At 44.0% G+C, this 60948-nt stretch overlaps 3 protein-coding genes across 4 annotated transcripts in view; 2 read left to right on the top strand and 1 right to left on the bottom strand.

Annotated features, from left to right (window-relative positions):
* Positions 1-470: 470 nt before the first annotated feature.
* LOC118795344 (guanine nucleotide-binding protein subunit alpha-11-like) lies at positions 471-8956 on the bottom strand. Its single transcript, XM_036553767.1, has 7 exons — positions 8087-8956; positions 6220-6404; positions 5675-5829; positions 4557-4685; positions 2579-2708; positions 1747-1900; positions 471-1072 (listed from the first exon to the last, which is right to left on the bottom strand). Exons 1-7 carry the CDS (start codon positions 8235-8237, stop codon positions 870-872), a joined length of 1107 nt encoding a protein of 368 aa, XP_036409660.1. The 5' UTR covers positions 8238-8956; the 3' UTR covers positions 471-869.
* A 5561-nt stretch (positions 8957-14517) lies between these two features.
* Positions 14518-49827, top strand: LOC118796138 (guanine nucleotide-binding protein subunit alpha-11). 2 transcript variants are annotated; one of them, XM_036554976.1, is made up of 7 exons: positions 14518-15533; positions 38673-38857; positions 39661-39815; positions 43536-43664; positions 47784-47913; positions 48017-48170; positions 49539-49827. In XM_036554976.1, the coding sequence occupies exons 1-7, from the start codon at positions 15398-15400 to the stop codon at positions 49727-49729; spliced, it is 1080 nt and encodes a 359-aa protein (XP_036410869.1). In that variant the 5' UTR covers positions 14518-15397; the 3' UTR covers positions 49730-49827. The 2 variants fall into 2 exon arrangements, with proteins under 2 accessions (XP_036410869.1, XP_036410868.1); XM_036554975.1 differs by lacking the exon at positions 43536-43664 and adding an exon at positions 42607-42735.
* Positions 49828-57403: 7576 nt separating this feature from the next.
* The window catches only part of LOC118795858 (TLE family member 5-like), a 21526-nt gene continuing 17981 nt past the window's right edge, over positions 57404-60948 (top strand). The window contains exon 1 of the mRNA XM_036554611.1: positions 57404-58355. Coding sequence (XP_036410504.1) covers positions 58329-58355 — 27 coding nt within the window. The 5' untranslated portion in view covers positions 57404-58328. The remainder of the gene's footprint in view (positions 58356-60948) is intronic.

The raw sequence follows: 60948 nt of genomic DNA, 5'->3' as shown, positions 1-60948 counted from the left end.
CAATTATCTTGCTTTGCTGTGGAAAGTCTTGTGATTGGCTCATAGGGAGCCAGCAATGAAAACCCATGGTACATCCACCTATTACAGCGTTCATGAAGTCTCCATTCCTGTCACCTGTACTAGGCATAAGCTGTTATAAAAGGCAAGTCTAAACCTGTAGGATTGGAAATGCACTCCCTGGGACAGAAGCATTGCCCTCTCCTGAGAAAGCGTTATTACAGTAGTCAATTGGGGGAGACCAGACTTTCCATTCAAGCATCCTTGAGTCCTGATCACAGCTGTCAGTCACAGAGTGTCCATGGAGACCATACAGCAGGGAATCGGTAATAGTCCTGATGTCTGACGCACATAGCTGGCTCCGGAGAGGATGGGAAGACGGCTATAATGACACGTTCGGAAGACCCCGAGAGCTGTGAAGTGTTTTTACAGCAGAGCCCGTTGTTATTAGTGGGGGGGGGGGGGGGGGGGGGGGCGGAGTTGACGTTTTCATTGGCTCAGGCTGGAAATGTCACCGCTGAGGCAGAGGTCAGGCCTTCCGCACTAAGAGGAACCGCAGGTAGCCTCATGATGAAGTGAAACCTCCGCTCTGTGGTGGAGGGGGGTGTGTGTGTGTGAGTAGCATATATGTGGATGAGTAGCATGTCCTGGTTTGCCATGGTAGCGCAACCCATGGTAACTCAGCTCATGATAGCTAAGCCCTGGTCACTTTGAACTGAGCACAGAGCATTCCTCCCTACATTCCAAGACCACGCTGGCTGATCTCCGATCAGAAGAAAGAGGAATAGCAGCATTCTGTTGCATTCACAGCCCTGACCTAGGGAGATAGCTACCACCATGGGTGCACAGTGGTATGGCCAAGAGGCCAGAGGTCAGTAGAGGTTGTATTGCTCCAGGGAGTTGATGAGGACGGTGTTCTTGACGTCGTTGAACACCTTGCGGATGTTCTGCGTGTCTGTGGCACAGGTGAAGTGCGGGTACACGGGTTTACTCTTCTTCTCCTCTCTGCTCACTGTCTGCTGCAGGTACATCGTCTGGATGAACTGCATGGCCGCATCAGCATCACCTTTACCACCTGGGGGACAGAACGAGGGGTGGACAGAACAAGGGGTCAGGCACGGCGTGGATGGTTGAATGAATTGAGCTTCTAGAATACAGACAGATATTGTTGCAGAAGGATTATAGGGAGGTTCTCTAGTGGACAGAGAACTGGGGAGAGGAAGGAAAGAGGAGGAAGAGGAAGGGGGGGGGGCGAGTACAATAGGCAAGAGACATTGCCTATGATTCTTGCTCTGTAGCCTGCAGCCTCAGGTGCGCTGAGAAAGGAGAGACCATGATCTGCACACTGGGGTGATGAGCATGGCTGAAACTGTGCAGAGAGAGAGAGAGAGCGATCCACTTGGGGAGGGTTATTGATTCAGTGGACAGCAGTGCCACAGCAGTGAGGTTGCTGCCAGCTCCAGGCCTGGTTCAAACCAACTTTGTAATCCATTATCCAAACCCATTTCTTCTTTCCAAAGTGCCCGATTTATGCACATGCCAGGCAAAAAGAAAATAATAATAATAAGAGGCAGCCCACATAAGTGCCCAGTGAACTCTGAGTGGGCAGCTGGTTTGGACTCTGAGCTGCTGTGGGAACTGCATGGTAAGTGGAGGGTGAGAGTGTACGGGGGGGGGCATACAGACCGCATGAGGGTGTAGAGCCAGGGAGTGCAGAGGCAGCTCAGCGCTGGGTGGGGGGGGGCGCACCTGTGAACGCCGGGTAGTACGCCTGCAGATCGGAGGTGTGGATCTTGTCGGCCAGGATGTCCGTCTTGTTGAGGAAGAGTATGACGGAGGCGCGGGAAAACCACGGCGAGTGGATGGTGGTGTAGAAGAGCGCCTTGCTCTCCTCCATGCGGTTCTGGGGGGACAGAGGTTAATGAGACAGAGACGTGGTGCGGGCAGATAAACGGCTTAGCGCACCCACGCAGTGGGGGGGTGCTCTCCGCCGCCGTTCCCGCTGCGCAGTGCTCTCCGACACTCGCGCTTCCACTTACTTCAGCCCGCTTCAGTTCGCTGACCTTTACTTTCAACAACCTTGCAGCCATTCTCACACACATCAGCTCATCCCTCTCTTCCGAGGGTTCGCTGCTGAGAACTGCAACTCAAGATGACCCACCTGCTAATTTTAATTTTAACATTTAAGGCACATTCATCATTATCCTTCCGCTAGCGAGACAATTAAATAATTCTGGCTGACCAGCCAACAGATACATTTTATCTTGTCACTAACGTCAGCAAAGCTAATTTTCATGGTGAGAGAGGAAAAAAAAAAAGGCAAATATTTTGGGTCCTGCACAGTGTTGAGAGAGAGGCAGATGGGAAAGGCAGGGAGGGACAGGGGAAGAATTACTGCGCTTTAGGAACACCGTTGTCATGCCAACCCTAATTAGCAAGGAAAATTAGCAATACATTTTTTATCCACGGTACAGGTAGATACAAGAGACACAGGTGCAAAAAGAGAAAGGGTGTAAAGTATAAACACAGATAAACACACACACAGGGACACACACGCAGGGACAGGGGGACAGATGCTCACCGCAGACTCATTCTCCTCCAGGACCTGGTCGTACTCGCTGAGGGAGGCCAGGAAGATGAGCGACGTCACGTACTCGAAGCAGTGGATCCACTTCCGTCGCTCTGACCTCTGACCCCCCACATCCACTATCCTATAGAGACAAAGGGGGGGGATATGCTACGATTGTGGCCTGAGATGCATCTACATCCCAAATCAATTTCTGCTGCTGAAAAAGTAATGTAATGCAGCTCCTAAACCAATTACAGCTGATCTGACAGTGCTGGAACGCAAACCAAAGACACTGTGTGACCATACCAGATTGAGCCTGGCTCCGGTCAGCGGATTTTTTTCTCTGAGAACTAAGTATATTTTTATCTGTTATGGTAGAAATTGGCAACTGATGCAAACAGAAAACAAACCAAGCTGTGTATGGCTTGTGGCATAAGTAGAGATGGCGTGTAAAACACCTTTGATGGACTGGAAAGGATAATGTGATGATTTCTCCAAGATTTGCCCTTTGGTGTGGGATGACAAATAATAATCAGTCATTTGAATTGTAAAAAAAAAGGTAATTGAGCCTACATTAAGTCAGGAAGAGGGGAATGCCTTTGAACTGACTTGAACGGCTCTGTCATGCAGATGCCTCACTCCTGATAACAGGTGTAAAAGCACCTGGCGAAGGTGAGTCACAGCAGGAGATCAAAGCAGTGCTGTCAGTGTGAGCAACACCCAGGGGCCCAGGTCACCTGCAGGGAGATTATTTCAGCAGGACAGCTCAGGGGCTACAACCACTTTAGCGGGTCCCCTTCTTGGTCGCGTTTCACCATCTAGCGGTGAAAGGAACGCACTGCAATTGATCTGAGGGAGCATCTCATTCAATTTGTCAGTGACAGACATTTAGGCCCCCCACACGAAACAAAAGAGCATGAGAGAGAGAGAGAGAGGGAGAGGGGAAAAAATGCATTAACAAAGAATTCCCCTTTTTTGGAGAGCTCTCTCAGTGTGGCAAAGCCGGAGATAAAATGAATGGAGTCTGCCTGTCACACAAGCCCGGCCACTTCACTTCCATGCATGCGACTGCTCTCCTCTCTCCTGCTGTCAGACATCAAGCCTGATTTTCACAGTTTGCATTTGCAAACTCACAGGCGCAGAAGCCAAATGTTGCACACGGCACTTCCCAACCACTCTCTCCCCTACATACTACGGCCTGAAAGGTATCAAGACACAACACTGTGAGGATGTCATGTTTGCCACTTTTGCATGACTAACAGTGATAAATGAAACAACGACACGGGCAATGAGCAAGTATGTCTTGTGTTCACACTGGTCTTCAGCGTGTGGCAAATTTACTGCTGCTGCAGTTGTTCCGTATGAATAGCAGAGTTGGGTTAATTATGTCAATTCAGGAAATGACTCTTCATAGAAAATAATATGCAATTTTCAAGTTATTAATTTCATTTCAAGTAATTCCCTACATGGACTGAAGTGAAACGGATTTGACCCCAACTCTGGTAAATATGTGTGTGCAACTGTGTGTGCTTATTTTTTTGACCCTGCTATCAAGGTCACAATGCATGTTGCACACACCCTTAAACTACTACTGCAAAAATCCTGCCACTGAGCTTGTACCACCAAGCTTTTACCACCCACAATACCAAGTATTTTGACACTGCAAAAAAGTACACTGCCACCAGGCTTTTGCCTCCAATGCTTATACATGGTGTATACCATGCCCACACATTAGTACATCACATATTAGTAATATAATATTAATACATATATACAATACATTATATTATCCTTGTATACTGCTTTGGATGAAGTATAACTCTCTTCACTTTTGGAAAGTGATAGGGGGAGTGAAAGTGAGAGTATTATTTATGTATTTGTTTATCTTTCTTTTCCAAGATAGCACTTTGGGAATTCACAGGTACAGTGAAAAAAATCTTTTAAAATTCTTAATGCAAAATTTAAGCAAATGCCAATGAGTTCTCTCTACCTGAGGAGGACTTTCTCCACTTCAAAGGAGTAGTCATTGATGCCTGAGGTGGGAACTCGAACCCGCAGCACATCCTGGTGAGTGGGGATGTAGTTTGGGGCAGCGATGCGGTCCAAATTAGTCATGTAGCTGGAGAGGGAGAAAGGAAGAGAGCTGTTTTTTTTTTTGGGGCTAATAACTGTCACAGCTGCGTTCAGTGGCTCCTGCACTGTGAACATGAAAGGGTGTTATTAAACTGCAATAAAAAGGAATGTCTCGTGGTGTGAAGTGTACCCTCAGGTGTTACATTACACCGCACAATGGCATTTGTGAATGCCTTTGCCTGTCCATGAAAATGGACAGAACCTGACGTAAGTATTGAATTTGTCCTCCGTCAGCTTATTGGATCAATTTCCTCCTATTTTCGTTCCGACTTTAAAGACACCTGAAGTGTTCAGACCAATAAAACGGGAGAATAAAACATAACAGGAGTTGAAGGTGGAGAAGTGGAGAACCCCCAAGCAGTCAAACAGTGCCACCTGCTGGAGACAAAAACAGCAGGCAATCTGTTTACAAACTTGGTGAGTCACTTCAAATCCATGGCAGCATAGGAATAAGTTAAACATAAAGAAATTGTACTACTGACATCACTTCATGTCTACATCTTATAAATACTTTATTTCTCTTGTAACAACAGCCATGAAGGAATCAGACCACAATGAGAAGTGTTCATCCATGTTTGACATTAATGAATTCATTAACATGTAAATAGTGGTAAAATAAAAAAAATTCCAGCTGGTGGCTCACCATATGTAGTGCGCTAGCAAACCAGCAACACCGAGTCTAGAACATCCTGTTCCCTGGGCTTGATTTAGCTTGGGTAGAATCTGCACACAGTACATGCGTTTGACATGATACAGGTCCCTCTACTGGCCACTGCATAAGCCAATCCAGGTATCTTATTTGTGGCAGATTATCAATACTGAGCAATTGTATCTGGAACACTGAAAGTCCAAAAATATTTGGTTACCCTTGCTTCTGGCTGTACAGGTAATGGGTACAAAGATAGTGAAAAGCATATTAAAAGGTTAAATCAGTATGTGGGTTCAGCCTGCCCTGACAAGGCCCCTGAAACTCACTATTCAGTAGAGTCCAGTAGCTGGAACTCCCGACGCCGGCCGTAGCACACTCTGACTCCCCCATCGGCCCAGAGGTGACGAATGGCGTCCACATAACGCGGCTCCAGCTCGTTCACCTGCCAGGGGTCGACGTCCTGAACCCACTGAGCATACAACTGCAAGCAACAGAGTGGATCTCAGGGCCTCAGAGACATCACAACGTCAGCACCCCTCACAAAGAGAACACCAACTCCACTCGCAGAAAGAAAACCAGCCCTGCTCACAGAGGTGACACAGTGCCTACTTTAATGTCGATTGTAAGAAAAATGTGTTAAAACAGTAGTCATATAATTCTGTACTCACACAAATTAAAAATGTCAGAGAAAATAAATTGGTTCCATGTGCTTGCAAATGGTGTAAGATGAGTGTGATCTGGCTACTTTTAGCAGTGACCGGTCTTCTCCCCAACGGTTGAGGTTGCAAAGATGATGTGTGCGGTCGCTTAAATGGACAGCCAGTTAAGCGGTCAGTCAGGAGCAGGACTACGTGTGGTCGGCCACTCTCACCTGGTTTTCCGGACGGGCGTACGGAATCTTGAGGGTGGTCATGGCAACGGTCAGGGACTTGATGGCAGTGAAGATGTTATGGAAGACGAGTCTAGCAAATGCCCGCCGCTCCTTCTCATCATAACCCTTCCCATGAATAATGCGCATTTGCTTGATGAAGGTGGTCTTCCCACTTTCACCCGTGCCTGGTGAAGGAGGGGACAACATCATATGGCCCACAGTCACACCTCACTCTGGGCATTCATATGTTCTGTGGTAGCCTGGACGCTACATATGAAATTACTACAGATGTGTAGGCCTGCCAGTTACACTGTCAAAACTGCCTTAAAGCACTGGGCTGTGACAACTGTCAATCAACCGAATTGAACAGACTTTTTGATGAAGTGCCCCACACATGCTCATAAAGATGCTGCAGCCAGAAGATGGCCAGTCTGAAGCTGAGTGCATGTAACAGTGTAAGGCTTTATCCTCATGATCTGTTGCTGGGTTTAAAGATCTATTCTACACTTCAGCTTTGTGCTATAACAAAGTAAACGCATTTTGTCGCTTTTTTTAAGAACAACTTTCCTCTTCACTGGAATAAGAGTAGAGACAATGAACTGAGGGAAAGTATGAACCAAACAAAAAAAACATTTAAGAGCTATGATGGAAGAACTCTATAACTAACACAACATGAATTTTTGAAAAGAATTAAACAAATCTGAGGACCACATTTCAAATTCTGTCCAAGACAGTTATGGAAGGAGTTCTTTCTGAAGACATGGCTGTTGCATTTTCTGCAGTGACAAAATTCTTGGCTGAATAAACTGCTAAAACATTTAATTCCCAAGGCACCACGGCTGTGGAGAGAGCAGTGAGAGGTGATAAGACCTCTATTCCTGAAATGTGGCTTCTATGCAACCAGCAAACCCATTGATAAGGAGATCAGAAAGTTCCTCATTTCTCCTTCTAGGCAGACAAACATCTGTTTTCCTACAGTGCTGACCTAACAGGATAATAAGGTGGTAAAATCGTTAACAGGAAGTGCCAGAGGTAAGATGACTGTTGAACACCCTCTATCCCCACCACCCGATGTGGTGCAGACAAAAAAAAATGTTTTTGAATCGACAGAATTGTTGTTTGTCTGTGCCCCCTTGTGGCAATTATTGGTAACACTCACCATAAATCAAAACAAGTATTATGCTACTTTGATATGCCGTACAATTCTAACCACCTGTTCATGATTGCCACTGTATGACAACATAAGACTGACAATCTTATACCCTACAACACGATTTTTTTTGACAAATTCTAAAAAACAACCTCCCCCAACATATAAATGGCAGCAAGAGCTGTCTTTTGATACAAATGAATGAAATCGTGATAAGACTTAGTATAACTTGTGAGGCTAGCGAGGATTTTCGTCCTGCCTGTATATAGACGGGTAAGGCTCGCCTGACGCTAGTGTACTGTCCCCTTGGTGAATGAGACTGGCTTCTTACCCAAGCATCATTACAATTTATCCTGCATGGTTTTGGGTTTAGCAGGTTATTAGCAGTAGGCCAATACCCAGTGTTTGTCAGTGCGGTTGCTGGGTCAAGAAAACCTCTCAAGCTGTTTGTCTTCACTTCATGATTCACTGGACAGCTTGAGGTCAGGTTAATGGTTTCATCACTTGCGCGACGAAAATGCGTAAACGGCTAAATTTGCTCATCTTAAACCTAATAATCAAATAACTGATTCGTACAAGAAGTTGGGGGTGGGGGGGGACTCAAGTGTGTAGGCAGTGAAAACACACTTAATGTGTTCATTTGTATTACTAAATCTCACTACCTGTAACAGTTAATACCCATTTCCTCTCAAGCCAAACATTGTGTATGCGACTCACCGAGTAGAAGCACTTTGATTTCGCTCCGTTCTCGTCTTTTCAGATCATTGAGAATGACCTGAATCTGCTTGTCCACTTCGATGGCCTTTCTCTCTTCCTCAGACAGACAGCACGTACAGGTTCGGTAGCACCACGTGAAGCAGTCCCCCATTGCCGAAAGCCAAATCTCAGCGAAACCAAAAACGACGTAAAACTATACAGATATTTACGTGTATCGATTACGGACGCCAGGAATCAAGCCTCGACCTCCCTTGCTCCGGGTTTTCAGACTATGACCTCGTAGATTCCGTTCCTATCTTCCACCCTCAACGCTGTCATCCATAGGCACAAAGTTCCACAAAGAATTCAGACGATTGTTTGAAAGTGTAAATTCCTTGTGACAGTTCCACATTCGTCTTTATCCATGGAAACAAAAGAGACGCGGTCGAACTTTCACCCTCCCAAGAGAACTGCTTTTACACACATTCAAAACCCCGATTGCAATCGAATAAACCCTCCCAAGGGTTATACAAAATATGGGCCAGGGAAAGGTACTTTAAAGACAAAACTAAAGTTCAATCCATTTTATCCAGCAGCATTCTAAGTTGGTTAGCTCTGTAGAGCTGACACACCCGTATGAGTTACCCAATTCCGCACACTTTTAAAGAGAAATCGAGCCCATTTCCCCGCAGGTAATAACTTCACCGACCTTCAGTGAAAGTAGGCTGGCAAGCAAAACAATATTTTCTTCTGTACCGAGTTCGTTCGGGGTTGACCGCTGACCTCAGATCCTCAAATACAACTTAAATACTTCATATCAGATAAGTAAGTTATCCACCTGCTGCTCACGCAGACCTACATGTTGCGCGTGCACTGCGCTGGGTGTGAGCGGAAAATACGTCGCTTCCTCCAACATTACCTGTAAAGGAATGCGCCAAGGGTGAATGCTTTAGTTGCTCGTACACAGGCTGGCCCAGCGCTCACCTAGAAATAACTACTTTATTGTCTTGTACTTACGAAAAACATACTAATGTTTTATAGGATGATAAGACGGGTAATAAAAGTACATAAGACTTCCGCATCTGCAGAGTCACTATGTTTACGAATACAATGGAAGTTACTGTTCAGGATCATAAAAAGCGGGGTAGTATGGTCGTAATCGTAGTCTGTTTTCAATGATACATTCTGGTTTAACGTAAATCCAACTCTTTCAATTCTCCTAGTATAATTCTTGGCTTAGTGAGAAGTGCTCGGACGAATGAAGTATATAAAACGATATGTCTACAGGTCGTTCTAATTGTCCATGTGCGGGTGTAAACTCAACAAAGAAAAAGAGTTAATCACCTGTTTTTAAACATATGAGCTATTTTGGTCAACAGGTACAGCCGGTTAGGTAAGACAGGTGACAGATACTGAGAGAGAAGGGGGGGGGGGGGGGGGGCAAAGAGAGGCAATGAGAGCAAGGGGGAAAGACAGCAGAAGAAAAAAAAAAACAGAACTACAAAACAAAGAAAAATATGCATTTTCAAGAAACAAAACAACTAAAACATTGCTGCAGCCTTTTATATTACATTTCACTCATTTCACTGTTTCCTGAAGCACTTGTCACGATCAAGGTTTCCTTCATTGTTAATGTAGCGAAGCCCATTTACACATAAATTCTTGTTTGAATTGTCTGCCGGTTGATCTGGATATCTACAGTTTCAATCTGGAAATTTTTGTTGTCGCCAGACAATACCTTATACCTTGTTTGTTTGGTGCATTGCCACTTTAGTTCCGAGAATGAAATCACTGAACATGCACTGATCCTCTCATCTTTTTTGTATTTCTTTACAAAATTTAAACAAGTAAAATAAAATTGCATATTTAACTTTTTCAGCCATTTGTTCAGTATCTCGGTAATCACGAGCAGTCACCAAACAAGTGGAAGATATCTTCCTCCTTATTTAAAAATCACTCATCTCATATCTTATATTATTTTGAATATTTGGGCTAAAATGGTAGCAATCAGAGTTGGAGTCACTTCCATTTCAATTCAGTAAATTCAGGGAATGAACGGAACGGAATGAATCGAGTTCATAAACTGAAATTTACTCACCATGTTCTATGAAGATTTTTTCAATGAATGAATTCAATTTCATAATTTCATGAATTGATTGAACTGAAATGGAATTGAGCATGGAAATGGAATGGAGTCAATAATTTTTGCAATTGTTCTATGAACCATTCTCCACTGAAAGTCACCAATGTGACACTTAGCTATCAATACAATAGCTAGCCAAGCCCTCTGGTACGAGCCATTACATTAGATTATTAGCATAGACACCCTTATCCAGAGCAACTTACATCAATTAGTTTTTACAATGTTATCCATTTATACAGCTGGATATTTACTCAGGAAATTGTGGGTTAAGTACCCTGCCCAAGGGTACAGCAGCAGTACCCCCTGGGGAATTGAACCAGCAACCTTTCAGTCTTTCAGTTACGAGTACTGCTCCTTAACCACTATGCTACATTGCTGTCCCAACACTGCTGCCCCTACAAAAAGTACACCTGACTCTTTTAGATAAAAAACATATGCATAAAATTCAACACAATAAGGCATCAAATATTTAAATCACAGGGAAAATGTAAAACTAGGAGAAAAATGAACATAAATTTAAGAAGTCTAGGAGACTATTAATACAAAACTATCCTCCTCTTGGGAGGATTGCAATAATTCAGTGAGACCTGCAGTATTGAGGCCACTGGGGCTCATGAGAAATAACTAGCAGACGAGCCCCAGTGCAGCCAGCTCTCTTCAGCAGTGCATGTGCTGGTTGCCTCCAGGGTACATCAGGAGGGTACAAGAGTCTTTGTACTGCTTGAAATCTGCCACCCTGCTTCCCAGGTCCACCCTACCATGCCCCCTGCTTCCCCCGCAAAAGTAGCAACATTACCGTGGCCCGAAAGCAATGGTGGCCTGACCGGAGGAAGTCCATCAACCTACTCTGGGTATTCTGCACCAAACCAGCAGCAGGGATCGCTACTGCTAATGATGCTAAAGGGAGAGTGGCACCAAGCTGTTAATGATCAGCATCCTCCCTCTATTTGACGCCTAACATAACAGCTTTCCACACCCAGTCAGCTTGGCACACAGCGTAACAAACATCCTGTATCACAGACCAGGCCACACTGCAAGGTTCAGAGATCACAATACAATAGGTGCAGCCCCAGTAAAGTAACAAACTAAACAAACAAATATTAACATTGATTTCCATAAAATGTGTTTATTTTTTTCTCAGCGTGAGAACAAGTTTATTAACATTAATCAGTCCTCTGTAGAGCTGCAAATAACAGTCCACGGCCATCCTCCTTTCCACAATGTTAGAAGTCATTTCGCCACTTCGGAGATAAACAATTCATTTTGACTAGGCAGCTAGCCTCCTAAGAACTGAAGTTGCAAAGGTAGCCCCTAATATTGCAAACCCATCTGATTCTAACTTTTCAGCTTTTTCTCCACCCTTCAAATGTTGCACTCAAAGCCCCCTATCACCTTTGTGGACTCCAATGCTCCAAAATGTTGGCAAAAGACCCTTATCTAGGTTTTTCAAATATGTCACTCCTTACCCCTTCCCCACTCCTTACCCTGAAAACACTGCAAATTTCTAGCAGGGGGATGCATCTTTCAGAGGCTTTATATTAAAGTTTCAGTAAACCTGCTAGCAGGGGCCTAGACAAAGGGACATATGGACCGTGATTAGGTGATGATCAGAGAAACTACCTGGAAAAATAAATTACTTAGCAGTCCTGTTGTCATGCTGCATTGGATAAACGATCAAGCCTCGCTGTTCTGACTCTGGCACCTGCCATGTGTACCAGCTAGCAGACATATTCTTGGTCCAAACATCTATCAGACTGAACTGGGTTATAAGATCAGCCAGCACACATGCAGACTCCACACAGGGCTCCTCCCCATTTCGAGCTCTTGTGAAATCTACTGTACAGTTCCAGTCACCCATGACAAGAATGCAGTCATGATTAAAATGTAAAATCTCTTGCTGTGAACAGTATATAACCTCTCTGTATGTTGACTGACATTTGATACATGAACATTTACAAAAACAAAAGAATGTATTGTAACCCTAGCATACACAAGCAGCATGCATTCCTGACACACCACCGTTTTTTTAAACAGTACATAAAGTCAAACAGTTTTATACTTTTATGTTGATAGATTTTTATAGTGAATGTAGTCAGAAACAACAACTCATTTACCAGTCCTGTCATGTTTTTCAAGAGGATGGCAGGAGACAGAAGAGACAACCTGCAGTCCTAAAAGACGCCAGCAGAGACCAGCAAGAGCCTTATGCTAGGCTGCTCTGCTTTAAATGCTGTGTTCAGTACAGTTAGTGGTGACAAATAGCTGCTCCAGGATTTCTTTAAGTACAGTGCATGTGACACATAATGAATGTACACTTAGGTATTTTGATCATTGGGGGGGGGGGGGGGGGGGGGTGTAAATGAACTCTTGTGCTGTGTTTTGAAACATTATGAAAATGGGAAAAAAGCACATAGTGTGCATGACCCATGACCAAACCAGCCATAGTTTTACAGACCCACTTCAATAAAAATCTTTTCAGAATGTTTTAAATATGCATTGGGAAGTCCCTTTATCCCCCCCACCCCATAGAACACAAGTTTGGGTGGGAATAAATGAGAACTTGTGGCAAAACAATCCTAAATTAGGCCTTGGTTTTATGTGATTGGCTCATTACATTATCCTGTGTACATTTTGTCCAAGTCTGGTGACATTTGTTTAAAAGTTGACTTTTGTTTAGGAAATGGATGACAGTTATGGAAGATTGCTAGGACTCCTGATTGCCAAAATGAGAAAGCATGATCGGATGTGTGTGTTGGTTCATTTACTAAACTGACTCATTAGGGATTAGTAATACAAATAAAAAGAGGATGAAAAAACAGGTCACACATTATAGAGGGACTGACGCATCTGGAAGTCGTGGGTCAAGAACATACATCTGGGGACACATCATTTACACCATACAAAAGCAATAAAATGACAGCTTTCGATTTGTTTCATTTTTATTTGCATATTTATAGGTATAAAACACTAGATTTGAAACATTTGTATGAGAATTCAGAAGTATAGTAGAAAACTAATTTTTTTCAATAATACATGTGTTCAGAACAGAATGTGCCAAACGTGCTCTGTAAATCACATTTATGCGTTCCTGGCGAAACGTTGAGAAATAAATGGAATATCGGACTGGCCTCAATTCATGCAGTTGTGGGAGGCTGTGTGCAGATTCTGTGGGTATTAAATACCTTGAACCACTAATCGCGTCTAGGAATTGCTATAGTAAATTATGGGTCTTAAATGAAACAGAAATTTAAAAACACTCTCCTTAACCACTCATTTTTAGTTGTGATCCTTTTCTGAGCTAGGCAGCGCTTCAATGCTAGGCTACACATCGCAAGAAATGTACCCGGTTGTTTACAATTAGACCTCCTACGCCCACACGCAGAAGATAATTTTGTTGAGGCCCTGTACTCTATTACTTTCTGATACATTTGGACCAGACAGTGTCTTCATTTGCCCAAAAAAAAAAAAACATAAATAAATAAATAAATAATCACCATTATGGTCGCGTTTTATTAGGGGTCAGAAGATGAAGAAATATATACTTGAAAAAAGACATCATGCAAAATGTCAGTTTTGAGATATTCCTAGCGGAGCAATGGCACAACGCAGGCTTTCCGTTCCGCGCTGAGTTTTTGCTCAAACGCATCTCCATTTTGTATTGCCATTCATGGTTAGGAACATCAATGTTCATAGTCCACAAACTATTTGTTGCTAGCCAGTGCCGCCTTCGTGTATTAGTAACAGCACAAATTTAATGTTGATTAATACGTTGTAACCAGATTCTAATCCAATAGCAGATAAAGATAAACTGTACACCAGCGAACTTGCTACTAAGTAACTGTCAGATTTGATTATACAGCCTCAGGTAAAGCTAATCAAATTAGCCAGTTAGATAGCCGGGTATAGCCAACTATCGATACGAAAAACGCTTTAAGTAAATCTGTGCCTGATGGTATTTTACATAAATCGATAAAAGTTTGTCATGTTTAAATACTTATGTAGCTTCGAAGACTTTAGCCAGCGTTAACTACAGACAGATGTAATTCGCATCATCGCCCCCAGTCTGCCTCCACTGTAAAAAAAAATAAAAAATGACACACCCCTGCAAGAGTTTGATCTAAATAGTTTCTCGACCAAACATGATATTTGTTAGAATACGCCCACACACAGTCCATATGTCCCGCCTCTCTCGTTCCGATTAGCCGTTCCCAGTTCCAGCTCCATACTAATTTACTCTTTTTCTGTCAGTCATTTGTGTTGCCTAGTATCGCCTGCATCACGTTAGTGTGTATCACATCCCCCTATTTCTGCTCAATCTCATTTACCGGGGGCTGACGGAGACGCAATCATTAGAAAAAAATAAAAGGGGGGAAATCGGACGGAAAGATAAGGTCCCCCCGTCCACCTTAAAGATCTTTTTTCTAAATCTGTAGCTAGCCAGCCGCTACAGGATACCGAAATCACTTCCCCAAAATGTTGACAATTAGCTAGCTAGCTAGCTATTAAATCTTAGATATCTGTCTGCTAGCTAGCTACCTAACGTCAATATCCATATCACCAAATTATATATTTAGCTAGCTAGCTAACTGAAGAGAAGCATATTTTTCTGTAACGATATCATTTAATGATATGTTTTTTATTGAGTGGTGGTGTTTTCCTGAGCAAATGGACACGAGTTTTACGGGCGCTCTTTGTTGCTAAGGCATTTCTGGGCTTGGTTCCGGGGGCGGCTTGCACAGAAACGGTACGGATGTCGCGACAGCCCAGTTTGCCCCGTTGTCTCCTGGACCCGTTTTGGTAGGCACACAAGACCGGAGGAGTGTCACCTAGACGGTTAAAGAGGATAGATCGGTTACCTTGGAATTCGGCAAATCGCGATCTAAGGTATTCGGACTGAACAACGAAGACAGGCGGCTGGGCCTCCCACTACTCCTCCGCTGGAAGACTACCCCTACTTCCCCCCTCTTCCTCCCCGATCCTTACGCGGGGGAAGTCGGATACCTCTCGGTTAGAGGGAACTACTTGAGAGCGAGGCCCCCCTCCCCCCACTCCCTTCAGCCCCCTCACGTTCTACCTCCTTCTATATCCCGATATCCAAACGGGGGATCGGGATACCAACGACAAACCGAAGCCAATTGTTGGTGGTCTGGTCGAGTCCCGTTTAAACCGGGCTTTCCGAAACAGGGGGGATGACTTTAGAGTCCATGATGGCTTGCTGCCTAAGTGAAGAGGCGAAGGAGTCGAAAAGAATCAACGCCGAGATCGATAAGCAGCTACGCCGAGACAAGCGAGACGCGAGAAGAGAGCTGAAATTGCTCCTGCTCGGTACAGTACCATTCATATGGCTAACCGTTTTCTGATGTTTTAAATGCTTGCTTTTGGCCAGCTAGTTAGCTTGATAGATAATGAAGAGGAGGCCACAAGGATATTGATTAGCTACCCAAGCTAACGTTCAAATTGTAGCCGTAGCTGATTTGAGAGCATGGATATGTAGCTAGCTATCTAGGCTAACCGGCCGCAAAGTCGAGAGGGAGGGCCATAACTGGTATTTTCAGGTAGATCTCAAATAATAAGCAAACGGTATAGTTTCATATTGTGGGCGGGTAGGGAATGGATTATGGTTAGTTAGCTAATGATATGACCAATATAATATGCTTGCTAAATAGCTGGCTACTGTAAGGGGGAAATCGCATTGAATCTTATCTTGTGTAACATTCGTCAGTTAGCCACACATATCGACATGTTGCGTGAGAAAAAGTCTAATACCTAGGTAGCTAAATAAATCATAATTTTCTTGCGCATTGTGTCTCATTGCAGTTTACCCACATAGCTGAATTAATTGCAAGCGTTCATTTTCTTTTGAAGCGTTGTCCATATGTTTGAGTCGTCGATCCATTTGCAACATTCAATTCATTGCGTTTGATAGACCAACAACAAACTCGTTGCGTGCCATTTGTTCTTGTACATGTTTAAGTGATACCTTTCAGGGATTGAGTGTTCATTGTCAAACGCGCTCTGTGAAGTTGTAGCAGTTTACGTGCAAACCGCACGTAAACAGTGCAAATTTCCGTAAGAATTCACCACCACTAATAAGCGCTTTGTTGGAAAGATGACGTCTGTGTGTTTGATTATGCTTTGTTATAATGCACTTAACATTTTAAAGTAAGTGCTATTTGTGCATTGCAACGTTCCGCAGAATGACAGCGCTCAGTTTATGCATATTTTCCAAGTTTTCTGCACCTCTGGAAAAGCAAATTAGACTGCTTTGAAAAAGTGCTTTGGTTAAGACTTGTAGTCTATTATTGTACCGTGGAAAGCAATAACGTTGTTCGAAGGCTCATCCAAGCCATTATCATACACTGGGCTATACTACATTCAAGATTAGTCGAAGTAGTACCAGGACTAATCATTTCAAAAAGAAAAAAAACTTGGCGACACAGACTTCTAGTTTACCAGTGTATATAGTCTTATATCTAACTTGTTGAGCTGCTAAGAACATGGTGAATTTGGGACAACAGTGTTGTAGATTCAAGATCTGGAAGAAGACATTGCTACTTTCCCATCACAATGAAGGGATTCATTTGCTGTCGTGGAAACACGTGGTGATAAATTCCCTCTTGACCCCATCAGGACCCACTGACTTGTGTTGTGCAGATTACAGTGAAACATCTCCAGCAAGTGCAAATAGACCAATAACACTGCATGAAAAGATCAGAAACCAGAGGGTATATTGTTAAAGTACACACCTCTGCTGCTTGTAAGAATTGCATCTTACTGACACAGACTGACACTTTTTCCAGAGATGTTCACAAGCAAAGAGGAAGACAGAAGTAGGCATAATCTTTGCTTCGCCCTTCCACTGGTTGCTGGAGGTAAATATCAGCAAGATCAGTTGCGATCTAGGTCGCGCTTGTACCGAATGTAAATCAGGGTGTGTCATTTACAATAGATATCAGCCATATGATGATGTAAACTCACAAGCCTGTCGTGTCCAGTGTATTTGGATGAGCTATCTGTGAAGGAACATCTGAGGCCTGCGCAGAGATGTGAGGGGAGCGCATGTCCATGTTGCGGTTTTGGACACCAGGAACAGTGAACTGGAGGAGAGAACAAAGCAGAGACTGCTGTGGCTTCTCCACCCGTCTCCCTGCAGGAAGTCGCTCCATTCGATTAAACAATTAGGAAGCTTGGAAGCATCTCACACTGCCCTAGAAAATGGATTACGGTGCAGATGGAGAGGTGACTTGCTTTGGTCCTTATCTCCCAAAGCATGCATCAGTTGCACATTAAGGCCGATCTGTGTGCCGAGCGCCCCATGCTATACCACAGAGACATGCATAATAGGTTGATTGTTCTGATTTGAATGCAGTCGGTACTGTAGCTTTATACAGTGAAAATGGAAGCCTTCACAGCGGTGGATCTCAAGGGCTATAGAGCTAATGGGCTCATTTCGAATGAGTCACGTGTTTCACAGTCAGGGAGGGGGAAAGGGGTCAGCTGGTTCAATTAGACGAATAATTAGACTTGGGACATAATTTGGAAAGGAGGTCACAAAGCCAGACAACCTCTGTGACAACAAAGGGTGAGGTCGCAGTAGAAGAGCGCGGTCTGATGCTGCAACCTGTCAGATTGGGAGAGTGTTACTGGGAACTGTCTTGAAGGCTAGTGAAGAACAGATCAACTGGAACCACGCCAGTGAAGTTTTGGGTGAGTTCTCAGCCCGGCTGTCATTGGCCGGTGAGAATCGAGTATTGCTGCTGGCAGAACTGTGAGACTGAGGAACACAGGGAGCTCAGTGACTCTGAGAACGGGACTTGTGGATATGTTTCTTACAGCGAAGACTGAAATTGCACTTTATTTTGTGAAATACTGATGCTTTGCATTGTCTCCCAATCTTAGCCTGTTTTTGAGATCTGTTTATGACTGCCCTGGGATGCAGGGCTGAGAAAGTGACCATGTGCTTACTCATCTCTGACATCCATGATCCCTCAGTAAGATAAACCAGTGAGCGCTAAACCTGGATAAGCCAGATTTGGGCCAAATTAGCTAAAGTCCCTAATGGGCTTTATTAAATGAATCCACTGTTTAAAATGAGACGCCACAACTGTGTTCAGTAGGCCAAGCGGCACAAAACGTTTGTGCACAGGCTGATGGGAGATGAAGTCCAAAGCCTACACTCCATGTCAGGCTCTGGAATTCACTCTCCATCATCTGCCCTGCACAGTGTTTTGTGCCACTCTGCCTGTTGAATGCAGCCCAGGATAGCTTGGATGATCATTTATGTTGCTGTGATGCTGTAATACTGAAACGTTCAGTGGAAGGTTGGTAAAATTTTGGTTTGGCTAAAGGTGACATGACCCATAAATCAGCTCTTATTATAAGTGTTTTGGATCAGTGGGTTCACTTCTAAAAAGGTGCTCATTTTCTGTTGCAGATGGATTTAGGTGCCTTTTGTATTGTAGTTTGATCCACCTAGATTTTTTAAACTGCTCTCTTTTATATAAATTATGTCCATCTGAGTTGTCTCAGCAGTGTGACTTTTACTTTCACTTTGTCTGACCATACATTGTAAATGAGGTTGCAGAATATGCCAACCAGCACTGAGCTGGTAGCTAGAATAACAGTGGGCAAAGACTGGAATGACTCAGATCTCTCATCTGGCTCAGAATCTGCTTCTCTTCGGTTGAGTCAGTCAGCACAGTTTGCATGTTGGTATCTGGGCATCTTGGTGTCATGCCTTCCAAAGCCGAAATAGAGGGTGTCCTTGAGGGAATCTATGGTCAAATCAAATAGGGTCTGAATGTCCGGGGTGTTATTACAACCTGTGTTTAACTCGTGAATGAATGATTCAGACCTGCATTGACAAGTGGTAAACATTAATGTCCTGCGACTGGTTGCCCCAGCTATGTGCAAGTGTCTTTAGGCTAGGAGTTATATTTGCTGGTTTCCAGTGTATGCATTACTGAATTCAAATATGTTACAACGTAAAAGATTACTCCAGTGGATGACTTGGTAGTTGGTGTAGCTTTATAGAAATTTCTAGGTTGGTGCAGCTAACAGCTGTGCTGTCAGTATTATGTACATCACCATATGGCCAAAATGCATCTGTTTTGTTAGAAGAACTTTCAATGAGCAAGCATTATTCTGTATTCTGGTGTGTGTAGTATCTAGCCAGCTAGCTAGCAAGTAGCACACTGGCTACAGAGTTAGCCAGATGTGTTTACCATGGATAGCTGGCTATATAGATGGCTTTGTTGCCATCTACAGATTACTGTCAGCAGCAGTCCTTCTTTGTCAAGCATAACATCTTTGTCTATGCTGCCACTTACAAACTCAGTCTTGAAGCCACAGGTTTTGCCACAGTAGAAGATGTTGTTGAGCAGGTCAGAAGAGATGCTTGTGCCCTGAGACACTACATGCTGTGCCAAGTGTTCTGCTGCCTTATCTTCCCAGTTGGAGTTGTTGATGTTGCTATGCTTCACAGCAGCCTTGAGTGTGTCTTTAAACCTCATCGTTTGACCATCTTATGACTGCTTGCCGGAGGCAGTCTTTGCACATACAGTGGATGGTCCATTGAAGTTGGTTACATGCTAGCATAGCTGTGATGCTGGTGGAGTGAGCTTCCTGGAGAGCACTCTTGTTGGTCTGGTCATCCTCCCATTTAACGCCCAGGATCTGTCTCAGATGCTGTTAGTGGAAGTCTTCAAGTGTCTTGATGTGGCGACAGAAAACTGCCTAGTTTACATTGCAGTGAAGGAGTACACTATAAGGTGAGCAGCACAGTGGCATTATAAACTTTTGGCAAAGATACGATAATCTCAACTGATCGATTAAATTTGTAGGCCTCGATCCAATAAATTGTTGGTGATTCGCACCAAAGACAGCAATATGCACATGAAATGATTTACGAAATCCAAAGTAGAAAGGAGTGAACAAATGTGACCGTCATTTTTTCTGAAACAAAATGTATTATTTGGGAACAATGTGATTTTTGGTCTGTGAGTAATATTGAGATCAAAGTATAACATTTCATTTTTAAGCTAAAAAAAGAAATATATACTTTTTTTACATAGTATCTTCTGTTCTTTTTTAGTCAGTGGTATGAATAAATATGGCAGACACTATCATTTAGCCTATTTAATGCCTGAGACAATGTGTCATCGAGCCCAAGATGATCAGCTGCAGTCTCAAGTTGATTTATTGCATAGGTTACCTCTCTCGGCATCTGAAAAAATCCAAATGAAACCAACAGAACAGTTTATTCTGCCGTGTGCAGAGCTGACGTTTTCTCTTGACAGTCCTTTGGGTGGTGTCAATGCTGTCATGTTCGAATCGTAAACCACCTTTAGCTTTGAAACAGGGGTTTGCTGTTCCAGGTGAGAAAGCAACAGTAGCTCTCCGAAGCAAAGGTGCGTATGATGGTCTCCTGCCTCCGTGAGGCCACTTGAAGTTGTTTCCTTGATGGAGAGAAAGGAAGGAGTTTTAACGGTTGCCGCGTGTGGGGTCAGAATGGGTGCACTTGGCAGCAGAGACTGGATTCTCTGCCAGTGCCCTTCGTCAAGCTTCCTGCATGACTGCCCCCAGCCCCCCACCCCCTGGTTGAGGAGGGCTCCCGCTGTACCCTGGAGGAGCCCCTGCCTCCATATCTGGCCATGGATCGGCCCTGCTTGCCAGATGCTGCAGTTGACTCTACTTGGTCAAAACATGGCCCGGTGTATTGCCTCCGTGAAGCTCTCTGTGAACTTCTGGGTTGTCGTGGCGCTGAAGCAGACACACTTCTGCCACCTCAAATCCAAGGCCCAGAGGGCTTCCCCTCTCTTCACTCTGTGGCTTGTCCTCCTGCACAAGTCTAGGGGTACATGCATCAGCCATCCACTGTGATGGATTGATACACAGAATGTAAACATTGATTTCTAATGGACCCATAATCTACTCTTAGCCTCATGGCCAGCTCGATGTAAACAATAAATGTATTTTTAGCTTTAAGAATGCAGCGCTAATCTTACTTAATTTCTACTTACTTACTTAAACTTAATCTCGAACTTGACATGCAGTTTCCTGGTGCCTTTTGAAGTGACTGAGTAACCGGAGCTAAGTAAGCCCTGTGTACTTCCTGTGAAAATTCAGTTTTGAGGAAACTCAAACTTTCATCACACATGAACTGAGCAAAGTTGAGAGGAGCCAGAAGCTTGATTTGAAAAAGATGTGTCTTAATGTCTTCACTCCACTCCACTCCACTCACTCATAGCTAATTGCTATTTTTCACACTACAAATCCCACAGTACACCAAGTGGGTGCCAGTTGGAGCACAGGTGCTTCTCCACTGATGTCATCTGAGAATCTTGGAGGTGTCTGATGAATAGCTGGGTGTGCGAGTGCAGAGAGACTTGGAGACACTGCTGACATACCCACCCATATCCCTGGCTGAATGAAGGTTATTGGTTATCGTCAGCCATTGTCTAATGACTAAGCAGCCAGAGAGTGACGGATGTCTTTTGATGCTATTATGAAGTTAGCAAACTAATGTAATTGTCACCATAACTGAAACTGCGTTACATATTTTGAGATTAACTTATTCTACTCTTAATTTCTTGTTAGCCAGTAAGCAAGGCAGTATTGTACTCTACATCAGAACATAACATATGCTCAATGCACTGTGTGCATGGGACTGTTTTGGTGTTTTACACTGTAGCTGTTTTTTTTGCAGGCCACAATGTGCCAATGCCAGTGAACTCCCTCTCAACCCAGGAAAGGACCTTTACAGTTGGTTCCTAATTGCACTGAGAATAGAATGTGCATGACTATTGGCTCTTACCTCATTTAAATGGTAGTAAAGTGGCTTTAGTGGTTATTCAGAGCTGCACAAAATGGTATGAATTAATTTAACGATATTGGTAAAAACTACAATAATGTATAATGGCAACATGGAATGTATATCAGTTTGAACCGTTCCTGGACTTGCTAGAAGCAGGTTAGAGCACCAGCCACGGACAGCTTCAACTACAAGAACAAAACCAGGAATGTCCAACTCTGGTGTTGGCAGTTTACGTCCCTATATGTTGTTATTATTATTGTTATAGATTGTAATGAGTGCCAATCTGGACCCTAACCCCCTCACCACGTGGTCCTTGATCAGCTCTGATCTGGGCCTCTGTTTTAACAATCGGGGCTTCAGCCTTAGCAACCAGAACTCTGCTTTCCATTTATAGGTCAAGTTTTTCTCAGAGAATGAAGTTCTATCTGGCCTAAGAAAACTAAATACACTGCTGTGTTCCTAGCTGAACAGAAATGCAGAAGAAAGCCATCTATTCTGGAGTCTTAAGAAGCTGACCTGTCTGACTGAGTTTCAGGTTTATGTTCATCACACGCACAGTGTTCTTGTGAGAATGTGAGATTTTGTTTTGATGTATGATAGATTTTCCTGTCAGCGCTCGAGCATTCTTCGGGATAGAGGCTGATGACTCATACTCGCTGTTACTGATCTTTGACTTTAAAACTGCTGTTTTCTTTTTGGGATTGCTAAAAATGAAGGGTTATGTATTGTTCCAGTTCACGCTGCTTTGTTTTGTTGTTTTGTAGTCCCTAAGGTTGGGTGGTGGTTTTGGTTTCACAAAGGCAGTGGCTAAATGGCTGTGCTTTCAGTCGAGGATGAGTCTCTGGTCTGGGGCGTGTGCAATAGACACGTTAGGCAACATAGCAACCATTCTGCAATATAATTGGCTGTTCACATACAACCATTGGCAGTATTGGGCAACAGGCTGTGGTAGTTTCATGGGTGTGTCACAGTGGCCAGGATGTCAGAACAGATAAACAGATAAATCAGGGAGTTAATGTGGCCTGCTCAGCTAGGGAGACAAACTTGTAGCCAGCAGGTTGCAGGCTTGAATCCTATGAGTAATGTTACTGTTGGCAAGGTACTTCACCTGCTTTCCAGAAGTCCAGCTGAAGTCCAGATTTTGAAGTGATAGTTGAAAACATGTTACTGTAAAATGCAAATTGTTAAGTTGTAGATGTTTGTGCATTATATACTACTAGTACATAACACTGTATCAGTACTGTTATATTGCAAGCATGGCACTGATGATTCAGTACCTATTCACCAACATGCCTAACCCTATTGAACGTACTTTTTGTAAATCACTCTGGACAAGAAAGTTTGCCAACTGAATAAATCTGAAATGTATAGATGGATGTAGATAAGAACATTTGCTTGGTGAATAATGATATGATGTACATGTAAATGCAGAAGATTTTGTGGCTGATACTGGTGCTAGTTATATCAGAGAATCCGTGCAAAGTCCTGCGAGCCCCATGGCACCCTGCCCCCATTGGTACCACTAAGATGGTACACTTCATGCAGTAGAGCTCCACTTATGTTGTGCAACTGCTTTGTCTCTTGAACACACCCTCATGCTTTGTGGATTGCAGCTGCAAAACTCCGATGGCTGTGTCTTACCGCAGGAGAGTTTGGTCAGAATGCCCTTTCACTTTCCTCTCTGAGGCTCTAAAACAATGCAGCCAATTCTGTTCGTTCCCCTCTCCTCATTTTTGTAAAAACCAACAGAAGTTTAGGTTGTAAGTCAAGCTTCTTGTCTGTGCCCTCGTTTTAACTGTTGAAGTACTCACAGAAAGAGTTAGACTTGCATTGCAGATATTTTCCAACAGCTTTATTGTGAAAATTGAGGAAAAAAGTGATAATTATGTAAAAAACAGTGACACCATGAACATGATAGTTTGGTAGAAGGTATAGTGGTTCAGGAGCTGAGGTTGCAACCCAGAGAGTGCAGAGTTGATTTCCAGATGAGGCAATGCTGCTTTACCCTTGAGCAAGGTGGTTAACCTGAATTTCAGAAAATGTTCAGCTTTAGAAAAATGTGTGGAAAAAATCGTGAGATATGCAAGTCTTTTGGGATCTGCAAATCAATTATGATATGGAAACCTGATTAGAAAATTGCAATGTTCCATGTTAATTCTGAGAACTCCAGTGCGGCAGCCCTGTCTTGGTGAACCATTTTGCTTGGTTATGAAACACGTGACATGTGTAGCTGGAGGGAGACGTCTCGCGTTGACTTGAGCAGGTGGGTTGGCGCGTTCCAACATTCTGGTCTTATAAGGCAACGATGTCCGGCCTGTGCTCTTGTGAAGGGTTGTTGTGACGGGCATGTCTTCGTTCTGCATGTGACAGGAGAGGTCTGGCACCCCACCTCTACTGCTCTCCACCAAGAGCAGAATGCATGAGAAGTATGTGGCGAAACACCTGTCGTTCCACCACAGTCTTATCCAGGAGTGGCTGAAAGATTCCATGAAGATTCCTGCGACTTAAAAAAAAAAAAAAAAAAAAAAAGCCAGTTTATGCATATCCCAGGTGATCACCTCTCTGGGCGGCAGTTTTAATTGGACGCGTGTCCCCCTGCTCTTCCTTACATAAGCTGACGTCACTCTCAGCCTGCTGAGAGCTCTTTCTCATTGGAGGAGAGTGAAATGGGGTCGATGCCCCCCCCCCCACCAACCCCGTCATCGGGGGCACTATGGAGACCGGCTGCACTGGAAAAACCGCGGCTTCTGCGCGGAGCATCAGAGTCACCTTCAGGTCTCCTGTGCTCCTCGTAAAACATTTCTCGCGTTCAGGTTCATTTGAGGTGCGTGCGGATGCTTCCGCTCATGGTGTTTAGTCGGGTGGGAGAGCATTCAGGCGTGGGGGCATATGGGGACCTCCCCCACTGTGGTTCTCCTTGATGAAGCTTGAAGGTGCCTGAGTGACCCAGTGTATCTCAGTTCCCCGTTGGCCGTAAAAATAGGACAGGCTCCACCCCACTGCACTCCTGCAGATACCTGGGGGGGCTGATCTTCCCTCTCCTTTTCCCTCCCTTTCTCTCTCAGTCCCTCTCTATCAGTCTCTCTCTCTCTCTCTCTCTCTGTCTCGCTCCCTTTTGTTGCAGTTGTCAATTTCAGTTGTCAGTTTGCTTTATTGGTGTGACAAATATACAGTAGCAGCAACACAACTAACTGACTAACAGATTTTACGATAGTAAGTAATTATTGGACGAACATATAAAGTATTAAGCCTGCAGACCTGAAGATTTTGCAGTGAGTGTTTCTTGACCTGCAGGCCAGTACAGCTAAACTCTGATCCTCTTCCAGGAGAGTGGGGATGTTGTGTTTTTTAAGTGCAGCTCTGTTTTGACCTCTGTTTTTGGTTCATAGGCTGCAGTGTGAGCACAGCCTGTCTTCTCTGGGATAGATTTTCATGTATCAGCCAGTCTCTCTCTCTTTGCTGTGCTTTGCCGAAACTTGCCTGTTCGATATTTTTTGCTGCTCACAGGTAATCTGCCATGGTGTAATGTCTCAGTGCCCGGTAGCACTCGAGGTTTCTTTGTGCTTTTGTTCTTGTTGCCACAAGAACCTTGTTTTTAGTGTTGGATAATGAAGCTGTTTGTTGGGGGGAGAGTAATAGTGAGCATCCAGACTAGCTTAGGTGGCTGAGGGAACTCTTCTGTGGGCTCCGCACTGGATATGCAGGGCCTCGTGGTTATATTATATTATATTACATGATATTACGTTACATTAGCAGATGGTTCCTGACTTTTGGATGTCAGTTTTGCATGGTCATTCCTTGTGTTTTTGGGAGCTTTCTCCTGTACATGAACGATGCAGGGATTACAATGTGTGTACCATTCAGCAGAGCCCTGCTGTGTAATGGGACCCCATAAATTGCTGCCATGTAATGCAATTGGGTGGATGACTGATTTAAACGTTTTTGACCATATTACAGAAAGGGAGTTTGACATCTCAAGCGTTCGCTTCATGGCATAGAAAGCCCTCTGTGATTTCATTTTCAGTTTGTTCACTGCCAAGTTGAAGCTATCTGTTGAGCAACTATTATTTTTAGTCCCAGATATGTGTAGTGTGTATAGTGTTCCTGCTCCAGTTTGAATATGGTAATCTTTTTAAATTCTTTTTTTTTTTGCTTTGTATTCACTGCTAGGGCCCAGGTCCGACAGTATTTCTAAAGCAGAGCCAGGGTCTGCTGCAACTTTTGTTCTTCAGGTAACCGTGGAACCCAGCTCATCTTCGTAATGAAAGAAGGATACCTCTCTCTCTGCCAAGCTCTGTCTCCCAGTCTCTCCTGTCTGTCTGCACATGTCCCATCAATCTCTTACTTCTTCCGCTCACAAAAATTCACAAAGGTCCGGCACAGGTGTTGCTGGTATAGAGATGCTGTGTAGAAGTTGCAGGTAGAGCAGTACAGCACAAGTGTTACAGGTAGAGAAGGAGAGATTCTCTGCAGGTGTTGCAGGTAGAGAGAGATTCTGTGCAGGTGTTACAGATAGAGAGAGATTCCGTGCAGGTGTTGCAGGTAGAGAGAGTGCTCGTCTTCAAGCCACTGCCTGTCATTGAGCAGCTTCCTGACAGGTGGCTGTATAGAAATATAAAGAGTGACTGTGCACCCTGGCCCTGGAGCTGCTGTGTAGTTGCTATGTGGTTTTGATTTACTGTGGTCAGTGTTGGTCCTATGTCTTTTGGCCTTAAAACTCCATGAAGAGGAGAGTGTGTGGTGGGGAGGGAAGGCACTTAATGCCTCTGTGCCCGGGTCTCAGCAGTAAGGGCTGTGTGATAGCTCAGGCCTTATGAGCCATCCAGTTTCACAGAGTTTACTCAGATTCACACAGAGGAAAGAGAGGGCCAGAGTTCTGGCTGTGGGCTGTAAGGGGAAAGGCCTGCTGTAGCACAGCGCTAAGGGAAGGAGTTTTTGTCCCTGCTGAGCTCTCAAACATGAGCTGTGGCCCTCAGTCTGCTGAAAAACTGCCTTCTTGATTTGGAAGGACCCGGCCACCATACAGGTTTGTGTGGTTATTAAGAGCGTTGTTTGCATTGTGGCACACCCTGAACTGAGCTGACAAGATGCTCTCCACAGACATCTTGCTTAGCGCACTGTGGCACATGCCCGAACTATGAAAATTTACAACTCCAGGGCTCACACTTGCAGATCCGGTTCGTTTTGACAAGGCACAAATCCTCACCCTTGACACCAACATATGATGGCGTTTGATGGGGACAAGTGTTTGTGTCTGGATTCATTTGTGTTTTAGGTGGGGCTTCTGAGTGAAAGATTTTACTGTTTTTTTTTTTTTTTTTTTTTATGTTTTCTCTGTTGTGTCATTGTCATTATTATATTGGGCTGCTTTGGAGCCTGACTTCGTAGGGTCAGTGCGCCTGCATCAGTAGCGTCAAGCAGCCAGCTGTTAGCATCTGTGATGCTTAGGGCTCAGCGAAGCAGCAGTGGGCGCCATTTTTAAAAGGTTGGGATGACTTGATCCGGGTACCCAGATACACAGCTCTTGTTTGGGTGTTCACAACACTTGCCCGTTTGAATCCAGGACAGTAAATTTAAATAGATTTAGAGACCTGTAGGTGCCAGTAACAGTCTATAAAGCTTGAAATACTGAGCGGCTAACAAGTATATTTGCTGAAACCCATAAAACATGAAGCAATCATTTTTCCTTACAAAATGTAGGCCTAATGAAACTCATTGTTTCAGAAGGGGATGGGTAAAATAGAAAATGAATGTTTTGAGTAAACTTCAAGCTAAGAAGGAGAAGTCATGAAACTGCTGCCTAAGTCACAACTGACCCCTCTTCCTGTTGGCATAACATCTGTGGACCACAGTGTATCACAGTGGAGCTGGGCTTGCAATCCAGGCGTCGCAGGTCTTATTCCTAGGCGCTTGAGTGCTTATATAGTCAGGAAATGTCCAGCTGGTTAAATGAGCGCACAGCGCGAACTCCGCACACATCTCTCTGGAGAGGATCGTCCGCTGCTGAGAGAATAGATAACGTGGTGTAATGCCTGACCTCACACGAGGGTGGGCATGCGCTGCTGACCCCTGACCCCTGACCTCTGTCCCCAGAGCTGGGTTACGCAGCGCTGCGCTGTGCAGGAAGAAGGGTGAGAAGTCAGTGGGGAGGCTGTGCGTTCACCCTCCTCTGTCAGCCTGGTCTAAATTTACCCCTCTCTCTGTGACTCACTTCACTTCATTTTAGCCTTTTTAGAGCAAGCAGTGAGTGGCATTATGTAATCCTGCTTCAGAGCCTTGAAATATTTCCATTTTATCACTTGACTGACGAGTGCATGGATTTAAAAAAAAAAAGGGAAAAGGATTGTTTGAAGGAAAAAGAGGAACTGTGGGGGTCAGGAGGAGGGCTTATTCAGGACTGAATTTTAGGATAATAAACCAAATACTGTTCTTCCTCCTCAGCACACATACACACACGCACACACACAGACACACACTCTCTCTCTCTATCAGGCATACAAACACACATACGCATACCTTCACCTACTCTCACACCCTCTCTCTCTCTGTCAAGCATACGTACCCACACACACAGACACACGCACATCTTGTGGTAGGAGCTGCAGGGCTGCCTTGGTGGGAGGAGCCACGGCACTTCCTTGGTGGGCGGAGCAGGTGCGAGTGGCTCCTGCATAGAGGAAGAGATGGAGAGATAGAGGAGTGCGGAGGGAGTACAGTTTTTATTAATGGAGCACTGGGTCACAGTGACCCCTCCGTGAGGTAATGTCACTCTGCAGCCATTTCTGGGGCTGAAAAAGGGATCCAGTATAGAAACGCTGAACTCCAGAAACACTTGACTTGAGGTGACTCTGCTGCTCCCAGCTTGACCCCACCCCAAAGGACACTTCTGCCGATCTGTAAACCAATCAGATCTGACTGCCTCTCCAGTTTTAAGACTGTGTTTAAAAACGGGGATCAGTGTTTTAAGGTGAAAGATCTCCTGCAAGTCATGTGTAGACCAGTGGAGGTCAAAAAGGATCTGCTCTTACCATGTTTAAAATCCACAGGTAGGATTACATCCACCAGTAGTTGTGTGAAGAATTAAGGTCTAAAGGTCTAAGGGTCTAAAGAAATCAGCTTGAACCAGTAAATGGCATTCCCGCTGAAAAAATGGAGAATCTGTTTGAAATGGGGGACAATGTCTTTTTTCACAGGGAGCTCCTGCTATGAATGTTTGCCGCACAGCAGACGATACGTGACTCTCACTTGGACGGAACAGTTGTTTCAAACATCCTTAAACATTCTCTGCTTTCTCCAAGCAGGAGTTGCTTAGAACTGATGACTGGTGGAGGAAAATGACTGTATGGTGACTGGTTTTCAGGTTCAAGCTTTGCCTTTGAGAATGTTATTGACTTTGTCTGCTAAAGAGAATATCCACTAGGGTAAAACGTAACTTGTAAGATGTAGATGATGTAAACTGCCCTAGATGACCATGTCTGCGGATGATAGTTAATAATAATAAGTGAAAATTAATAAAGCTACCTAATTGCATTTCAAACAGACAAGGCAGTGATACGCTAACAGTTGATCATTATCAGTGGTTAGCATGTAAGCTGCCATTGGAAGGATCTTAGCAGTGTTGGAAACTTTAATGTAAGAACATTTCTGACTTCCATCCCATGACTTGGTCATAATAACCCACCTCTTGTCTGTGACATTTATTAAAAATGTCTATACTAACATTGCAGCTCAAGTGACTGACGGCAGGGGCCACACCACCGGGAGTGTAGTCTAGTGCACGTGTCCACCCTGCTACATTACAGCAGGACAAGCAATGTCGTTCCGAATGAGCCCGGGTCTTAGCCAGCCACAGGCATACCCTGCCCTGTGTGAACACGCTGCCTCTGAGGCCGGGAGAACAGCGCGGTTCTCATGGCCGTTTCGTATCTGCTTGTGTAAACTGGCTCCGAGCGTCGGCACAGAAATATCCGGAGCCCCGTGGCATCTTATGTAAGAGCTCTCCGTTTCAGAAAAATCTCAAATGGGTCAAAACGCTTCTCCGCTGGAACCTGGCCCGCTCCCCCCCCCCCCCCCCCCCCCCCCCAACGGTCGACGGCGCCGAGGTGTCAGCCTCTCATCGACACGAGCTTTACACGTGGTGCTCAGCTCGTCTCTTACTGAGGACAAGCTGCATCTGATTTCATTGGTCCCTGGTATATATTAAACAACGGCTTTGTTCTTTTTCCGAATACCCAAACGGCAGGAGGTCTACAGCTTTGTGTCGTAATGCTGTGTGTTACCGTGTCGGAGCTACATTGATCATATGTGGGCATAGCGAATGTGTTGGTAGTTTGGTGGCTGTTTGCACACGCCGTTTGCACTCAGGATGTGGGTCATGGGGTGGCTCGTTCACAAGTGGCCATTTCGTGGCGGTCTCTTAAGCGCATAGGGCAGCATCTGTAAGAGTGAACGGGGGGAAGCTGAGTGATAGATAAGGTAAGGTAAAGTAAGGGAGGCACACTTGCACACACGCACATGTGTAGCTGCATTCTCTCCCCACTGCTGTTACATGCATGTCTGGCAGAGAGCAAAGCTGGTGTTGGGTAATGAGTAGAGTGTTGTTGGGCAGAGAGTTGAGCCAGTGCTGGGCAGTTCATGGAGCTCCTGTTGGGCAGTGAGTGGAGCTGGCGTTGGACAGAGAGACGGTGTTGGGTAGCAGAGAGAGAACCCCATGTTGGGCATAGAGGGGAGGTGGTGTTGGGTGGCAGAGGGTGGAGACAGTGTTGGGTAGCAGAGAGAGAAGCCTGTGTTGGACAGAGAGTGGAGCTGGTGTTGGGTAGCAGAGAGAGCAGCCAGTGTTGGGCAGGCAGTGCTCTCTCTCTTTGGCCCAGATTAGAAGCACATTTAGGCTCTCTGCTGCAAAGGAGGAGCATTTTCAGCACAGCCCCGGCGAGGAGGGGAGAGATGTGACCACAGCGCTTCCTGTAAGGGATGCCTGTTACACTCTGACATTCCTGTATCCTGCACCTCCCAAAATGTATCACTCAATCCTCTTTCTTTTTCCCAAATGTGGTGTAAATCTCGAGTTCTTTCTGTGTAAATAATGATTGCAAAGAGCAAAAAGATCTCATTTATTCACACTCTCAGGCAGGAAAATTAATATCATCAATGAATCATGAGTTATTTTGTGCAGGGTTTTTAGGCTGTCCTCCATGAATATTGATGAGAGAGACTACAATTCTGGATTTTCTTCAATTTTTGTTAATTAATAAGCATTCAAATACTAATCCAAGTAGGCTAATTGAATGGTGGTCTCATGGTAGAATTTTCCAGAAATGGTTTGGATTTCTGCTTCCTGTAGGGACACGGCATGCAGGAGGAGTTTGTGGGTCACATGTTCACCTGTGGAGAGCAATTCTGTAAATCGTTTGTGTGTGTGTGTGTGTGTGTGTATGTGTGTGTGAGGTGACTTTCACACAGAAATTCTGCTCTTGAGTTTATTTTTTTGATCATTCAAGATGGTCAGATCAGAGTTGAAGAACCTGCACTGTGAATATTCAAAGGGAAAGTAAATTTGGCGGGAAACATGCATCATTTTCAAACCTAAAACAATCTTACACATTTTCCGCACTAATTAATTACCTGTATGTTTTAAAGCTCTTTGTGAAGCTGAAAGGTTTCTCCTGCTCTCATACGCATGTTCCGGAACTTTCAGACCTTTAAGGTGATGGGACCACAGGTACGGTCCACCCGGCGCCGCTGGTCTTACCTCAGTGGTTCAGGTCATCGGGTTGCTCTTGGTCGGGCGGAGATCAGAGGGGAAGCGGAGGGAGAGAGACGTGGGTTGAGCTCCGATAAGTGAGACTACTTTATCTTAATGGTTGGCTGTAGATATTTGCATGTGGCTTCACCACAATGCAAAAGGCCGCCCTCACAATTTCCATAAGGCTCAGTGTGCATTGAGGTGAGAGAGAGAGAGGCCCGTGAGAGGTGGAGCAGTGCTAAATCAGGGTTTCCCACTCAAGAAGGACAGAGGGAGTCATCTAAAGCTAAGTGGCAGAGTCCTTTATCATGCAAGCTTTCCTCGAGCCAACGCGGGGAGTGTGAGATTGTGCTTGACAGTGTAAAAGAAAACCATCAGAAATGTGCGGCGTTGCTGCTCAGTGTTGTCATGGCAAAGGAGGGCACGGTAACGGAGAGGATGCTCGGCTCGGCTCTCGCACGATGAGGATCTCCATAGCGATGGTGGAGCCCCTCCTGTGCTCCTCTCCATTTTGCCCTGCCTTGTAGGCATGGTTACTGGTCCGGGGTTTTATTCAAATTTGAGATTTTTTTTTTCCTCCCTTCTTTAGTAGATCAACGCCTCCTGGCTTGGCTCTTGAAAAGCGGGGTGTTAAAAAACGGTGCCGATCTGCCAGGTTCCAGGATTTTCAGCTCTGTCTCTACGGCAACATGGATTTCAAATCCCTCCTCCTCCTCCTACACTGTTTCATGTCTCTTCAAACACTGTCACTCCCAGCCTGATCTGCTGTACCTCTGTGTCACTCCCAGCCTTCCGGTATCGGCCTGACCAACCTGTGTGCCACTCCTTCCTCAAAAATAGTTTAAATTAAACTCAAAAAATAAATTGGAAATACTCTGTTCTACGCCATTTTTAGTGAATATAACTGTGTTTCTTTACATTTATACAAATGTTGTGTAAATGTACTTTAGTCAGCTTGCAGCTAGTGTATTACTTAAGGTATTTCTTTGATCCACCATTGATATCCAGCAGGTAGCCACAAGGATGCATTTTTTTGAATGAATATTTTTTTATCAGCTCAATTGAATAAGCTTGTGTTAAAGGCACGTTTTACCTGTAAATGTGAAAGGGGGACTTGAAATGCAATTCTTACTTATGTTAACATGCTTTTCTGTCTCTTTGTTATACTGCTGAAGTATTTTGCAGTTTGATTGCCTTAAACACTTAGTTTACAATTGGTGTCCTACATTTGAGTTTACAGTGCGGGAGAACGTCCCCGGTAACCACCAGTGATAATAATCGCATCGCGTCTGAGAGGAAGTGCTGGATCCTGAAATCATTTCCATCATACGTGTGTCAACTCAGGTACCCAGTCAAAAGATAGGTCTTCCCTTAGCCAAAAAAAACTCCGAATTCTCGACTGAAAACTCAAAATATTTTTGGTAATCATAATCTTGAGGGAACCCTTAGACAAAGTGCATTAACTATGGGTTGAAGTTTGATTAATACAACTGGACAACAGGCACCCACTCTGCATACATTTTGCATGAAGTGAAGGCGAGTTGTATGACTAAAGGTCTGACTTTACCCCAAACTCAGCTGTAGCATGACTTTAGAAAGTATTAAAAGGAGGAACTCTAGGTTTTGCAGGAAGGAAGCGAGTAGATTGCTGTGCAGTCACGGTGGTCCACCTTAGCTGTGCATCTGCAGGCTTGCATTACACATGCCGTTACTTCCAGCGTAGCATCGCATGTTGCGTGTTTCACTGGCGTTCCTGCTTTGCTTTCAGTGACCTCGCTCGGGCAGTCCGGTGAATAAGTGTGTTAGTGCTTTGGCGTGGAGCTCAACGCCACAGAGACCCACCCGATTTCAGTATCTGCAGATCTCTTGTATAACGCTGAGCAGGAACAGATGTGCTTCCTCTTATTATTATACTGTAGTGCTGTATATCTTCATAAGACACCAGTTTTTAAAAGTGGATAATTATGTAAAGTAACGGTTCATGCAAAAAACGGTTTTATTAGATGTCCTATTTAGTTTTAATATTTTGAGGAATAATGAAATGCTTTCAGCATTGAAGCACTTTGTCTCTTTCCAGTGTTCAAGCATTTGACTTGTCATGTCCATCTGCTAGTAGGTGTATGTGTCTTTCTCTGGTGTGTATCTTGTGTGTGTGTGTGTGTGTGTGTGTGTGTGTCTGTGTCTGTGTGTTTGCCTTTCTCTGGTCATGTGTGTGCATATGCACCTTTCTTTGGTCTTGGCTGTGTGTGTCTCTTGTGTGTTTTTCTCTGTTTTAGTGTGTATGTGTGTGTACATTTGCTTGTGAAGATGATGGTAAATTGTGAAGAAAAAAACTGCAATGAGCCGTTTTCTCCTCTGGAATGCACCAATTTCTCTGCGCTCACATGATGTCCCTTTGTACACCTGAACAACAAGCAGTTTCTCAATATTTTGCATTTGATGGTAGCAGTCTGTTCATGTCTGACTGCTTTTCGAAACCTGTTGTGTTGGTTTGGCTGGTGAGGACTGGACTTAGAAATAGGCTGTTAACCATGAAGAATCTCCAGATTATTATGTCTTCAGAATTTGGATACTAACCATTGTCGAGAGATAGGGCTGAAAAATTTTAAGGCAGGTGGTGGGGGTGGGGGGGGGGCGCTGAGCAGGCAGACAGTGACCTGGGTGTATGGAGCCTCTGCTGTGTCACCAGTGCTGAGATGACAAGGGGGGGGATGTTGTGACAGGGTCATGCAAAATTAATCAGACGTTTAAAGGTTCTTATTCCCTGCTGAACTCATCTGGAGGGCTCAGAAACGGAGGGAATCATTCAGTGGCAAACATTGCGTCCGGGGGAGAGGGGAGCACGGGCAGTGTGGGGCCTGGATCGAGGCCCCAAACCCTGCCTGCCTCACGGTGGAGCTCCACCCAGCTGATCCTCACTGTGGGGCCTGAGTTGTTGTCATTTAACTTAGAACCACCCCAGGTGACTTGTGGCAAATCTACCTGGTGGCACAGTGTGCTGGGTGATCTTACCAGACAGCAGAGAACTCCTTTTTTTACACCTTTTCCCCTCTGTGCAGCTCTGATTTGGAATCTTATAGTAGGCTTGTGTCACCAAGACAACCTCTGGGCTCACGCAGGAGCACCAAGACAAGACAGACGTAATCATCCAATACGCTCGCACACAGCCAGCAGCTGTGTTTCTCACTAGTTCACACATCACGCTACAATGGAGGATAGATGCTGCTTCGCAGACGTCATCCCAGGCAACTTGCGGGGCGCCTAAGAGCAGTGAGACGAGGAAGCCTGGGCCGACCTCCCCACAACTCTGTTCAGCCACTGGGGGATCGGTCACTGTCTGCAAACCACACGACCGATTCTGAACCCCAGCCACAGGGCTCAGTCTGCGTGCAAAGTGAACGCCTTACCAAGTGAGCCGCTCGGGACCCCTACCGAGACCTCTGTTGACTGATAGAGAATGCTGTTGATCAGTGAAGACAGCTGTTGAATGAAAAGGCTGCCGGTTGATCTAGATGGCCGTCGGTAGTGTTGATTGAAGTGCTTCATTTTTAATGCTGGGAGTCATCAGGTTTCTCGACCTCCATACAGCATCACATGTGGAAACTGGGGAGCGTCAGTGGATGGTGTGGGCTGATGTCTTTAAGAAGCTGTATTGAACCACCTTGTAGGCAGTTTGCAGGGAGACATTTGGAGAAAAACACGTGGGTATCAGCATTGGGGGAAGAACACTGGAAAACCCGGAACAAGCTTGCGAAAACACTTGTGACGTCATTTGGAATGTTGAAACCGTGGAAACTGAAACTCTTTGTTCATCTCCAGTTTATGCTAGTCATGATTTCTGAGAATACAGTCTTGATCTCCCTCCTCACCAAAGCGTTTCCCTTTTTTTCCTCTCTTTGTATTGTTTTATTTTTTAAACATAAATCCATGCTACAATATTCTAATGCATAAAAATACTACAACTATGTATTTTATGGAGAAGGAAAATAGGCCACCTATTTAAATATATATACTGTGCAAAGTTGCTGCCCCGAGGCAATCAAAATATTTACTGTCCTCATGAAACCAAAAAAGGTTGCCATGGCAACTGAAATTGCCTCTACTCCAAACATTAAATGTAGTTGCAAGCATTTCTCACACTGCAAATATTTGGTTTCTGTTCTCTTTGTATTTGCTGAGCAGTTTCTACCAACATCCAGCAGTTGTGGTGGTAGTTTATGGTGTAATATGATTGGACAGGAAATGTGGTGGTAGTTGAGGTGCACTGTGATTGGACGGGAGGCAGCTACAAGTCTGCAGGCTTCACACGCTCTTTTTAGGTGACTGTTTGTGCTTTGTAGGATTTTTTTGTTTGATTTTTCGGTTGATGTTAGCGCCCGAATCCCATTCCCCATTTCGGCTTATGGTCACACATCTCCCAATAACCATATTAACTCAGCAAAATCCTAAATTCCTGTCTCTCAGGAATTTATCCTCAGAGGAATAATTTTCCATGACCATGGAGAATATGTATCCCAGACTTGGGGTGTTATCAGACATATTTTTAACATTTTGCCATGCTAGATACCAGTGCAGCTGATTTTCCGTGACAGCCCTTGTCCTGCCTCTATGGCGACAGGCGCCCATCGTTAACAGAGCTGTGCTGCAGAACATGTGTGCATGAGGTTTGTAGGAAGCGTCATGCACTGTGTCTTCTCCATTTTGGCACATGCAGCGCTCTGTAGTGATCTGCCCCGTCGGGCATCATCGTTCCTCAGGGTGTCCCTGTGCCTCTCAGCACAGCGCCTCGGTATCCATGCATGAGACCTCACCCCTCATCCTTCCGCAGCCTTCAGTCTTTTCTGTCATCCTGGAGAGGTGTTGTCTGTTTTCTCTCCAGCCACGTATTAAATGTTCATTTGTAGCGCCTAATAGCCCATCCAGGGCTGTGGATGCTATATTAATATTTGTACATTTAAATACAGCGACTTGCACAGGAAGTACGGTGTAGTTAAATATGCAGTACTGTCACACTTACTTCATGAATGACAGGACACAGAACATAATATGCAAACCACATATTATGGGGGCGGCAGTGTAGCATAATGGTTAAGGAGCAGGGATTGTAACTGAAAGGTTGCTGGTTCAATTCCCCGCTGGGACACTGCTGCTGTACCCTTGGGTAAGGTACGTAACCCACAATTGCCTCAGTAAATATCTAGCTGTATGAATGGGTAACATTGTTTAAAAAAAAAAAAGCAACTAACTGATGTAAGTTGCTCTGGATAAAAGTGTCTGCTAAATGCCTGTAATGTAATGTAATGTAATGTAACAATCTCAGGGCAGGTGTGCATTTAGCTACAGGCCGGGCAGGGGTGTGCATGTGTTTGAAGGGGACTTCACAATTGACAAATTTTGGGCAAACATGCACACCAGGATAAGAACTTTGCTGAGAAGGAGAAGGTGTATGTGTTTTTATCTGTGAGAACGAGGAAGCATTGCTATGTCTGTGTGTGTGTGTGTGTGTGTGTGTGTGTGTGTGTGTGTGTGTGTCCGTGCCTGCGAGAGTGTGTTATATAGGTGTGAGAGGAGAGAGTGTGTTTGTATATTTTCTGAGACAGAGAGAACGTGAGTCTGATGTTCTGTATATATAATACATGTGTGAAAGTGTGTGTGAGAGAGAGAGAATGCGAGAGAGAAAGAATGTGAATCTGATATTATGTATAAGTGATGTATGTGTGAAAGAGAGCGTGTGTGAACGTGAGAGTGTGGTGCACCGCTGATGGGCGGATACGCTTCCGCTGGTGGTGATGAAGCAGATTTGTGCTGGTGTCTGTGGCCCTGCCGTCAAACCTCAAGGGTTTCATTTCCTCTCTTTGTGTGCGAGTGTGTTTGTCTGTGTATTTGAGGACAACAGAGTGCCTGTTTTGTGTGTATGGGGCAGCTGTGTAGTGTAGTGGTAAGGAGCAGGGCTCGTAACTGAAAAGTTGCTGGTTCAATTCTCTGCCGGGGCACTGCCGTTATGTCCAGCTGTTTAAATGGGTGACATGTATAAATTGTAACCTAAATGACAATTTGCTAATTTGCCTTGTCTAATAAATGGCAGTAATGTAATATAAAATGTGAGTGTTTACAATGTCAGATGCCCTATGTTGTCAAAGCAGATGTAATTTTATCCCAGAGACTGACAGATGTTTTAGTGGTAATTTTTGTAGGGTGCATCTATGTTGAAAGATCAGTGGTGCATTGTACTGGTGGTTGTTGGGGTCCGGGGGGTATTCAGAAGCCATTCTGTCTGATCTGGTTACCTGTATTTAGGATGTGGAAATATGGCACATTGTATAAAGATACTATGGCTGCCAAGGGGAGGACCATTTCCTTCTCTTACTGTTATGATAGTATAAGTATAAAGTACAGTGCCATATCACCCCCTTTAGCCAGCACAACCTTGGCCACTTGTGACTGTTGTTCAGTAATAGGCCAGCAAACCAATCCCCTTCCTGTAATGGGGACAATGCTACACTAAGGTGAAGATTCTAGAACAAGTGTAATGTCCATGATCATACACACACACCATTGTCCTGAGACCAGTTTGGAAACAGTCACAGATGTGTGGGGCTTCCACGTCTTGTGTGTATGTGTGGAAGAGTATGTGCAGGGTACCCTCCCTCGCTGGGACATCCTGCTCCCTACTATAGGGTCTGAGCTGCCCCACCTTCACCCCAGCAGGAAGTGTTTTCACAACAGTAGCGTAGGCTGGCAGGGAAGAAGAAACCTTGATGTTGTTACGTGTGTCAGGCAGTTCTGTACGTCTTGAGGAGGTTTTGACCGGCAGCCAGTGCATACAAGCCAGGGCTTGTATGTGCCTGCAGACCCCTGTGACCGTTTCGTGACCGCGGTTGCCGCTCGGTTTGTGTTTTCCACACAGGGACCGGCGAGAGCGGCAAGAGCACCTTCATCAAACAGATGCGCATCATCCACGGGGCGGGCTACACGGACGAGGACAAGCGCGGCTTCACCAAGCTCGTCTACCAGAACATCTTCACCTCCATGCAGTCCATGATCCGCGCCACCGAGACCCTCAAGATCCAGTTCAAGTTCGAGCAGAACAAGGTGAGCCGGCGGACCGCTCTGTGACCGCGGGCGTCGGTGGGCCTGTTGAGCACGGACAGGAGCTTCAGCTGGCGCTGTGAATCAGCCAGTAAAATCGCTCAACAGGAAGTGAGGTCATTCAGCATGGCTGGCACAGTTGGCCCTCGGTTTGGTGTGAAAGCACAGTCTGTGTGGAGGAGCTTCCTGAAGGAGACGCTCAGCATAATGTGCAGATTTCTTTAGGACTTTGAGAGGCAGATGCCAGGCTGAATTGTAGTGGCAGTGTAGCATAGTGGTAAGGAGCAGGGCTTGTAACTGAAAGGTTTCTAGTTCGATTCCCCACTGAGGCACTGCTGTTGCACCCTTGGGCAAGATAGTTAACCCACAACTGCCTCAGTGAATATCCAGCTGTATAAATGTATAAAATAACATGTAAAAATTGTAACCTATATAAGTTGCTCTGGATAAGAACGTCTGCTAAATGACAATAATGTAATGAATTGTTTGAAGGTAACTTTGTAATTCAGAAATACCCAAATAAATCCTCATCTTTTAAGAGTATTTGCCTAACATGGCTGGCACAAGCCAATCACGGCTTTACTAGGTAATAGTCATGTGCAGACTGGCTGTGAAAACACAAGTAAATCTCCAACTACTGTTACAGCAGTATAACTCTATGTGTGATGTGGAGCTGTAATCATACTAATAGGAAAAATAAGATGGCCCTAACTTGGTGAAGTGTGATGTGTGAAGGTGTAAAAGACTCAGGCTCTAAGCTCTCTCTCCTCGCGGTGCGTTCTGCTTCCTGGTCCTCCTCGGTTCAGTCGAATGCCCTGCTGGTGAAGGAGGTGGACATAGAGAAGGTGTCGACGTTCGAGCAACCTTACATCAGCGCAATAAAAATGCTGTGGGCAGACCCTGGTATCCAGGAGGCCTATGACCGAAGGCGGGAGTACCAGCTCTCTGATTCCACCAAATAGTAAGTCGGGGCAGGGGGCAGGGAGCGTTTGTGTTTGTGTGTGTGTGTGTGTGTGTGTGTGTGTGTGTGTGCGTCTGTGTGTGTGTGTGCGTGCGTGTGTGCGTGTGTGTGTGTGCATGGGGGGTTGTGGGTGTGAGTGTGTACTGCTATAGCCCAGATGTTACTCACAGCAACAGTCCTCAGCTCTGGGAGTTCTGTTTCCTCTGACCTGCTGCTCTGGAACTGTTCTGTTCCCTTTGACCTGCTTGAGTTTTGAGTTCTTGCCATATCTGATCGGATTTGTGCAGCTCGGGCACCAACAGAAGCATGCCAGGTTTAGCTAAAGCGTTTGACACCTTTAAGGAAGAAAAAGTAGAGCAGTTTGCACGTGTTGTGCTGATAGAGAGTGCGGTTTAGGGCGGTCAGCAGTTATTTCTGCTGTCCCTGCATTGCAAAGGCGCGACAGTCAGGCAGGCAGAAGGACTCTGCGAGGGAGGAGCAGTTCAGGTAAGTTCACACTCCAAGCAGGGGGCTAATTTTTAGACCAGCTCCCCCTGCCTTTCAAGAGCACACCAAACCTTTGCAATAACCTTTTACTGCCAGCAGGGGGAGCAGTATACAGATGATTTCTTTCTGGATTATATAAAAGTAAGTTATAAAAGTGAGGATATAATCTGTGAACTGCAGTTGCCCTTTGAAGTTGCGATGTATATTACTTCTCTTTGTTAGTTGTCTTTGGCATGCTTTTGGTGAAAATGTGATTGAATTGTTTCAGTAGTGGCACTTGGCCTGTGTGATGATATTTGATGACTTTGGGCTCGTTTATTGGCTGTTGACATTGGATATGGATACTCTGAAGTGTGCTTAGGTCACAGTGGTTGCAGCAGGACCCAGGACATAGTGAGCAGGCAGAGCAGAGGTGCTTCAGGACCAGAGCTGAGAACCATTGCAGTGCGTATATATCGCACACAGCAGCTGCTTCACAGTGACCCCTGGCTGTAGCATTTCACATTACGGTTAAGGTTGGATTTTTAAATTCTCATTCACAATGTCTTTACTGCTTCCTAAGAGCATTCAGGTAGTTTGTCACCACTGCATTGATTTTTATTTATTTATTTTTTTGGTTTTTCTGTCTGGCGTTCTATATAAAGCCAAACTCTAAATTTCCAGAGCCGTGATTGATGTGTCTTTGTGGCAGAGGCAGGTACGAATTGGCCTGCTGCTGAAACGGACTTGAGTCCCACAAGAGGAAAACCATTTTTTTAAAAAAAGGCTCGGTTTCCCTCAGGGGACTTTACTGCAGCGCACGCTGCCAGTCAAGTCGATCATCCCAGGAATGAGGAGAAAGTGGGACGAACTGCCTGCTGCTCGTGGGGAGGAGTAAGGGAGGCGCGCGGCCAAAGCCCTCTCGGGCGAGCCCCTGCGACTGTAGCGTGCCTTACAGGAAATCGCAGCTGTTCGCTGCAGAAACGCCCACACTGCGAAGGAGAGCTGTCGTTTTACATTCACTCTGAAAGGCTTGCACGGTTTAGCTGTTTAAGTCATTTTAAATTCGCCGTGAATGCTCGCATGGTTAAGGAGTAGTGCCAGTTTGAATTCACCGTAAACGCTTGCATGGTTAAGAAGAGGCATTTTCAAAATTCACTGTAAACGCTAGCACAGTTGAGGAGTAGTAGTCTTGCGCATTGTGTGTATGCCATCCTCAGGTGCATGTGCCGTTTCATTGCCAGGGCTGAGGGCTGGTCAGTGCAGTTCCCTGACTGTGGTGCTGAAACGGTCCCTGTCGGATTATTCCAGTGTGAGAGTCATCATGGCTTGCATTTATAGAGAGATAATCGATTACATGCACATATGGGGAGGTTATGTAGAATGTTCAGGGTCTGTTTGTGTTCTGTTCAGCTGCAGTAGCCTCAGCTGCACAGCATGGGACATGCTTGCCTTGAGGGTCCGGTGCAGATTAAACATTAAAGACCTTTTCAAGCAGAGGTCTTCCTTTTGAGCATAGTTGCTCATTGTGGGAAAGAATTGGCGATTCGAGAACTTTCTTTACCTTCCTTTTTTATTAATATTTGATCCTTTGTTTTTTTAAACGTGTGGCCATGTCTGACCTCTTAGGCAGAGCTCCTGTCCACACAGTTGGCATATAGAACACACTGGCAGGTCTCCTCTGGTCCTGAGAACCAACAGAAATGCTTCCATACAGCCCATGATTGAAAAATATATTTTCATTCCATTATTATTTATTGAAATTGCACATACCTTTATTTAGGGTGATGTACAGAGATTCCATTTTACATGTATACTGCTAGGTGTAATACCCATACATAAAGCTGAATGTGTTACCCTTATATAGTGACCCATATATACTGCTTGCATGTGTAATGCTGTCTGTAATACCCTTGTGTAACGATATTTGTATTGCTCATATATACTGACCCAGATGTACTGCTAGATGTATCACTGATAGATTCTGTTAGATATAAGAGCCATATGTAATGTTGGCTCTTTCACTGAAGCAGTACAGGTTGGTTGCCCTAAGCAGTTCAGTGTAGCATCTGGGATTAGAATGTATATCTGCCTGCTTACCATCTTTACTCTATAGCCATCACACTGTACTACCATATATCTCTTTTCATGTCAATGTGTCCTCTTGGTATATCATCAGAATTGAGTGAGATCAGCATGTATTTACTGTGTATATAAACACACTTGAGTGTGTGTGTTTGTATGCGTGCGTGCGTGCCTTCATCCATGCATGCCTGTGTGTGTGTGTCCGTACATATGCCTGTATTTTCCCCGCTTCCTTCCACAGTTACCTTAGTGATATAGACCGCGTGTCCTCGCCGGGGTACGTGCCCACCCAGCAGGATGTGCTGCGGGTTCGAGTGCCCACCACAGGCATCATTGAGTACCCCTTTGATCTGGAGAATATAATCTTCAGGTACAGGTGCAGAGCGCTGCTCCTGCTGCTGCTACGCTGCCCCCCCGCCCCACATCCACAGCAACCTCTCTGAGACTCGGGTTCGACTGCCCCGAGCCAGTGTCGCCTGCCAATCAAGAAGCATCCTCTGGCACTAAGCACACATCTCATCCCAGCAGCTAGTCTGCTGATTTTAACGTTGTTTGAAATTAATGTGTAAGAAATGGGACCATATAAAAGGCAACTGTGATTCGTGACCAGATGTCTCACAATAAATTCTTCTCAAAAACCTGATTCCAACTGGTTAGAATAGGATTTTAAGATTAATTGAAATTGTATTCAGATTATTCCTGGCATTCAGCCTTAGCGAATACCGTGTATGTATAGTACTCGTGCATTTTGCATCTGAAGACAAACCTGCGTGCCAGATTTATGACACTCAGGCGATGTAATGTGAGGAAAAATTGGTGCAATGGAGATTTAATGTTTTTAGCCATCTGTCAAGTGACAGGCAAATTTGAAAATGTCTGAGTGTCTGAAATTCCACATAAGTAAGGCGCATGCTGCAGGTCTCAGAGAGGAGCTGTGGTGGGCTCAGCACTCACTTTCTGACAGGTTCTGAGGGCTGAGGGAGGTGGAGGTTTGGTGTTCACCAAAGTAAGGGGCCACCCCTCGCATCTCTGAGAACCAGAAAAATGGTACGGCCCCTGAAAGGCTTCTCTACTTGTGGGGTGGACCGGTCCACTTGCTTTGCAGGGGGGTTTGCTAACTGCTTTCATGCTTCATTTTTTTGTTGTTCCTGTATCTCTCCCTGTTTGTAGCTATCTAAGTGATCTGGATCGTATTGCCGACTCGTCCTATCTACCAACCCAACAGGACGTGCTTAGGGTTCGCATTCCTACCACTGGCATCATTGAATACCCTTTCGACTTGCAAAGCATCATTTTCAGGTAGAAGATGCCAACCGTTGCTGACTTTAGTACTAAGTGTTTTTATTTGCATCAGAGTCTAAATGGATAAACGTTTATAAATGTATCAGAAATTTATCTGTATGTCTAACCATATGAATTACTGACCATATCTGAGTGCTGTCTGTGGTCTGGAGACTTGAGTATTGGTCATTGACATCCACTCCTTCACGGATTACAGGGGTTACAGTGGACAAGTCAAATCTTCGGATCAAGCTGATTGGCTTGGTTGATTTGTTGTATGTAACAGTTTTTTATTTTGAAATATATTAAATTACAGCGTTTCACTGCGGCTCCCAACCCATGTGTCAGAGCTCAAGTTTGTGCATACGCACCCCAAAAAACCCCCAGCTCTTCCGGTCTCAGCTAGCGTATTATTTATTTTTCTTTTTGTTTGGGGATTTTTCACAGATTCGTGTCTCTCCTGCTGGAACTTCATCCTCCGAGGTTCTGGCTGCTTGTGTGGCACAGCAGGGTGACGTGTTACATCTCTGAGATTATTGTGATTGGACAGGTTGTAGTAGGGAGGGAAGGAGGCTGTGAGGCCCGGTGTGAGGGGGCAGTGGGATCACCAGATGAGACATTTGCCCTATTGGTGGGATGAGGAGTGAGAGAACTGAGCTAGGAAGTGAGTGAGAAATTACAGCAGAGCCCCACGAGTCAGCCTGTATATGCGAAGCACAGCAGTGCCAGAAATAACACCATTACTCCAGAGGGTCCCAGTGCTAATGATGCTACATAATGCCATCTCAGATATCTTTGCCTCACCTGTAAAGGACATCTGCCAACACCAAGGCTAGATCAGGTAAAAAAGATGGTGAAAGGATGTTCCTTTCCACCTCCATGATGGTGTAGAAGTGGAGCTGACCCCAGTTTGTGGGTGGGAACCTCCTCAGCTCCTCTGACCTTTGACCAAGAGTGTTTTGTGCAACGCTCAGATTTTTCGGGTTGGTCGCTGTCCTTCTTCCTCGCTGCAAGTTGCGAGCGAAGCAGCGATTTTTTTCTCAGCTCGTCCTACATCAGAGCGCTCGTCCCCGTAAGTAGGTCATTGAGCCTGGCGACGAGAGGGCGGTGAGCTGATTCTTTATTTTAGGCACTCGCTCCTAGAGGGCCCCATCTATCACAGCCCCCCTCTAGGTAGCAGGGTAGCGGCTGTGTCCGGCAGAAATAACCCGAGCTCCGCACCTCCACAACTCAGGTGTGCGCCTGGACCCAAACACCTCCTCCTTAGATTCGACATGGTAACAGTAATGGAAAAGGCAGTCCCCTCCGAGGGTGCGAGCAACCCTCTCATTTTCCTTGGATTTTTATGTAAACAGGATGTTTCTCCACCCTGCATGTGTTTGCTGTTGTAAAACATGGAAGAGTGGAGTAAAACAGTGTTTTCCTCAGAAGTCTGAGGTGCTGAAGGCCAGTATATCTGAGGGGAAGCTGGGGCTGAAGGCTTGCCGACCTAATTGGCTGATTGGCTGCTGTTAGTGTAGCTTATCAAAAGGTATTGGCAGCATATCAGATATCCCACGATCCACTGCGCTGGGTGGTCTGATCGGTCACATCCTGGCTGGTTCTGTCTGTGTCTGTCACCAGACGTTCAGGAGTCAGCTCTCCTGTGATTCTCAGTTTGAGCTCACTCTAATTCTCTGTGTGTTATCAAGCTCCTTTTAATGAGAATAAGCGCTATCTTAAGTCCTTTTCCTGTGTGGGAGATGGTTTCGAATGAAAAAAGGTCATATTCCATGTCCCTAAATGACCTGAAAATGTTTTTTTTTTTTTTTTTTTTGTTATTAGTGCTGCTTGAGGTTTCGTAGTGGATTATTGAATAATAATTTGTAAATATATTCAAATATATTCAAATAAATATTTGAATGGTCATTCATGCTGTTATCTGGCTACTTGCCTCAGATTTCCTCTTTGTATCAGCATTACGGTGCTGCTGCAACATCGAAACTGGGTCCATTTACTGTGATTTCCCAAAATAGTACAGTAGTATTTAGTCAAAATGATCCAAGTTAGCAATCGCCTCTGAACCTGGAAAAATTCTTTTGCAACAGCCCCTCTCCCCCACCACACACTCAAACCCTACATCTTCTGATGATGAACTAGAGGATATCAGAGTGTTATCAGTAGTCATGACAAGACGTCAGACTCACAGGATGCACTTGTTTCGTGTTTGTGAGCTGAAGCACCTGGTGTTTTCAACGCCTCTCTTTTTGGAAGCTCTGCGATGAAGATGGAATTTCCTGTGTTTTTGAATATTATTCCAAATTTCCACCCCACTGGAAGAAGACACTTTTTTTCCAGCATTCCTCAAGACATTCTCTCCTTGAAGGTCTTCACTGACAGCTACTGCGTACGCAGGTGTACAGGTGTCCGTTTGTGGATTGCAGAGGAAGAGGATTCAGAAGATTATTCATATGCGGATAATGTCAGCACCTACCCAACATAAAATAAGACCGTTATAGCCTGATGGGTACTATGAAGCCAACATCTGAGATGCCCCAGATTACCTATGTTCTGGGGGGAGCGTTTTTCCAGTTCCAGCCTAAAGGGGATGGTGATGGGGCGTTAGTGTGTGATCGGCTCGTTCACTCAGAGGAAAGATGGCGACGTTGCCCCCCCCCCCCCCCCCCCCCGAAGGCCCCCGAAGAGGTGCCCCCCCTCCTTCTCCTCCACTGTCCTCTGATCTCTGCTCTCTCCTCTGCCCCCTCCAGCAGCACCACGCCTCTCCACATTACTGCTTGGCTTGTGCTGTCAACACTCACTGGGTGATTGGGAAAATGCCGCCGGGGCTTTCTGGCCCTCCTGGTTTGCCGTAAAGCTTGCAGCCATTGGCTGTGGACACTTTCACTGTTTCACCCCCCCCCCTCCCCTTTTTTTAACCCTTTAATTGCGGATCTCTCTGATGTTCATTAAGAGCAGTGGAGGGTTAAAAGCAGGGTTTTGGTTTGGATTGCAGTGCTGAATGCATTTGTGCAAAAGAAGCAGTCAATGTATTTCCTGAGGTGAAATATCATTAAGAGTTTGAATTCCAAGATGTATCCAGAAATACAGAAAGTAGTTTTCTGAATGAAAAATTCTGGATATTTGATCTCTCATATTGGCCATTTTTATCTTCACATTATTACTAGAATTTCTATGGTTTTCATCTCTATGACAACAGAACATGCTTCTTTGCACTGATGGATTTATCCAGTTTGGACAGAAGGACTAAGATCTTATTCTGTTTGGGAGATCTAGACCATTCTGTGTGACTCAGATTCAGATGCTTGAGTGAAATCAATAGAAGAGGTTTTACTTAAGTGTGTGATTACAGAATGTTATGATATACCTCCTGTAGGAGGTATACCATAACTTCAATGTGAACAATAAGATTTAGTCCTTCTGTCATGTGTGATGATTGTTTGTTTTGTGAAAATTCTTTGTTTTTAGAAAATTTATTGTTGGTTTACAGCAAACTTATTTAGGTGTTACAATAGGCCTTGAGTACTTGATATTTCCTAACTTATAACTGAAAAACTTCAACTGGGTATGTGCTCCTCCAAATAATATACAATATGTAAAATATAATAATATATAATATTAATTATAATGAAATAAACTGGCTCTGTCTCCACGTCCACGATAACCTGTTTCCTGAACAGCAACAAAATCAGCTCTAACTAACGATGGCAGTAGTGTTGAAAGGAACATCTTTGAAATGGATGAGAGTTTCTGTTGCAAGAAACGGAGATGTGGAGACATACAGATGCAGTCAAGGAGCAGAAGGATCAGTTCTACTGATCCATTTGGTGAAATTTTGATCCATCACATCTAAAATTCTTTTGACCAAGATGGAAATGGGCACAGTTCAGTGAATAGATCATTGGTCATTTTGGTTAGTACAGTATTCAAGTAGAGTAGACATTTTACATGTGAATTTTACATAGACATAGACATTTTATAAATCAGCTGGTGTAAGGCATGGATTTAAATATTGTTTCTATTCTTCACCCCTGCCCTTGTGTGAATCTCTTTCCCTCTGCCTCTCTCTCTCTTTGTCCCCCCTTTTTGCCCTCTCTCTTTCTCCCCTTTCTCCCCCCTCCATCTCTCTTTCTTTCTCAGGATGGTGGATGTGGGGGGTCAGAGGTCGGAGCGCAGGAAGTGGATTCACTGCTTTGAGAACGTGACCTCCATCATGTTCCTGGTGGCCCTCAGCGAGTACGACCAGGTCCTGGTGGAATCTGACAATGAGGTGTGCAGCTGACTGACCCCTCTCTCCCCAGCCCTAACACAAACCCCTACAACAATGCCCAGAATCACAAAGCCAAACCCACTTGCTCTCTCTCCGTTTTCAGAATCGTATGGAGGAGAGCAAAGCGTTATTCAGGACGATAATCACATATCCTTGGTTCCAAAACTCCTCTGTCATCCTCTTCCTCAACAAGAAGGACCTGCTGGAGGAGAAGATCATGCACTCTCACCTGGTGGACTACTTCCCTGAGTTTGACGGTGAGGGTCGAGGCTGGCGGCCCTGCTCACTACACCTTATTGACCTGCATGTAGCCGCCTATAGGCCCCAAAGCCTTTTCCTAGGGGCAGAGAGGCCTGGCTTAGCTGCATATGATGAGCCGGTCTCATAGTTCAATGTCAGCGTAATTATTAGTGTTGGGAGAGTGGGGCTTCATGAACCTATACAGTGATCAAAACTATCATGTTTTATCTGAGATTCATTACAGCACTAATGGTAGGATTTTGCTGTGGAAAGAAAATCTTGATTGGTTTGTAAGAGCCAGGTGATTGACAGCACACGGTGGCTCCACCCTAAAATGGGTTCATGAAACCTCACTCGCGGAATATTAATTTCCCATCTTGGTGTGTAAGATCACCGAGATCTATTTCTTTATGTGCCTTCAGAGCTTTGGCCATTCAAAGACAGCAAATATTTAACATTAAAATTCATTAGGAACCTCTCTCTTGGTCATTAAATCAAGTTACCCTGTAAACAAGAGCCTTAATGTCAATCACAGTTGTCTGATTTGATTAATTTTATCTAATGCAAATTTATTTTGAGGTCGGGATCTGCTGTTTTATGGAGCAGGCGTGTTTTTGACTGGCAGAAGTTTGGAAGTGTTTCACACTTGTCCTTGTCTTAACTCTCACATCTGAGTACGCTGAGTGTGAATACTGGCCTCCAGCCACCCAATGCAGCTCAGCATAGTGTGGCTTGGTGGATTGGAGACATTGAAAAAGCCTCTTTATTGAAGCCATGTGGAGTGTTTTTTTTTCCCTTTTAAATTTCAGACACTTGTACCACTCTTCTGTTGTTGAGTCCCTTTAAATGGGGAAAGTGCTGATTAAAGGGGGAAACTAGTTTTTAATATTGTGAGACAGGGCTACGTTCACCTGGTGTATTTTTGTGGAGTATCGTGACACCATGTGGCCAAAGTGAGAATTGCACTGTGGAGTGCAGAATGACAGTATTTAAATATTAACGGATTGAAATCGTAAGCTTGGCAATGTGCTCGGAGCTAGAAGTTAGTGTCAAATTTTAGAGGAACCAGTGTTTTAAAATTAACCCGAAGGAAAATGGTAAAAATGACATACCAAGCACTAGCAAATGGTGTTTCAAAGCCGGAATGACTTCAGACCTTGGGAGTCGTTCGACTCAGGTGTCAATTTTTCCACAGTCCACCGCAATGAAATATTTAACTGCAGGGCATGTATGCACTCCTCAGCTGTTATTTGTCATCAATAAAATAAGCAGCAGCGAATGATTGCGCTGATTTCAGAACCGAAGAGCTGGGCCGCTCGCCCCGGTCAAGCTGTGCGGCATTAGCAGGAAAGAGGCTAACATGGGGTGTGTTCCCTTCCTTCCAGGGCCCCAGAGGGACGCCCAGGCCGCACGCGAGTTCATCCTGAAGATGTTTGTGGACCTGAACCCCGACAGCGACAAGATCATCTACTCCCACTTCACCTGCGCCACCGACACCGAGAACATCCGCTTCGTCTTCGCCGCTGTCAAAGACACCATCCTGCAGCTCAACCTGAAGGAGTACAACCTGGTGTGAGACGAGCACGGCACATAGAGCACACGACCCGGTCTCACACACGCAGACAAACGCATACACACACACTCACCCACACCTTATGCACACGTCATACGCACACACACACACGCACACAGACACATACATCGTATGCACACATTTCATACGTACATGTCATGCGCGCGCACACACACAGACTTCTCACATTCACGCTTTACACGTGCACTCATCTGATGTACGTGCACATGCGCACACACACACACACTCTCTCTCACTCTCTCTCTCTCACTCTTTCTTGACCCCCCCCAACCCCCCCCAAGCCTGTTCTGTCTCACACTCAATGGCAGCTTTTTGTCAGAGCCCCCCCCATCCCCCTTCTCCTGTCCCACCATATTTGATTGGTGTCACATATTGATTGAAAGCTACAGGTTAGAGGTCTGTTGTGAGGGTGGGGTTGCTGAAACAGTGATTGGAAGATTGAGGGGGGGGGGCTGAAAGAGACTGGCATGAAAGTTGGAAGCTCTCTCCTGAGACCTAGCCTGACTGAGATGACAGGAGGACCATGGAAAATGTGTTTTAGAAAAGAGTGCGGGGAAAAAGTCCCTAATCCAAAAGCAGGTGGAGCGATTCTGTGGGTCATGAGGTGCATTTCTTCCATGAGCTCAGAGCGATGCGTCTCACCTAGCTGAATGTAACATCGCAAAATGCACGAGAGGGAGAAAACGCAAATCAATCAAATCTATGTGTATATTCGCTGAGATTATTTTAAACATTTTTAATAATTATTACTATTGCTTCTACTACTATCAGATAAATAATGGTAATCAAAGGAAAACAAAAATAAAAAAAAAAAAAAGCTCAACATGGAAATATCAAAACGGAGAGGAGGGCGTAAGCAGATATTTGATAGGTGACCGTTTGCAGATTTCCTTATATGAATTCCATATTGTTTACTGGATTGCATTGCCTCCCCCACCCCCCTGCACTTTTTCTGTCTGATGCACAGAGACTGTTTCCAAACCACGGTCTGAAATTCTGCAGTTTCAGGTAGCCATACATGGGGATTTGCATTCTAAATTTACTGGTGGCAGAGTATTGATTGTCATTAGTGCATGTGTGATTGTGTGTGTATGGACACGTGTGTGCATGTGGACGAATATGAATGCGATGGTATGTTGGAATATATGATCATGTATAAATGATCATATGTGTGTATCTATGATCATGTGTATGTGTGTATATATGATCATGTATATATTATCATGAGGGTGTGAAAGGATACTGAGCGTGTTGTCACCCCTGCCACGCTACACCTTTGCTGAAATGATTTGCCGGTGTCCTTTCTAGCCTCCTTGCATTCTCAGCTGAAAAGAAAAACATGAAAATAAGGTCCATGTCCAAGTTCAGTAGCACCTTCCATCCCAAGCCGAAAGGTTCCTGGTTTCTTTTGTGTAAATGATCCATCTCAAAAGAGATGGGCTGAGCAATCCAGTCTCTGCCGTGCACAGAAAAAGGGCACCGCTTTCTGCAAGGGGGAGGGTCACGTTCACCGTAAAAGTCTGCAAAATTGGATTGATTGTTTATATTTATGTGTGTAAATATATATACACATACATGCTTATGTACAAAAAAGGTCTGTGGTACACTATCTTTGACAAAAAAAAAAATCCACTTGTTTTTCCTTTACTGTTCTGTTTAGTTTTGTCAATTTTCTTATGAATTACAATAGTATTGATACTGTGATTTTGTTTCTTTTTTTCTTTAATTATTGAAGTTGATTACAACTTGCTGTACTGAACATGTGTGGATGACAAAAATGGAATGAGCAATAGTTTGAGAATACCAATAATGGATTATGAAAGCTTTTCTTTTGTTTTAACCACCACAGAACTTTTTAAATAAAGTTGGCTGGGGGGGGGGGGGGGGGGCTCCACGTAAATGACAGCTCTTCGGTGTAAAAGTAGAACAGTTTTATTCTTCCTTATGTCCGCAATGTTATAAGAAGATTAAGTGATTTTAAACGAGAAAGTGAATAAGTAAAAAAAAAAGTTTTATTTATCTAATTTATGGACCAGATTCGTAGGTGTTGATAATTTGATGATTTTTTTTTTTGTTTCTTCTTTCGTTTGAAGTGCTCCCTCTCAGAGAGAGAGGGTGGTTGGGTCTACACTGCTGTAAAAACTTCTTTTATGGGCAAGTAATCAACTTTTTCTTTTTGGACTTTTAAAACTTGATTGTTGCAATTGCATTTTTTTTATTTGTTTCCTCAGTGGCCATCGCTTTTAGAAGTCACTTTTTTTTGAGGGTAGAAATTGAATATCTGTATTGTTTTTTTTAGGGGCAATGCTTTATGCAAAATGTAGGAAAAATTAACAAGAAAAAATAGGTAACTTTTATCAGTGGTTGAAGTTCAGTTTGGTCCACGCTTGCAGTTCTGTAAATGAGTTATGATTTTTGCTCTTGCGTTTGGTTTCTGGCTCTGGTCTCATAGCTTTCTCCCCAGCTTCATTGTTTTTGGAATTCCCATAGCTAGTGATGTGCTGATGGATGGCTTTTTTTCTGTCATTGCAATGTAATTCAGGTGACTTTTCATTTACTTTCATTACAAGGGCTACTTTAAACCGCATAAAATAAAATAAAAAATGAGGACTGAGCGAGTGGATTCAAGCAGAGACGAGCATCAGGGAGCGGGACTTATTGTGTTGATTTTCGGGAGTATTGAACATCGGCACCGGTTCGGAAAGCGGGTTTATCTGTGTTCGGCGACCAGTTTTTAATGCTAAAACTTGACGTTAGTGATGTGCGTGTCACCTACGCCCTGATGAAGTGATGGTTGTTTGTGGCACAAAACTGAAAGGGATGGACTACTGCATTCTCCCCTGTGGGGTGTGGCAACCTCACCAACACAGCAAGCAGTGACAAGTGTTACGAATTTTTTTTTTTTTTTTTAAATGATGAATCATACTTCCTTCCAGGCATTTAGCAGCCCGACTCTTTGTATCCCATATCCAACGCATTCGGCTGAGACGTTTCGCACTTTTCTATAATTGTCATTGATGACAATATCAGGCTGTTCTGATTAAATAAGCTGTAGTCAATTAGAACTATGTCAGTGTCCAAGGGTGTGGAAGGTAGTTTTGCCACGTGCGTATACGGATGGCTTTTTGATTTTTTTTTTTATGTGATGATCCGCAAAGAAAACGTAATGTGCCAAGATATTTGCCCTGTTCGGTTCATTCAGAGGAGACCTGTAACTTTACCTGCATGTGTGTCGCTGTTGGAGAGGGATGTTGTGAGTAGTTGTCTATTGTGGGGTTTAATATCTTCTCTTAAAGTATACCTTTCTGTTGGGCGGCCTGTTGGACAAGCTGTCATTGCAGACACATGCCCTCAGTTCGCCCTCTGCTTAACCCAGGCATTGCTGGTTGCGCTTTTAGGCTGGTGTTGTGCTTCCGGGGTTAGCACGTCTTCAGGAGTAGAGAGGTCAGTGTGTTGTACTTCTCAGACTGCCGTATTTCATGTATTACTTGGAGCAACAAAAGTGCCATTCATTACATTTAGTCCCTGCCCCGACCCATGATGTCATTATGGCAGTGTTACCGCATCAATAACATACGAGCACATCAGCGTTATTGTGGCAGCTCCTATATAGATGGAAAGGATTGGTAGATCCCGATCAGTCATTTGCCAGGATTCACAAACCTCCAGGCTAGTCTCCATGCAGCCCAAATGCCAAATTAAAACCCACAGCCAATAAGCTATTGTTCCCATCTGTACTTTTTTTTTTTTAAATCTCTAAGCTTCTTATGCTAATTTGTAATGTGTCTCCATTAAATTCAATATGTTAATGCCATGATTGACAATACCCTCTCACTCTAACACTCCATTTATGCCCATTGATGCTGCACTTGTTGATGACATGTGGTGGTGGTGGCAGCATTATGCACATTTTATTTATTATCCCTGAGCTTTGAGGTTAGAGACAAAACCATGGCAGTGTATCAACCCCCCTCGAGAGTCCAGAGAGGAACTGACCCACTCAGGGGAGCTGGGCGGGTTTCAGTCTCTTAAGAAGCCTTCAGTCAGCTAGCTTTGGAGTAAAACAAGTCAACACAATAGCATCCATGTTCCCTTAAGCTGTAATTTCGCAGGTGTACTCTGAATGACTACCTCTCCAAGCATCGTTGCATCTTGGGTAGTTTTAGTCCACTCAGTCTCCTTGATAAGCACACTTTTTCTTTTGATTTTTTTTCTGCGGTTTGTACAGAAAGAGTAGTAAGAAAGCCAATAACAAATGACAGGTTCTTGAGTTCAGTTTTTTTTTTTTTTTAATTCCCAGTAGACATTGCATAGAAGTGATTCTTTTTTTGCATTTTTAGATACGCCTTCAGTCTTTTTCTACCATAGTTTTGTTTGCTTGTGATGTATTCTGAGGTACAGTATGTTGGGTGGCTTTCAGTTGCACAAAGTGAATTGATTTATATTGATTTATTCTTGAAGGCATTAACCCCACCCCCCCAATTCAAGCCTTTGCTGAAGGCTTTTGTTTCAGTAATGTTGGATCTGAAGCACTGAAACCACTACCGTTTTGTTTTGTATGATCCTATAGTATTGCTAGTTGTGTTAAGAATATTGAAAACACTATGACCCATTTTCTTGGTTGTTGTTGCCACAAATTAGTGGATAACGGACACAGCTGTGTGCCTGTGCTCATGTGTACATATTCTGTATAATTTAATGTTATATTTACTTAACATTAGAAAAGAAATGGTTCTCACCAGATCCAAAATATGAGTTTAAAAAAGATTTGCAGAAGGGCAAACCCTTTTATGTGCACTAAATCAACACTGAATGCCAGAGTCTTGAGGGGAGTTTTCATTAGAAACTTTTTCCATCCCACTTCATCTGACATCTTTTTATCTGAGCTTTAAGTGTTGTAGTGCTTGTTAGGCACAGGTACGTCAGGGCCAGGGTTAGCTGCAGGTTGCATCCATGTTCCGCTGTGAAACGGTCACTGCAATAAGAGAGTGACTGGCCTTCTGGTGTGGGAGGGGCTTGAAATGCTAAGATTTGATTGGTACTTGGAGTTTGGCCCCGAGTTCCATTATGAAGCTGTTTTTGTTCTCCCTCCCAACATAATATTATTCGCTTCTGTCTTCGGTTGAGTCTGACAGTGCACTCAACCAGTACTGCACCAGTGGGGTTGCCCAGGTTTGAGTGAGTTTTGTCATCAGTTGAAGCACATTTGCTGGTGCTGTGAGACAAGTGTTCATAATGGATGGATTTGTCACTTTAGCTTGAAATCCACACTGAAGCTTCAGTGTCCATATGTATGGATATAGAAACATTTAAGCTGAGCTTTTTTTTCTGTTGTCTTTGTTTTTACGCTGATACATTACCTGAACACTATTGTATTTAGGACCACTTATTGAATTTGATTTTTTTTTTTAAATAAAACCGATTGATTCAACGTGTAGTGGTGTATAAATTTAAAGTAATGTTTTATTTGTTTTTGTTTTTTTTTTGTTAATTTTTTAAGTATACCAAATGTAAATGATGTACTATAATGAGTGTGCCAATCCCCTTTCTTTGTAGAGCCAGACTCTTTACAAGTGCCAATGTTGTGAAAATCATCAAATGGGCCCATGTATTTTATGGTCCAGTTTTTAAAACGATTAAAACACTAAATATGTGATATAAAATAATTAAATGAACGAAAAGGACTTTATTCTGTATTTAAGATTAAAGAAGATTGAAAAAACTGCTGTTTTTAAATAACTGTCATTTTAATTGCATGTGCTGTTTGTTTGGGTTGGGGGGAGGGGTGGGCTCAGAAATATGTATTATTGCAGAACCCTGCAGAAAGGGGTCCTATTGGTTATTGATTTACAGTATTTTTAGCCATATTTCTTTTTTGTATTTGTTTCATTTCAACCACTGTTGCCTGAACCTCATTGAAACATGAAAATGATTTTCATAGCCTTCTCCTAAAAAAGAAAAATAATAAAAAAGTATCTGTTTTAAATTGGAATAAAATTTGTTCCTATACTTGGTGAGTGTCTGTCTGGTTCTTTTCCTGGGTTTTTTTTTGTGTGTAGAAAAAGGAAAATACATTCTCTTCACCACCTTGAAATGACAGGTTTGTAATAAGCAGGTTAAACGTACGATATTTAAGGCAGCTGAGGGTCATCACTTTTTCTTTCGCGAAGAGTTCCAAAGTTGTGAGATGATCTCCAACAATTACACTTCGGATTACACGTCTGGATTTCTTTTGAGAATCAAAAATGGGGAAAACATACACAGTACACAGTTTTCCTGTACGTAATTAAGTTATATTAAATATTAGCAATAAAACATAAACATTTACAGAGCAAAAAACGTGGATTTCCTTTGTCTTAGAAGCTTCCTCTCAGAAGGACATAGGAGTTCATTTACACGTTCTCCAAACCGGCTACACTGCGCTTAGCCTACGACGTTTATACTTCATATGTATAAACTGCACGAAAAAACATAAACCATAAACATACACAAATTATACAGTTTGTCCTTTGTCTATTTGTACAATTTTGTTGCAATACATAATATAACACAGGAAAACAACTTGTTTTTCATTTTAAAGTGACAAAATTACAAAGCATAAAAAGACTTATTTATCAAAGGAAAACTGAAAATAAAATACAAACGACATACCGCAGGGACTGTTACCGAAGGTTTGTCGTTCTGAGGGTATAGCGATGCTCAAGCGGTGGGGTATTTGTCCACACGAGGGCATTGCAGGATAATAGAATTCTGCTTTCAGTAGATGAAATAATTCTAGAAAATATCTTTATGTTAAAAGATTAAGCCTTTTCGCGGCAGAGACCTATTTATATAGTAACTTAAACCCTAAACCATAAACCCTGACTGACAGTCATTTAAATAGGTTATACCATGTTCCGTTCAATTAGCACCACTCAGACGTGCCTCATAAAACCTAGATAGGTTTATCTGCTCGCTGCCTGGCGTAATAAGAAACAGAACGTGGTCAAATTTTAATGTGTGGAGTGGGGATATTCCTGACCGCTGGAGACTCCGGTTTTTTCGCCATATTATTGTAGGTGCACTGTACGATTGAAAAATAAAACACAAGTGCCCGAATTACTGTACAATGCACTCTACTATTAATGATTAAGTGGGGAACTACGTCAAGAGTTTGGACTTTGGAAAAATGTAACACGATAATTGCAAGTGCCTCCTACTCAATAATATCCAGACCAAGGCAATAAGAAAGCATATTAAAATATTGGCCTTTTAACGAGACAGTCGCTATGCTGTGACTTATGTATATTAATGTCAACAAAACTGTAGGCAGTCTACCTGAGCTATGAAGCCAGCAGAAAGTGATTACACTCATAAAATAAATGCAACTACTAATAACATTACAAGTTGCACTGATCATTGCATTGTTACAATCGCAGCTATGTTGATGGGTAACAAGTTATTATTCTATTCATTCATACTGAAAAACTACAAAGCATCTCTCTGTCGGCTGACAAAAACCAAGGGGGTGTTTTCCGTTTCGATTTTCCGCATAGCAGTTATTTTTCGATAAGAGCAAAGGATAATCAAAGTCCAGTCAGTCTATGGCTCGACCCCCGTCGCGCCCCCACAACACGGCGCTCGGTATGAGGAGGAACAGAGCGTTCACCTTCCTCCGGGGGCACGCTGAACAGCGACACTTCCGCAAACTGTAATTTTATACGTTTGACATCTAAAATGGGCCTTCAGTGCGCCACCTCAATCCCACATCACATGGGGCGCTCGTTCCTCGATGTCTCGTACATTTTGTAGATCAGCGGCAAGAAATGGTTGCTCAGTAAAAGCCTGTGTATGCAAACTACCTTAAGGGACTCGAAGCTGGGAGACAATTATCAAACCACGGATTTCATCCAAAAAGCATTCTCCGGAATCTTGACGGCCGTATTATCAGACGTTACCTAACGAGAAAGCTGACCAGAAAGCTAAATAAAAGTACGAAAGGACATCAAAATACGATCTAAAAAACCCAGCCGTGTTAGCTTGATGTAGCTAAGGAAGCTTTTTTGTTGTTTATTAGTTGCTAGCTAGCCGCGTGTATCATTAATATCTGAAGCTAGTCAGTTTAAGTTGCATTGTTTTGGCTTGATATTTTATCCAGCCAGTAAGTAATCACGGGCAGTTGGGAGACTATTCCAACAACTACGTACAAACTGTCTAGTTAGTCTGTTATATTAGCTGGTCAACATCAGCTGCCATCCAGCAAGCGAGTTATAGCTACGTTAGTTTCAAGCTGGTGAAGTAACGAATGTATGGACAAAGCTAGCTTGCTAAGTAGCTAGCAACCTAGCTAGATCGATATCAGATCCGAGGAGAAATCAGGATTGCTAGCTAGCTGAATACCTTCTGGTGAAGAAAGGAATCAGTCTGGTCTTCGTTTACCGTGACAGATCGCAAAACCGAACAGAACAGCAAAGGGGACGAAATCTTGATTGCATTCCCAGATTCCTTCTCTTTTTGAGGAAACGAAACAAAGGAGAAATTCATTTTCAGAAGCGTACATGATCTTGGTCACAAAGGAATAGCTACACAATAAGAAACTGACATGATGTTTCCACAATCCAGACACTCGGTATGTGTTCATTTAAATATTATCGTATTGGTGTGGTCTGAAGATTCTGTGTTTTAATGTTTGGTTTGCTGTGTGCTTGTGTTAGTTAACGGGTTGAGACTGATCCGGGTACAGTGTTGAAGCAAGACCGCTAACGTTAGCTACATGTGCCTCGGGCATTTGTTTACATTCCTCAATCATTTCGTTTCCCTGTCTTAACAGCCCGTCTTCCCCTTTGTTTGTGGTTGATGCTAGCTTTAGATGACGAAGTCGAATCTATTTAAAATAGGTTGGCTAGGAATCATAGGCATCATAATCATAATCATAAGCTAACAAAACGTTTAGTCGAATCCAGACCAGGTAACCAGGTACCAGGCGTAGTCCAGTATTCCAAACTATCTGACGTAGGGCGCTACTAGGAGACAAGCATGACCAGTTATCTTGCTAGACTGTATGCACAAGAACTGCAATGAGTTGGACTGAATGCGCATTGATTGCTGGATTTGAGCTGGCCAGGACGGTATCGCCACATTAGCTAGCTACTACGGTGTGCATGGCTGGAATGCGTAACGTGAGCACGCCAGACAGTTTAGCAGATGAGTAACGTTACCTAACTTATCCAGCCGTTAGCTAATTGAATAGTTAGGTCAAGGAATAGCGACGTTGCTGAACAGCTGACTAGCTATAAGGTTGAAATTACAAAGTTAACGAGCTAGTATCAGAGAGAGTACTTGTTGGCTAACAAATCCAGAAACTACATACAACTACATACATGTTTGTTAGTCTAACTAGATTGATGGTTGGTACCTAGGTACCTACCTACCAATTTTAGCTTATTATTATTATTTCCATCACACAAGTGGATCAGTTAATATGTCAAATTTATGCAGGCAGTGCCATCTGAAATTCAGAGTAGCTTGAGTGCATGATCACTTGTATTCATTTACCTATACAATATATCCAGTCAGCTATGTGACTGAGATGGGGTGGAACAGAAACCAGAAACTCTCTGGCACTCCAGGACTAGGGCTTCCTGCCCCTGAAAACATTGTGACCGTTGTCCGCCACACAGTAATAGCTTTTGACGTACTTGCTGCCTGTGACATTGACAGATTGTGCTGTTTCTATGGGTTCAGCACGGAACACACGAAAGCAAGTAGGTACATATAATTACCCAAGTGAACGCACATTGTGCGTGTCAAAAACCTCTACGGAATCAGTTTCACCTTAACGTACACTTCAATAATACACTGTTATCTTTCAGAATTGTTAGCCTAAATATTATCTTATATTTCAATAATATAGTCATTTGAGATCCGCTAATAGTGTACATGAGGAGATATGTATTTCATTCTTTCCATGTCCCATTTTCCATTTCCCTGTGCACTCTCACAATTAATCCTTCTATGGACTGATTGGATGGCAACGTGTACGAACACAGAAAGAACCTTCCTGTGAGAACAACACAGGTTGTTAGTGTCTCACTCTACAGGCTAATACCTCTTCCTCTGTGAGCAAATTAGGTACTAAGGTTGCATTACGTTATTTTTGCCTAGCAGATGCGCTTATCAAGATTGACTTACACGTCTTATATGTTATCTGTTTGTACACCTGGATATTTATGTATTAAGGGGTTAAGCAACTTGCCTAAGGGCAGTAGCCTTTTGTTGAAGCAGACTCACAAACTGTGGGTTACAAGCCCTCGCCTTTACCACTGTGATCTACTTCCTGACCCTACAATTGTTAACCTAGGTTGCACCCAGACCTTGGATACTAAACATATCAAACTCTGAATGTGTTTGGGTCTCCATTTGTAAAATGGACTTTACTGGCAAATGTTGGTCCGGCAAATGAACGTGCATCTGGCCCTTGCATCAAGCCCTGCTACTATACCATGTGATTCTGTCTGAGACAGTGTGTGTGTGTGTGTGTGTGTGTGTGTGTGTGTGTATGCGTATTGTCTGACAAGCCACCACACCATGCCGGAGGGACACGCTGCCTGTGCCTGTGTATTCCGTCTGAGACTGTGTTCTTCACTTGTCTAACTGGTCATTAGGTCAAACAGAAATGATGTCACTTTTGACACCGCAATGTAATTTTTATGTTGGAGCGTGTGGGCATGAAGGGACAGTTAATACTGGCGGGGAGGGCTGTGCCAGGGGCCAGTGCTGTAATTGGCATTGTGGGAGTTGATTGGCAGGCAGTGTGTGGGCTGAGAACAGGTGTGGAGATGTGGGGAGGGGGGGAGCGTGTGTTAATGATGCCACTGCTGAGTGGAGGTGCTTTCCACAAGAGCGCTGATGCCCTTAGCAAACTATCTGGCAGCACAGACAGCTCAGACTCTTTCTGCCAAATGCGCCCTGTTTTATGTGGGGAGATTATGGTCCTCATTAGAACATAAATGTGAAGAGCCTTCTGTACTGCTTCCCCAAACTGAGGTTCATTCTCTTTTTTTTCTTTGCATAGAGGAGAGAAACAATAAGGGAGAAAGCTCTGGGTTGAAAATAAAGCTCTCAACCTTCCCCACTATGTGTGGACTGGGGAGGGTTATCAGAGTCACCCTGCGATCAGATCTGTAATGGGAGAGTGAGGTGTGCTGAACCCTAATGTGCCA

Source organism: Megalops cyprinoides, chromosome 20, assembly GCF_013368585.1.
Source record: "Megalops cyprinoides isolate fMegCyp1 chromosome 20, fMegCyp1.pri, whole genome shotgun sequence".
Lineage (NCBI taxonomy): Eukaryota > Metazoa > Chordata > Actinopteri > Elopiformes > Megalopidae > Megalops > Megalops cyprinoides.
The sequence above is the reverse complement of the archived record's forward strand: the minus strand, read 5'-3'. Positions and strand labels throughout refer to the sequence as shown.

Excerpts from the sequence above, each read along its gene's own strand:
- LOC118795344 (XM_036553767.1), bottom strand. The coding sequence starts at position 8,237 with ATGGGGGACTGCTTCACGTGGTGCTACCGAACCTGTACGTGCTGTCTG. Across the intron at positions 5,830-6,219 it reads ACGCCCGTCCGGAAAACCAG|TTGTATGCTCAGTGGGTTCA; the intron begins GTGAGAGTGGCC and ends TGTTGCTTGCAG. Across the intron at positions 4,686-5,674 it reads CTACTGGACTCTACTGAATA|CTACATGACTAATTTGGACC; the intron begins GTGAGTTTCAGG and ends CTCCCTCTCCAG.
- LOC118796138 (XM_036554976.1), top strand. The coding sequence starts at position 15,398 with ATGACTTTAGAGTCCATGATGGCTTGCTGCCTAAGTGAAGAGGCGAAG. Across the intron at positions 15,534-38,672 it reads GCTGAAATTGCTCCTGCTCG|GGACCGGCGAGAGCGGCAAG; the intron begins GTACAGTACCAT and ends TTTTCCACACAG. Across the intron at positions 48,171-49,538 it reads CTACTTCCCTGAGTTTGACG|GGCCCCAGAGGGACGCCCAG; the intron begins GTGAGGGTCGAG and ends CCTTCCTTCCAG.